The 72089-nt window shown below is 35.0% G+C and overlaps 4 protein-coding genes across 4 annotated transcripts; 1 reads left to right on the top strand and 3 right to left on the bottom strand.

Moving 5' to 3' along the window:
* Nucleotides 1-4832: 4832 nt before the first annotated feature.
* On the bottom strand, nucleotides 4833-7259 carry LOC108344599 (uncharacterized). The gene is made up of 3 exons (XM_017583031.1): nucleotides 6170-7259; nucleotides 5182-6089; nucleotides 4833-5042 (listed from the first exon to the last, which is right to left on the bottom strand). The coding sequence occupies exons 1-3, from the start codon at nucleotides 7257-7259 to the stop codon at nucleotides 4833-4835; spliced, it is 2208 nt and encodes a 735-aa protein (XP_017438520.1).
* Nucleotides 7260-24678: 17419 nt separating this feature from the next.
* On the bottom strand, nucleotides 24679-25322 carry LOC128197888 (glucan endo-1,3-beta-glucosidase, basic vacuolar-like). Its single transcript, XM_052880734.1, is given in 2 exon segments — nucleotides 24679-25155; nucleotides 25158-25322. Coding segments are annotated over 2 exon segments (642 nt in total).
* Nucleotides 25323-27118: 1796 nt separating this feature from the next.
* LOC108344598 (transcription factor MYB64) lies at nucleotides 27119-31088 on the top strand. The gene is made up of 3 exons (XM_017583029.1): nucleotides 27119-27444; nucleotides 27554-27680; nucleotides 30417-31088. Exons 1-3 carry the CDS (start codon nucleotides 27119-27121, stop codon nucleotides 31086-31088), a joined length of 1125 nt encoding a protein of 374 aa, XP_017438518.1.
* Nucleotides 31089-33000: 1912 nt separating this feature from the next.
* On the bottom strand, nucleotides 33001-34891 carry LOC108345240 (cytochrome P450 86A1). The gene is made up of 2 exons (XM_017583826.2): nucleotides 34188-34891; nucleotides 33001-34049 (listed from the first exon to the last, which is right to left on the bottom strand). Exons 1-2 carry the CDS (start codon nucleotides 34865-34867, stop codon nucleotides 33161-33163), a joined length of 1569 nt encoding a protein of 522 aa, XP_017439315.1. The 5' UTR covers nucleotides 34868-34891; the 3' UTR covers nucleotides 33001-33160.
* Nucleotides 34892-72089: the final 37198 nt, after the last annotated feature.

The raw sequence follows: 72089 nt of genomic DNA, 5'->3' as shown, positions 1-72089 counted from the left end.
GACGCTCAAGTCAATGACTTTGCGTAATAATCTTGTAATAAAGATTAGTTCAGATTTCAAAATTTTCTGTCTTTTCTCTTAGACAAATATTTATAAATTATGATGAGCTTACCATTAGGTCTGACTCATTAATCACCAATAAATGACATTATTACTATTAATTGTCAATAAATGACAATTATTTTCATTAGCTCCCCATCAATGACAGTTATTATTATTGATTACCTTAACGACTATTTTTACCGTTCGGTTAACTGTTTGTCTGCTCGGTCCACTAGCCTGAGGGATATCCATACGATACAGGAAGTAATATATTTTGTAGTTGTTTGTATTGTGTTAGATGTTGTCTTATATCAAATGACAGAGTACATGGGTAATTATATAGATGCATAGATTATTCTAAAAATGTTAGCCAAAACTTATACGAAATGTTCTTGATTTGTTTCTTCCTATCTTAGGGTTTCTATAATATTCTAATTTTTTTATTATATTTTAGGTTAAATCATTTTATTGGTTCCTAATTTTGTATCAAAATTGCAAATTAGTCCCTATATTTTTAGTTGTCTCAATTTAGCTCCTAATTTGGAAAACTTGATGCAATCAGGTCCTTTATGTTAGTAGTACACTAACAACACCGTTAAAGAGGTGTCATGTGTTAGTTCACATTTTTTTAAAAATACTTTTTAATAATTTTTAGTTTTAATTTTTACTTTTTAAAGAATTTTTTAAAAAAAATATAAATTTGTCACATGTAAAACTAACGTCATGCCTTGTGGCAGTGGTAGTGTGATGTGGTAGTCGTAGTGTGACATGTCACTGTCATGTCAAGTGTCATTGCTTAATCTCAATTTGATTCCTATGCTTTTATTTTGTGTCAATTTAGTGTAATTTTTTTAAAATGAAACAATTTCATTCCTCTTCAAATTAAAATGAAATTTAATTTTTGTATAAATATTATACAAATATTTTATACAGTTTATACACAAAAGCAACTACACATGTGGATTATTTATTTGATCAAATTCATAACCATCAGGGATAGTACCAGATATGTACTGCTAACTAAGAGCATCACTCTCAAGATCTACATCCAAAAGGGTATCCTAAAAATACTTTATTCCCCATCTCCACGGAAGATAAAGCACCTTAACAAAGAAAGTTGAAACCACAATAGGTATCATGTAACCAACCACTTGCCCACAACTCTCTCATTCTAGCATCACCAAAGGTTACCCTATTATGCCTTGTCTTCAAGCCTTAAAGTAGCCTCATTCACCACCCAAGGGGAAAACTTAAGGTGTGAAAGATCAATGTATCACAAGGGCACACCTTGAAGCATCACCTGAAGCAAAGAAACAATTATTAACATCGTGCAAATGAAAATTATGACAACTGTCAGAGCTAAATAGAAAAAACATGTACCAAACATACTGTAGTGCATTTGACATACTTGTGGAGTGTAAAACATATGCATTACTTTGGTTCTTGATTCAATTAATCAATAATGAAAGAATAGTCATGGTCTTCCTAAGTTTTTTTTTAACAATAACTTAGTCCATTAATCACCCTAATGATGCATGATTTGACATCCATTACATGCCTTTTTTTTAACTAAGGTGCTTGTGGGTCATAAGGTATATTGAGGCATCTTTTCCAAAAAATAGAAAAAGTTGTGAATGGTTGGCCATGAGCATCATTCACATCCCACGGTTCATACAATAAGTCTGAGTTGAATGAATGAACGGTAATGCCTTGTGTAGTTAAAACCTCTTTTGCTTGGTGATATAAACAATTGATAAACTCATAATCCTTTTGAAAAAGAAATCCATTAAATAAACTTTGTTATGTGAATTACCCTATAAAGAATGCAACACCCAACACACAATGTGACAGCGACCAAACGCACACTATGCACTAGAGAACGACCAAACACATTGTAGCTTACAAACCCACCACACTAGCAACACACTAGAGGAACAACCACGATGAAAGCTTCACCTATCGCATACAAGAACCTCAACCACGACGATAATAACCACGACAGCTTAACCTACTCACCACAATGAAAACTTCAAACACTAGTGGCAACCAGTGATGATGAACAAGAGCTCAAACCATCAATGGCAACCAATGACGGTGAACAACAACTTCACCCACCCACCATGACAACAACTTGAACCACCAATGGCAATCAGCGATGACGAACAACAACTTCACCCACCCACCATGACGACAACTTCAACCACTAATGGCAACTAGCGACGACAAAGAACAAAATCAAAGAGTGAACAGGGCAAGCAAAGAACGAAAGCAAGTGAAACAAATGAAGTGAAATGAGAACGAGAAGAAACGAGAAGGAACAATCAGAAGAGAGAAAGTGAAGTGCGAAAGGAGAGTTGGGAAAATTATTAAACATTTTATATCAGTTATAGGTTTAATCGGTATAGAACAACGATTTTTTATACATGTTCAAAGTGTAATTGATATAGAAATATGTCAGAGTGGTGCATCATAATGGTTAACGCGTTCAAAAAACCAAGAAAGGGGTGAATTGGTTTCTTATCACAAATCGTTCTTTTAATAATTTTCTCACGTAAATATAAATTCGTTAAAACAATTTAAACAAATTAAAAGAGTAAGGATGAGAGAAAATTGCAAAGGCAATTTTTATCCTGGTTCGGATCATAGAGATCCTACATCCAGTTGTTAATCTCAATCGAGAATTAATGCTTCACTACCATAAACCAACAAATTGTTACAATCACAAAGAAAATAAACAAATTGAAGGTTACAACACCTCTCTTGTTACCCCAAGAGATGAAATTCACTTCCCCTAAAACCCACAAGGGATGAGCACCTCCTAAAAATGTTTCACGAAGGATGATCACCTGCTTTGAATCTTCCCAAAGGATGACATACTTTCAACTCAGGAACAACAACAACACTCAATCACACTCCTAGTGAAAGTTCTCACTCTATTCCAACACGCCAAGTTCTTAAAGCCACAACATAAGGTTATGCAAACCCTAGAACATTTATCACCGCACACTCTAGATAAGAATTTCCGAAATACACTTATTTTGTATTTCATATTTCGTACTTTAGAATGAGAGTCTCAATCTAATTTATAGAGATCTCACTCAAGGATACCTCCAAAAATTCATTGTGAACTAATTAACGTGTGATAATCAATTATCCATTTATGATAATTGATTATGCATTTAATGAATGCACAACGGTAAAAAGCTTGCTTAAAAATTCTCATAATTGTTGCTTGTAATAATCGATTATGGCAAGTCATAATTGAAACTGATAATCAATTATTATAATTTGATAATCGATTATCTTGACTATAAAATGAGGTTTTCTAATTCAAAACAAATTTTAATGTAACCTAAGATAAACAATACATAGAATCAAAGATAAACCACATCATATACATAAATATACTAAATTACAAAAGCTTTAATACAAGACAAGTCTTCATGAAGATCTTCTTGCAACAAGAACACTTGAGATTTGACTTTGAGACATCATCAAAACTTCTTATCTTCAGCTTTATGCTAACAAAATATTTGTAATCTATTACAATTTTGTTATCATACCACTTTTTATACCTATTCTACGACCAACCGATATAGAAAAAGTTATCATATTTACAATACTACTACCACACCACTTTCTATACCTGAATTTCAACCTATATAAAATCACTATAAAAAAATATATTTTACAATATACCTTCATTTATTTCTTTACTGATGATAATCATTGGTACAATACCCTTAATGCCATAATTGTGGCCCAATAAAAACATCATAGAGAAATATATATACCAACTTCTCTAGCAGCCTTTAGCCATGATTTCTGATTAATAATTCCATTAGAAATAATTCCATTTGCAAGGGACTTTAGCATTGGTTACAATGTTCGGTTTGAATTTTGAACGCTTTAAAGAAGTAGTATTGAAAAAAATGTTCTAGAAAACTGAAAGTTTAATAATCTTCATAAAAAAAATAATTGTTATGATTTTTATCTTCTCTAACCAGAAAAAGTTAAATAATAAAGAACTTAATATATATTATGTTTATTAGGAAAAGAGTTTATTGAATACACTTTACCAATAAAATGAGTTCAATAAAATAAGAGTTCAATTATACAAGAGATTGAGATTGACACTCTGCTTTAAAATCTTACAAAAATAAATTATTAAGTTTTAATTCAAAATCTTATGAAAATAAGTTAATAGGTTTTCATTCATGTCATATTAGAATTAAATTCATAAATTTTCATTAATATATAATTTTTAATTACGAAATAACAAGTTGTTATTTTTCTTGATATTCAACTATTGGTACACGTAATTTTATAATTTTGGGAGACATTTATACTCTTCTGTTAGAATGTGAATTACAACAATATTACGAATATGTTGTACCAAAGACACCAACTTCTAGAGTTTATTCACTCTAGACTTTTCTTAAATTCTTTACAAATTCGCTAAATTGATATTGATATTATTAAAAGATAAGTACTTTATTGGTGATGTTATATACTACCGGTTTAGTCTCTCTTCTGAAAATAAAGGATGTGTTTTTTATTTGCTTTGAGATGATGCTGCTATTATTTTTCTACTTTCTTCTATGATCTTGTCATTCACCATCGTTATTTTACTTATGTACTACTCGCGTTTGTTAGTTAGTATCACATGATCAATAAAATTATATATTACATATGTGCATTAGAAAAAATATGTTAAATTTCTTACATACATCATTAGTATCAAAATTTAATGGTTCTTTTTCAAGCTATGATATTTTAAATTGCCCACTCTATGGTTCTGCCCCTGAAGATGAAGATGAAGATGAAGATGATGAATTAGAGTTCATGGAGACTTCATCAGTTATTTCTTGTTGAACGTCTGAATTTAACGCTTCATTACCTTGTGAGTTATGCGTGTTATCTTGCTCAGAGGTTGTCGAGTTATTCCCATCATTCGTCACTTGTGCCTTACTTGAATTCTCTGAGATGTTGAACACTTCCTGTTGAACAACACCAAACATTAAAATGACGAAAAAACAAGAACATCTTCCATGGGTAAATAGTTTGTGTTAACTGTTTGGAACAACCAAGATAAATGAACAACACAGACAACATAAAACAACAGGAAATTTGACTCACCCTTGGTTTTTCTTGTGATGAATGGTTAGCACGATTATCCATCAATCGCATCAACCGCTTCCAACGTGCTGCCACAACTGAAGAATGAGAAGGTTCCATGACAAAGTCTTTCACACCAAAGATGTTATTATGGTCATGGGTCATTGAAAAAGTTGGAGTGTCATCAGGTATGTCAGAAGATATGGAGCTTACATCTGCTGCATTTTCTTCATCTATGTTTTGCAAAGAAAGAGGTGAAGAAATGTCCCTCCAGCTGTTTAATTCCGAAATATCTTGCTCACTTACTCTACGAACTTCTCTTGAATGGAGTGAGGCTCCCCACATGTCTTCACTGCCAGAAGTAACATCCTTGTCAATGTCCCCATCATAAATAATCGATTCTCCGTCAGTGGTTGTGGTGGTGTCGTTGTTCTCATCAACCGTCAGTGTAGGTGAACCGATTTCAGAAACCTCCACTTGTAAGTCAGAAGCCAAAGAACATGAATGGGTGTGACGGATTGGGCCACCACTGAAACATGTTGGCTTGTTCTTTTCAACAGATGGTGGAAGAGATTCATACAAAGAGTCATTTATTTCAGTAGCACTAGCACTTGTTAATGGTAAATTGTTGTCACCCACTTCAGGCTTAGCAACTGTTGGTTCTTCTACCTTCTCTAAAAGTTGAGCTCTATTATCATCTATTGTTGGAATCATGTCTGACTCATTTGCACGCTCTGAATTGGAGTTTGTTGTTTCAGCATTTTCCACCTCTTTACCATTGCTGTCAACAGTTTTCTCAGTTTCACATTTTCCATTCTCTTCACATGCTGTTTCCTTTCCTTCTTCACTTAAAGGAACAAAAGCTTTGGACTCACATTCACTGGCTTCTTCGGATGATAATTGTTCGAGTGGATCATTATCTCCAGTACCTGTAGGAATGTGCATAAGTTTCATCATGATTGAGACAATGTGGGGAAAGAAAAAAAGAAAGTGATCATAAATATTATACCTTGAAGCCTTTCGTCTATTGGGTGTGGTTCTGTTGACATTGTGTGCTCTTTGGCTTCAAGGTCTTCTTGTTGTCTTGGTTCTGTTAACAAATTCTTCAGTTCTTGATCAAAACCGTCCCCTGTGAGATTGGGTTTCTCCTCCAAAGGATCATATGGAATATCAAATGGGCTTCTCAAAGCAGATGGGGCAGAACCAGGCATTTGTATGCCCTCAAATTCTTTCGGAGAATCGAAATGGTTGAGTCTTGTGATAAACAAAGGAGCAATTTGATTTGAGGACATGGATTTCATGTCAATCACACCATTTGATATCTGCAACTTGGATTGTTTTCTTGCTTTTCTCCTTGCCATTAGACTCTCTAGCCTTTTGTGTCTCTCAAACGCACACGTCCCAAGATCCATTGCATTCTTCTGATCATCCTCTTTCGGTTCTACACTTTTGTTGCCATCTTCTAATCGAGTTTTTTCCACATCCACTTTATTTTCTGTGTTTTTCTGTTGGCCATGATCACCATGAATCACCGGGTCCAGCATAAAAGGTTCAGACAATAGTGTTTGCTTTTCTGGAGCCTCCGAGAAATCAAAACCTGTGTCTTCATCATAAAGTTTAAACTTTCTGCTAAAATCTCTGTTAGAGATAGTGAATTCATTACGAAATACTGATGATAAATCCTTGGCTCTTATTTCCAAACCACCATACACCTCCAATCTCTTCCCAGTGAAATTTCTTCTTCTACTTGTTGCATTATGTGATGGACACTTATACAGCATTCCACGTCTCTCATTCTTCATCACTTTTGGCGGAGATTTTATTTCAACCCTTTTCTCCTTTGCCTTTTTAACATCTTCTTCAAGTTGGTTTTGCTCAGAACTCCAAAATATTCTAACAAAAATGGCGATGCACACAAAAAATGGGGACAAGAAAACCAGCAGGTTGTAAATGTAAGAGAGAAATATATACAACAGGAAGAACACCAACAAAGCACCCGAAACCAATGGATGCTTTCTCATGAAACTGTAGCCAATCTCAGCTGAAACATGAAGCACTCTGGACAAGCGAAGTTGAATATCCCTTGAATTCAACCCCATTTTTCTTTCCTTCAAACTAGGTTCTAATCTCTGTAACTATACGATGCTTTCAAGGTCCTGTTTTTATGCATGCATGCATGCATTTCTCACAACCCTACAATGGAAAACTCTTATGTGGGACATTTTAGCCAATTCCATATCCAAACAAGTTCTTATTATAATGATCATGGTAATAATCAAACTGGGTTGACATGTTTGTTGCAAACTTCGATTGAAACATTTAAAGAAAAATGTTGTCTGTTGCCATGAACGAGGAAAATAAATGTATGTGTAACTTATGTTCTAAGCTACGGAACAAAGAGGAAGAATATCGATGATGGGAAATGAAAATATTGATGTGATTATTGAGTTCAGTCCATACAAATCATTCTGAAAATCGAAAAACTAAAGAAAGAATAATAAAGAGAAAATAGGTAAAGGGACTCATAAATTACGGTCAGCAGTGGGAAATATTTTTTACCCTCTCCCTAACAAATGGTTTGCCGTTGAAACTATAACCATTTATTTATTTTTTCCCTTTTTAGGAAATTTTTCCTTTGGTTGAGAATTTTATACAGCCCTCTAATTTAGGAATTTAACAGTGTTGTGTTTCTTGTCAACTTGGGTAACCGGAAAAAAAGGACAAAACGGATAAAATTTACGAAACAATTTCACAAATCAAACTCAAAGTTGCAATACACTCCTTGGGAAAACACAGGTCTCTTGAAAATTGGGGGCATTTTGTATTTCAAATTCTTACATAAAATGGCTCATTCATTTTATGTTATTTTTCGAAGTTTTTTAAGTGAAAATAGTATTTCGAATTTTACAATTAAGTAATTTAATTATATCACTTTATGATAATAAATTTAATGTAACATAAAAAAAAAATGAAAATTGTCATTTAACAATGATAACTGTAAACAAGTATTATAATAACATTTTTTAAAATATTACTCGCATTTAGAAATAATTTCTAATATGATATATAGTGCCGTCAAAATAGGTTCTAATCCGCAAGCCAACCTGGCTCACCACGGATTTGAGCAAGGTTGGGTTTGAAAAAAATGTAATTTTTTTATGCGGTTTAGTTTTTGACCAGGCTCATTTAGAATCCAGCTCACCGGGTTGAACCCGTAGTGAGCTAGGTTGGCTCACCAACCCACCTAATTTAATTTAATTATTTATTATTTTGTGTTTTAATATTATTAGTTAGCATTTTTTATTATATTGTAGATGGTGATAAAGAAGATGTTTCAAGAGAGAAAAATATTATAGGTTTATCTATTAAAGATTTGAATATTATAAATGGACAAGTCATACAAAAATTATCAATATTAAAAACTTATTTGTTTGCCTTTGTACATGTTTTTGGATTACGCTGGGATTGTATGATACTTTTATTTATTTATTTTGAATTGTCTTTGGAGTTTAACATCATTTTAGTGTGACGTTTATTTAGATTTGAATTAAAAAAAATTGTAATTTTTTATTTTAAAAAAACTTATAATTAAATGAGTCAATGAGCCAGCCCATTTAACCTACCAACCCGTGGTGGGTCGGGTCCGGTTTGAATTTTTTCAGCTCGCTAATAAGTGATCCGGGTTAGGTTGGCTCACTAAGTAACCAACCCGTGGTGAGTCGGGCTGGGTCGAGCTGGGTTACCCATTTTGACAGCTCTAATGATATACCGATATCCTGTGGGGCAATAATCATGGATTTGACTTTAAATGGTTGCACACCCATAATTTCCTATTGGAGTGCTTCTCCCTGCACCTCACCTCACGTATCTCATCATGAACTTCTCTGTTTCTTAATTTTCTCAACTGTGCCTTTGTCAAAAAAGAAGATTCTTTGACTGTTTTATTTTAATTTGACCTATTCTACAAAAACTCATTATCTCTTGTCGTATTTCATATTCCCAAACCCTACATCCCCTTTCTCCTCTCTTTGAGTGTTGCCTCCCCTCCTTTCCTCCTCTCTCATTTAAGTTCTCACAGTTTCAGAGTGTGTCTTTCATTCTCAGCAAACTCTCCTCATTCTCGTGTGGTGGCTGTCGTGGTGGTGTCGTGGTGGTGGTGGCATCTTCTCACAATTCACATCAAGTTTGATTGGGCTTCCAGGTTGGTTCCCATTTCTTTAAGCTTAGATATGATAGATTCTATGATAGTTGAAGTGTGGTTGATGTTTGTGTTGTTGATGATGCATTTCTCGGATTGGATTGTGCATTCATGGATCTGTGATAGGGACGAGAGTGCTTGTCCCTGTACCTCATGGATCTCATCCTGTACCTCCTTATTTTTTAATTTTCCCAACTGTGTCCCTATTAGAAGAGAAGAATCTTTGACTGCTTTATTTTAACTTGAACAATTCTACAAACACCCATTCTCTCTTGCTGCATTTCATATTTCCAAACCCTACACCCCATTTCTCCTCTCTTCGAGTGTTGTCTCCCCTCCATCATTTGAGTTCTCACAGTTTTAGAGTGTGCATTTCATTCTCATAGAACTCTCCTCATTCTTGTTTAGTGGCTATCGTGGTGGTGTTGGCGTCTTCTCAAAGTTCACATCAAGTTTGCTTGGGCGTCCAAGTTGGTTCCTATTTCTTTAAGCTCATATCTAATAGACTTTATGATAGTTGAAGTGTGGTTGATGTTTGTGTTGTTGTTCTGTGCTATTGATGATGCATTTCTGGGATTGGATTATACATTGATGGATTTGTGATAGGGATGAGAGTGCTTCTCCCTACACCTTACGTACCTCATCCTTCAATTCCTTGTTTTTTAATTTTCCCAACTATGCCCCTGTCAGAAGAGAAGAATCTTTGACTGCTTTATTTTAATTTGACCCATTCTACAAAAATCCATTCTCTCTTGGCGCATTTCGTATTCCCAAACCCTACACCTTCTTTCTCCTCTCTTCGATTGTTGCATCGCCTCCTTCCCTCGTCCCTCATTTGAGTTATCATAGTTTCATATTGTGCCTTTCATTCTTAGAGAACTCTTCTCATTCTCGTTTCGTGGTTGTCGTAGTGGTGTCGTGGTGGTGGCGGCGTCTTCTCACAGTTCACATCAAGTGTGCTTGGGCGTCTAGGTTGGTTCCCATTTCTTTGAGCTCGGATCTAATAGATTGTATGATAGTTGAAATGTGGTTGATGTTTGTGCTATTGTTTTGTACTATTGATGATGAACTTATGGGATTAGATTGTGCATTGATGGATATGTGATAGGGACGAGAGTGTTTCGCCCTACACCACACATATCTCATCTTGTATTTTAATTCTCCCAATTGTGCCTCTATCAAAAGAGAAGAATCTTTGACTGCTTTATTTTAATTTGACCCATTTTACAAAAGCTCATTCTCTTTTGCTGTATTTCATATTCCCCAAAACCAACATTCCCTTTCTCCTTTTTACGAGTGTTTCATCCCCTGCTCCCCTCCTCTACTCTTCCCTCATTTGAGTTCACACAGTTTCAGAGTGTGCCTTTCATTCTCACTGAACTCTCCTCATTCTCGTTTTGTAGTTGTCGTTGTGGTGTCGTGGTGATAGTGGTGTCTTCTCATAGTTGACATCAAGTTTGCTTGGGTGTCTAGGTTTCTTCTTATTTCTTTAACCTCAAAATCTGATAGATTAGATGATAGTTGAAGTGTGGTTGATGTTTGTGTTGTTGATTATACATTTCTGGGATTCGATTGTCCATTGATGGATCTTTGATAGCGACGAGAGTGCTTCTCCCTGCACCTCACAGATCTCATGCTCAATCTTCCTATTTTTTAATTTTCCGAACCGTGAGAAGAATCTTTGAATCCTTTATTTTAATTTGGACCCATTCTACAAAAACTCATTCTCTCTTGCCGAATTTCATATTTCCAAACTTGACACCCCCTTTCTCCTCTCTTCGAGTGTTGCATCCCCTCCTCTCCTCCTCTCTCATTTGAGTTCTCATAGTTTTAGAGTGTGCCTTTCATTTTCACAAAACTCTCCTCATTCTCGTTTGGTGGCTTTCGTGGTAGTGTCTTAGTGGTGTCATGGTGTCTTCTCACATTTTACATCAACTTTGCTTGGGCATCCGAGTTGGTTTCAATTTATTTAAGCTCGAATCTAATACATCGTATGATAGTTGAAGTGTCGTGGATGTTTGTGTTGTTGTTTTGAACTATTGATGATTCATTTTCGGGATTGGATTTTACATTGATGGATTTGTGATAGGGACGAGAGTGCTTTTCACTACACCTCACTCTCATCCTGCATATTCCCAAACCCTATACCTTCTTTCTCTTCTCTTCGATTGTTGCCTCCCCTCCTCCCCTCTTATCTCATTTGAGTTATCATAGTTTTAGATTATGTCTTTCATTCTTAGAGAACTCTCCTCATTCTCGTTTCGTGGTTGTCGTGGTGGTGTCGTGGTGGTGGTGGCTTCTTCTCACAGTTCACATCAAGTGTGCTTGGGCGTCTAGGTTGGTTCCAATTTCTTTAACCTCAGATCTGATATTGTTGATGTTTGTGTCGTTGATGATGCATTTTTGGGATTAGATTATGCATTGATGGATCTGCGATAGGGACGAGAGTGCTTCTTCCTACACCTCACGTATCGCATCCTACACCTTCCTATTTTTTAATTTTCCTAATTGTGCCCCTGTTAGAAGAGAAGAATCTTTGACTGCTTCATTTTAAATTGAATCCATTCTACAAAAACCTATTTTGTCTTGCGGGATTACATAATTCCAAACCCCACACCCCATTTCTCCTCTCTTCAAGTGTTGCATCGTCGCCTCCCCTCCTCCCTCATTTGAGTTCTCACAGTTTCAGAGTGTGCCTTGCATTCTCATAGAACTCTCCCCATTCTCGTTTGGTGGTGTAGTGGTAGTATCGTGTGTCGTGGTGTCTTCTCACAATTCGCATCAAGTTTTCCTAGGCGTCTAGGTTTGTTCCAATTTCTTTAAGCTAAGATCTAAAAGATTGTATGATAGTGGAAGTGTGGTTGATGTTTATGCTGTTGTTTTGTACTATTAATGATGCATTTCTAGGATTGGATTTTGCGTTGATGGATCTATGATATGGAAGAGAGTTTTTCTCCCTGCACCTCACGTATCTCATCCTACAGGTCCCTGTTTTTTAATTTTCCCAATTGTTCCCTTATCTAAAGAGAAGAATTTTTGACTGCTTTATTTTAATTTGAACTATTCTACAAAAACCCATTCTGACTTGGCGCATTTCATTTTCCCAAACCCTACACCCCCTTTCTCGTCTCTTTGAGTGTGGCCTCCCCTCCTCCCATCCTCCCTCATTTGAGTTATCATTGTTTCAGATTGTGTCTTCCATTCGCACAGAAGTCTCCTCATTCTCGTTTGGTTGCTGTCGTGGTGGTGTCCTTGGGTTGTCGTGGTGGTGTTGTGGTGGTGGCGACGTATTCTCACAGTTCACATCAAGTTTGCTTGGCATCCAGGTTGGTTCCCATTTCTTTAAGCTCAGATCTGATAGATTGTTTGATAGTTAAAGTTTGGTTGATGTTTGTGCTATTGTTTTGTGATGTAAAAAATGGATTTCTGGATTGGGTTGTGCATTGACGGATCTGTTATAGGGACGAGAGTACTTCTCCCTACACCTAACGTATCTCATCGTATAGCTCGGTGCTTTTTAATTTTCCCAATTGTGCCCCTGTTAGAAGAGAAGAATCTTCGACTGCTTTATTTTAATTTCACCCATTCTACAAAAACCCATTGCCTCTTACCGAATTTCATATTTCCAAACCTGACATCGCCTTTCTCTTCTTTTCTAGTGTTGCGTCCCCGCCATTTGAGTTGTCACAGTTTCAGAGTGTGCCTTTCATTCTCACAAAACTCTCCTCATTCTCATCTTGTGGTTGTCGTGGTGGTGTCGTAGTGGTGACGTTGTGTTGTCTTGGTGTCTTCTCACAGTTCACATGAAGTTTGGTTGGGCATTCAGGTTGGTTCCCATTTCTTTAAGCTCGAATCGAATAGATTGTATGATAATTGAATTGTGGCTGATGTTTGTGTTGTTGTTTTGTACTTTTGATGATGCATTTTTGGGATTGGATTGTACATTGATGGATCTATGATAGGGACGAGAGTGCTTCTTCCTACACCCCATGTATCTCATCTTGCTGCTTCCTAATTTCTATTTTTCCCAAGTGTGCCCTAGTTAGAAGAGAAGAAGCTTTGATTGCTTTATTTTAATTTGACCTTTTCTACAAAAACATATTCTCTCATTTTGCATTTCTTATTCCCAAATCCTACACCCCCTTTCTGCTGGTTGATGTTTATGTTGTTGTTATGTGTTGTTGTTTAAATTTAGCAAAAATATTTAATATTTTAAACTTCAATCTATGTTTGATGATGATAAATAAGATTCATGATAATAACATTAAATTATTATATTATAATAAATAAAATGTCTTTATATAAAAATAAAAATGATCAAATGAATATTTAAAAACCATTTGATATGTCATTGAACAAAGTCACATAAATAAATAAAAAATTGTATAATAAATTATTTTGAAGGGCTAAGAAAACTTTAAAAATATCGAATCACTGAGACCATTAAAAGATAATGATGATGAAAATTATTTAATCAAAACTTATGAAGCTCCAACACGATTCTAACATCGCATGTTCTCGTTTTTCGATGCACTATTGGCACAAAGACACATTGGGTGTGCATGACATTAAACGGTTTTTTTGGGCTAGACACAATCCTTTTCATGGTTGCGTGAGAGAAGACATGATATTGTTCCAATACGACACTAAAGTTGTTATGACCCAATATTAGACATGAGTGTCATGCAAAAACCACATGATTGTTACGCTTACTAAAGTTGTGAGCTTAACATTATCATCATAACTAAGTGTGGAAAATGCTACATTATTATTCACAATTATTTTCATCCCTAAAATTTCAGTCAATAAATTTTGAAAATACTTTTTACCATTGTTTTGATTGGTATTGGTTCTGCACCACTTATTCTGAATTTTGTTTTCTTTTATAATGTTTGGCATTGTAAGGACCTAGAAAATAGAGTATTAGAGTAGATAGGTGTATTAAAATAATGAGACCAACATTTTTATTTTCAAATAATCTTATAATATAAATAGAAATTTCTAAAGCTCGGTTCATTATCTAAATCACCTCTATCTCTCTAAAACACTGTTTCCTTTCCTTTCTCTGCCTTCTCTCTAACTTTTCTCAAGATTGGAGTCTTTGATTGACGATCAGGAAGTGCCTAGACGATCCTGGTGTCAAGGGAAACAATCTTGACCAATCAATTTCTTATTCTGAGTCGATAAGTCGTTTTCCCCTTTTTCCCATACGTTTTTGAACCATGATCATACAATTGTTTTTGTTTGCATGTATCTAGTAGTTTCTTTCTTCAATTCTCAGCTCAATTTAGGTTATAAGAGTTGTTCCCTATCATCAATTGGTGATCTGTAGGTGTTTCTAGAGTTTTCTTGTGGTGAAAGGCAAGGTTGGAGTAATCCTGTGAGCTGGGTAGTATATCTTTGAGGTAAGGGGAGCTAGAGTACTTTGATTTTTGGAATTTTGTTGTATATATAAATGGTCAGCATGTGAATCATGAATTATTAACTAAATCTTTGTTTTAAGGTATTATTGAGATGTATTTTGAATGTTATGGTGTGTCAATCGTTGAACTGTGAATTTAACTTGATTGAATGATGTTTAATGTGTCATTGGCTGTGTTAGAAGTTAGAAATTTGTGATTATATGAATTGGTTGTGAATTGAGTCATCTTGTTGTGGTTTAGAGTAGTTTATGTTTGTTTTAAGTTAACTTGAAGGATGTGAGGTAGTGAAAATGAGAACTAGGAGTTAAGGGCTCAATTGGTCTGTTGGGCCAGTTTAGGTAAGTCAAATGTGACTTGTTTGAGTCATCAAAATGGTCAAAAACAGGTTCAAAGTGATAGATTGTGATTTGAGTGTCTAAGTTGATGAATTTGATGATTTCGTGTAGAAATTGATCCATAAACACTTTAGATTGATGTTAGAAAGGTTTAGGAACATTTACTCAAGTCTAATTAGGTATATAATACAATTTAGGAGTGTTAGAAGTTGGGAAAATAGATAGAATTAGTATTTTGGGTTTGGGTTGCATAATTTTGCAGATTTTCGTTTTACAGATTATGCAGACTCGCTGAGCGAATTGATTCGCACAACGAGTCATCCTGGCGAGATGCTCTCTACCAGGGCATTCGCACAGCGAATTGGTGCGATGTGCGAATGGTTTGAGAGGTTTGTTCTCTGTCTGATGATCTACATGGCGAATCGGGGCACTATGGTCCTGGTTGGGGTCTGGGACTACTATCATTTTTATTCGAATAGCGAATAGGAGCGACAGGTCTGAGTTAGTCTCCTCTTTATTTATTTGTCTTGATTTGAATTAAGTTAAGTGTTGTATGCATTGTGAAGTCTGTTTGAGGGTGTATGTTTGAGTATTATTATGAGTAAATTTACAAGTAAAAGTATGTGATTCAAAGTGGTGAATGTAAACTTTAGTGTAGAATCTCTTGGTGAGATTCGAGGTTGTTTAGAATGAATGCAGGAGCTCAGTCTTGGGGGTTGTCCTGAAACTCCAATGGTCTTTCATTCTCAAGTAGAGAGGATTGAACCATGTGGTGAGGAGTAGTAGGAGGTTTTAGTCTTGAAGGCTTCCAGTATGCTCCAAGGTGTGATACAGACTAACCTCGTGAGTGTGGTAGGGTGAAACCCATTGGCAATGGCTTTGCAAAGCAGTAGAGGCCACCACGAATGCATGACACACCATAGCTCGACAATCATTCTAGGAGGACCCCTTATTCTAGACCATCCTCTTCTGGGTCTAGGGGTTCTTCCTCTCAGCCTTCAGTTCATTCGGGGTAGTCTAGCTTTTCTAGTGCAGCGAGGTGTTATTCTTGTGGAGGGCCTCATCTTCAGTCAGTTTGCCCTCAGATGGCAAGGTTCAAGAGGTGCAATATCTGTAGGCGCGAGGGCCATTATGCTAGAGATTGTCCTATAGTCAGGAGGACAGATCCTCAGACTCAAGAGGCTAGGAGAGCATTTTAGAGGGGCGGTGCCAGATCGCAGGCATCAGGTCGAGTTTATGCTATATCTGGTGCTGAGGCATCCATTTCAGGTAACCTTATAATCAGTAGTTGCTTATTGTTTGGAAAACCTTGTTGTGTATTATTTGATTCTGGAGCGACAGACTCCTTTGTGTCAAAGGCTTGTGTAGAAGAGTTGGGGTTGTTACAATATGATTTGACTGTATCTACTCCCACTTCAGGGTTGGTCAAGACATCTATAGTATGTGCTAGATGTTCAGTGGTTGTGGAAGGGCGTCAGTTCAAGGTAAATTTGATTTCTTTACCACTACAAGGGCTAGAGGTGATCTTTGGAATGGATTGGTTGTCTAGCAATCGCATTCTCATAGACTGTGGTGAAAAGAAGTTAGTGTTTCCTAAAGAGGAAGAGGCAATGCTTTTATCTTCTGGGCAGTTGAAGCAAGAGATGATTGGAGGAGCTTGTTGTTTTCTAGTGATGTCTCATGTGGTAGTTGAGCAGAGTGGGCAGAGTGTAGATCACTCAGTGGTGAGTGATTTTTTGGATGTGTTTCCTGAGGAAGTGCTTGGGTTGCCTCCTTAGAGAGAGGTTGAGTTCTCTATTGATCTGGTGCCAGGTGCAGGGTCAGTATCAATAGCTCCTTATTGGATGGATCCAGCAAAGTCAACTGAGCTGAAGAAGTAGATTGAAGATTTGCTTGAGAAGTAGTTTATTCGGCCTAGTGTATCGTCGTGGGGTGCGCATGTGTTGCTTGTGAAGAAGAAGGATGGTAGCTTTAGGTTGTGTGTGGACTACAGGCAGTTGAATAAGCTAAATATCAAGAACAAGTACCCGTTGCCAAGGCTTGATGACTTGATGGATCATCTGCATGGAGTTACTGTGTTCTCCAAGATAGACCTAAGGTCAAGTTATCATCAGATTCTGGTCAAGGCAGGTGATGTGCAGAAGACTGCCTTTAGGTCTAGATATGGTCACTATGAGTATGTAGTTTTGTCTTTTGGTGTGACTAATGCTCCAGCCATATACATGGACTACATGAACAAAATCTTCAGGCCGTTCTTAGATAAGTTTGTTGTTGTCTTTATAGATGACATACTCAGTAGTGCAGTAAGAGGAAATGGCATCGGTTACTTTTGCTTATAGGCATCAGTTCTACAACCGAGGCATATACAGGCGAGGTAAAAAGGTGTAGGTTTTATGCCTCGGTTATGAACTGAGTCATAAAGGATAGGATTATGCCTCGGTTTTTAGGTAACCGAGTCAGTAACGTGTTTGTTTTTAATTTTTTCAAACTTTAGGATACTGATTCACTATGGAATGATCTTGCTGATGTTCCTAAAGCTAGTAAACAATCATCCTCATCTCCTTGACATTGCTTGTTGATCATTGCTACCTTCAAGCTTTCCTTCCTAATCACCACTTTCCTCACTTCTTGCTCCTCCTTTGGCTTAGGCATCATCTGTTCACGGTCAGCCAACCAATAAGCCTCTTTCAGGACTGGAGGGTCAGAACTAGAGGCTTCATTTGGGGGTTCATAGCATAGTAAGAACAACAACATATCAGAAATTACTACATACACCACAAAGCAATACACAACACACAAAGAAGCTTCATCGCATAGTATACAACATCATCAAAAAAAGAGAAGCTTCAAGAAGATCCTAGAAGTTTGTCAGGAACTAACATGAAAGCGCGAACAAAGTACTTTCATTTGCCTTCTCCGCAGGCAACGATTCAGAGGCCGTCGGGGGACCACTAAAGGTGGTCGATGCGCCCGGAGAGGACTCTGAACTCCTTCTTCAAAACGAAGTCGTTTCGCGTGCCCCAGATCCTGATGGTATCGGAGGCGTCGACGGAGGCGACCTACTCGCCGTTGGGGGAGCAACGCACGATGGTGGACGAATAGGCATGTTCCCCGTAGACAGAGACGTGAAGGGGATTCTCGAGGCTCACGATGACCATAAATCTAGCATTGGTGTAGACAATGGAGTTGGACTTTGCGTCGCCGGAGACGAGGCTCACGATGTCGCAACCGACCAAGCTCTCTTTCAATTGATGCAATCTAGGGTTCATAGCAGCGCGAGGCTCGTGCATCTGATTCGATTGTTGTAGGTACCATTGCAAGGAGACGAACTCGTGAGGTTGAACAACGACTCAATTTAGGGTTCCATGGCAATTGGGATTTTTTGATTTCTAGGTTTGCAGGTGATGAAGATGAATGGTGGCGCGTTCTGCTTGCGCCGCTGTCCAGATTTCTCTGATCGAGTTGCGATGTAGATGGAGGTTGCAAGGCTGACGGCGGAGCTTCGTGAAGATGGCCATGGAAGATTCTCTGTTGCGATGAAGATGAGGCACAATTCTGGCGGCGCGTTGATGGAGGATAGCGGCGATGCTAGGTGGCTAACGACAAGATGGCTAGGGTTTCGCCCAGTGGTTGTGGAGGTCGCAGGGAAAGAAGAAGAACGAGGAGGCGCACTAGGGGAAGAAGGAAACTATGTAAACTTTTTCTCAGGTTTCAGTAAATTTGAACTAGTGAAAGAGATACTAACTCGGTTCATCTCTAACAGATGCCTTAAAGAGCTAAAAAAAATTCAAATTAACTCGGTTCATCTGCTAACCAAGGCAACGAAGTGCATCGACTTCGGTTCTTTCTGAACGGAGGCATGTAAGTTTGCCTTAATTACAAAAATGCCACCGCGTTTTAATATGCTTCAATTTTGTAAAAACCGAGGCATATTAGACGCGTTAAAAGACTATGTTTTTACTAGTGACTTATTTATTCTAAGACTCGCGAGGAGCATTAGGATCACCTTAGGACAATGCTTGGAGTATTGAGAGAGAATAAGTTGTATGTTAAGTTGTCTAAGTGTGATTTTTGGTTGGAAGAGGTGCAGTTTCTGAGGCATGTCATCTCAGCTGGTGGCATTTCTGGGGATCCAGTCAAGGTTCAAGCAGTGCTTCAGTGGGAGAGACCTAAGTTTACCACTGAGATCAGGAGTTTTGTTGGTTTAGCAGGTTACTATCGTAGCTTCATAGAAGGATTTTCTAAGATAGTAGCACCGTTGACTCAGTTGACAAGGAAGGATCAGCCTTTTGCTTGGACGGACCGGTGTGAGACTAGTTTTCAAGAGCTAAAGCAGAGGTTGACTAGTGCTCCAGTTTTGGTGATCCCTGACACAGGTAAACCTTTTGATGTTTTCTGTGATGCCTCATGTCTGGGGTTGGCTTGTGTGTTGATGCAAGAAAGGAAAGTGGTTGCCTATGCTTCAAGGAAACTCAAGGTTCATGAAAAGAATTATCCCACTCATGATTTGGGGTTGGTAGTAGTGGTTTTTGCCTTGAAGATTTGGAGGCACTATCTCTATGATGCACAGTTTCAGGTATTCAATGATCACAAAAGTTTGAAATATCTCTTTGATCAGAAGGAACTGAATATGAGGCAGAGGAGATGGATGGAGTTTCTAAAAGATTATGGTTTGATCTACTCTATCATCTTGGGAAGGCAAATGTGGTTGTGGATGCCTTGAGCAGGAAGTCAGTGCACGTGTCAACATTGATGGTCAGAGAGTTGGATTTGGTGGAGAGTTTCAGGGATTTGAGACTGTAGGTGGAGTTGGAGTCAGATTGTATCAGATGCAGCAGTCTTGTGGTGTCGAGAAATCTGTTGGGCCCTATTAGAGAGAAGTAGTTATCAGATGTCGAGCTACAGAGGTTAGTGGGTTTGATTGGTATTGAGCAGCATAGAGACTTTGTTTTGGGGGTTGATGGTATACTACGATTCAGAGGCATAGTCTGTGTTCCTAGTGATTCGGAGCTGAGGAGATTGATCCTTGAGGAAGGGCATCAGAGTCATTTTAGCGTGCATCCTAGCATGACTAAAATGTATCAGGACCTCAAGGAATCTTTCTGGTGGTCTTGGATGAAGAGAGAGGTAGCACGATTTGTATCTTCCTGTTTAACTTATCAAAAAGCTAAGGTGGAGCATCAGAGACCTGGAGATTTATTGCAGCAGTTGGAGATTCCTGAGTGGAAATGGGATAGCATAGCCATGAATTTTTTTACCCATTTACAATAGACGATCAGAGTCATGATCCTATCTGGGTGATTGTAGACCGGTTGACCAAGAGTGTTAACTTCTTGGCAGTCAATTTAAGGATGTCTATAGCGAAGCTTGCTCAGTTGTATATCAAAGAGGTGGTGAGACTGCATGGGGTGCTTTCCAGCATTATATCAGATAGAGATCCATAGTTCACGTCTCGTTTCTGGTAGACGCTTCAGAGTGAGTTGGGCAATCGACTACAGATGAGTTCAACCTATCATCCCAAGACTAATGGCTAGTCAGAGAGGATGATCCAGTAACTTGAGGATTTATTGAGGACGTGTGTCTTGGATCACTTGGGAGTCTGGGATGAGGTGTTGTCGTTGGTGGAGTTCACCTACAACAACAGTTATCAGGCCAGCATTGATATGGCACCGTTTGAGGCACTGTATGGGAGAAGATGTAGACTGGGCCAGAGTTGATTCAGTGTTGACTGGGCTAGAGTTGATTCAGTAGACTACAGATAAAGTGAAGTTGATTCAAGAGAAGGTGCGGGCTTCTCAGATTAGGCAGAAGTCTTATGCTGATTAGAGGCGGAGACAGTTGAAGTTTGTAGTTGGGGCCATGTATTCCTCAGAGTGACTCCTACTACTGGTGTAGGAAGATTCATTCGTGCTAGGAAGCTATCTCTTATGTATCTTGATCCTTATCAGATTCTGAGACGTCTACGGTCGGTTGCTTATGAGATAGCCATGCCACCCCAACTAGCAAATCTTCATTCAGTGTTCCATGTCTCACAACTCAGGAACTATATGCCTGATCCTTCTCATGTGCTAGAAGCTGAAGATGTGCAAGTTAGAGAAGATCTTTCAGTGGAGATGCAGCCTGTAAGGATTGTGGAGAGCCAAACCAAGCAACTTAGAGGAAAGACCATCAGTCTAGTCAAGGTTGTCTGGGATAGTAGGACAGGTGATTCCACTTGGGAGTTAGAGGAAGTTATGAGAGATTCATATCCTCACCTGTTCTCTGGTAAGTCTAATTTTCGAGGACGAAAATTTTTGTTGTTTGGGATAATGTAAGGACTTAGAAAATAGAGTATTAGAGTAGATAGGTGTATTAAAATAATGAGACAAGCATTTTTATTTTAAAATAATCTTATAATATAAATAAAAATTTTTAAAGCTAGGTTCATTATCTAAATCACCTCTGTCTCTCTAAAACATTCTTTCCTTTCCTTTCTCTGCCTTTTCTCTAACTTTTCTCACGATTGGAGTCTCTAATTGACGATCAAGAAGCGCTTAGACGATCCTGGTGTCAAGACCAACAATCTTAACCGATCAATTTCTTATTCTGAGTCGGTAAGTCGGTTTTCCCTTTTCCCGTACGTTTTTTGAACCATGACCATGCAATTGTTTCTTATTGCATGTATCTAGTAGTTTCTTTCTTCAATTCTCAACTCAATTTAGGTTCTAAAAGTTGTTCTCTATCACCAATGGTGATCTGTAGGTGTTTCTAGAGTTTCCTTGCAGAGCAAGGCAAGGTTGGAGTAATCCTGTTAGCTGGGCAGTTTATCTCTGAGGTAAGGGGAGCTAGAATACTTTGATTTTTGGAATTTTGTTGTATATATAAATGGTCAGCATGTGAATCATGAACTATTAACTAAATTTCTGTTTTAAGGTATTATTGAGATGTATTTTGAATGTTATGGTGTGTCAATCGTTGAACTGTGAATTTAACTTGATTGAATGATGTTTAATGTGTGATTGGTTGTGTTAGAAGTTAGAAATTTGTGATAATATGAATTGGTTGTGAATTGAGTCATCTTGTTGTGGTTTAGAGTAGTTTATGTTTGTTAAGTCAACTTGGAGGATGTGAGGTAGTGAAAATGAGAACTAGGAGTTAAGGACTAAATTGGTTTGTTGGGACAGTTTAGGTACGTCAAATGTGACTTGTTTGAGTCATCAAAATGGTCAAAAACAGGTTCAAAGTGATAGATTGTGTCTCTAAGTTGATGAATTTGAAGATTTGGAGTAGAAATTGATCCATAAACACTTTAGATTGATGTTAGAAAGGTTTAGGAACGTTTAGCCAAGTCTAATTAGGTATATAATACAATTTAGGAGTGTTAGAAGTTGGGAAAATAGATAGAATTGGTATTTGGGGTTTGGGTTGCATAATTCTGCAGATTTTCATTCTGCAGATTATGCAGACTCACTAAGGGAATGGATTCACACAACGAGTCACCCTGGCGAGATGCTCTCTGCCAAGGCATTCACACAGCGAATTGGTGGGCTGTGCGAATGGTTTGGGGAGTTTGAGCCACTGCTTGGGGCTCTCGCATAGCGAACTTGGGCGATATGCGAGGGGTTGAGGTCTTGTACCTCTGCGAGTTAAATCGCATAGCGAGATAAGTCGTTGTGCGAGAAACTCCTGGTTTCACCATGCAAATAGGGTGCGCGGAGCGACAGGCTGAGTTAGTATCCTCTTTATTTCTTTGTCTTAAGTTGAATTAAGTTAAGTGTTGTATGCATTGTGAAGTATGTTTGAGGGTGTATGATAATATATAATTAAGTATTATTATGAGTAAATTTACAAGTAAAAGTATGTGATTCAAAGTGGTAAATGTAAACTTCAATGTAGAATCTCTTGGTGAGATTTCAAGTTGTTTAGAATGAACGCAGGAGCTCAGTCTTGGGGGTTATCCTGAAACTTCAATGGTCTTTCATTCTCAAGTAGAGAGGATTGAACCATGTCGTGAGGAGTAGTAGGAGGTCTTAGTCTTGGAGGCTTCTAGTATGCTCCAAGGTGTGGTATAGACTAACCTCGTGAGTGTGGTAAGGTGAAACCCATTGGCAATGGCATTGCAAAGCAGTAGAGGCCACCACAAGTGCAAAGCTCGACAATCATTCTAAGTCCGGACAAGTCAAGTCTAGAATATAACATGCTAGGATGTTTGATTTAGTTACTTTGCTTGATTTATCTTGTGTATGTTATGTGCTATTAATTTGTATGTTTTCTTTTACATCTAGCTTACCCTTCTGCTTGTGTTTGTATCTTGTATGTTTGGTGTTCTTTCTATGCAATGATCATCCTATGGATGTGAGAAGAGGGAGATGAGGTGTCTTTGGAGTAGACTATGGAGGGCGAGGATGCTGTTGTTTAGTTAGTTAGGTTATTTATTTTTAGCATATTGTTTTGGTATACTCTTATGTATATAAAGTTTTAAATTCTACGGTTATTTTGGATAACTGTAAAGTTTATACTTTATCTTCCAGTCTTTAAGTGTTCTCTTTTATTATTTCTGTGACTATAGTATTATATGATTTATTACTATATTTTGGTATGTTACCGGCATTGTTCTTAGTGGCATTGTTCTTAGTGGCATTGTCATGTAGGAAAAATCTTATTATTCAAATCCCTTACTTCTAAACAATTTGATAGATTTTTTTATTCTTACTTTTAAACTAAACTTTGTTTTCCTAAAAACAATTTGTTGTCTCTTTATCTTACTTTCATCTTTGTCCTTTTTATCTAGATTACTTATTTGAAAGATAATATTTTTTTAAGTTAAATATGTTTTTAATTTTTAAAAAATAAGGATTATAGTTAATTTTAATTTAATGTCGCAAAAGAAATTAACGCATTATACTAAAAGGGTTATATTTCTTTTTTATTTTTTAAATTTAAAGACTAAAATATATAAAAATTTAAGAGAAAAAGATATTTTAATTTTATATATAAGTTCATAACTAAAAATACATTTAACCTATTGTTTCTCTTAATATTTAAATCCCCAAACACGTCTTTATTTCAGGTTTGCATATCTTGTTTCAGATTTTTTTAGCTTTTCTTTTTATGGTGAACATACTACTTCCTTGAGTCTCATACTTCTCCCAAATCATCTTAACTTATTCCTTAAACTCTCTGTTAGAAGCATCTCAAGCATCTAAAGATCAAATGGCTTTTGGTCCCAGTCTATTTTGGAATTTTTACCAACAATTGCACAATGAAAGTGGTATATGTTTTTTTTAAGGTTAAACCCCTTTAATTCTCCTTATTTATGTAGGTTTTTTCCAGTTTGATCCCCGTTTTTTTAAAATCCCCAGTTCAGTCATAAATAGTGCTGATTTGAATCAATTGAGCCACTGTCGTTAATTTGGCTTAACGGGGTTAAGTTTTTTATGAGGTGCGAGGTTGACATTTCAATTTTTTTAAACTTGGCATGGTGAGCGTTGAAACGTGGCATGCTGATACCTTTATTAATGGAATTTGGTAAAATGTTATAATTTAATATTAGGAAATTAGGGATTCTGAAATGAAATGGGATTTAGGGTTCATTCAAATTGAAATTGAAATTCGCACTCCTTCCTGTTCCTTCTTCCTTGTCGAACATCTCGTACACGAAAACCTCGTGCACACCGTCCTTCAGCAACGACGTTCCCATCCCAGACTTCAGGTGTTGCACCAGGCCCCTCAGGTAAATCCAGGCGTAGCCGAGGTTGGCGTCAAACTCGTTCCCAACGGCGCTAAAGCTAGGCCAGCCGGTTTCGATCACGACGAGGGGGATGGTCTCGTAGCCGGCAACAGCGAAGGCGGTGACAACGACATCGACCATGACATTGAAGAGGTTGCGACAGAGGACGCCGATGGTGAAGTTGTCGCGGAAGTTGAAAGGGTATTCTTGGAAGAGCGCGATGCTAAGGGGGATCTCGGGGTTCAAATGATAGAGATTGTAAGTGTAGAGGTTGATCAAGAAGCAGGAATAGGTATCCTGCAAGAATTGGAGGAGCATACCGAATAGAGTGTGATCCCCGGGGGTTCTTGAAACTGTGCGTTTGAGGGCGGAGTAGAGCTCTGAGATGGTGGTGATTTTGACAAGGCTGTGCTAGAAGAAATGAACATTTTATTTTCTTGGACGTGGGGACACCATTCAATTTCATAGACATGTTCAGTTGCCACTATCTTGTTCATTTTGTTTAACAGTTAAATATTTTACTGTTTAGGATGAAGTGAAGAGTTGTTGAATGATAAAGAGAATCAACATTTTGTGTTTAAGAAACCTTTGAGTACATGCTCAGAACTTCTGAACAAAAATACCTTTATCATAAAAAATAGAGGGGCTATCGAATTTCATCCTGGAGAAATGCTTACTTCCTCAAAAATAAAGTTACAACTTTTCCCAATTAATGAAGGAACTCGCATAGGACTTGAAAAAAAGGTCACTAGGTGATTTGTGTAGCATTTTGGCAAATTTGGATATATTTTATGCCTGTCCTAGTCTACATGCAGCAGGTCTTGATGTTTAGATTATTTTTCTTTTTAGGATGGGCATAATCCTTATTTTCTTTTTAGGTCGAAAGAAAATATCTTCAATATTAAAACACCTTGGAAAGAAGTGGGGAAGTTCAAGTATAGCCGAAGGGGAGCTTATACTTTTCCCATATGATGTTATGGAAACTCTATCTGGGTGCACGTGGGGAATGCGTTGCCTACTCAGATGGTGGTGATTTTTACACGTGGATAGAATGGTACTACGTGGGTGTAGAGCCAGGACTCTGCTACAGAGCGGTTTTGGGCGATTTGAGAGACCGTGTTGGGGATGGTGAGGAAGAGCGTCGTGTTAGTGTAGAGGAGGCTCCGTGTTATGGAGGGATCTCGCCTTCAGCTGCCGGAGGCCACTGGAGATGCGCTTCACCTCCTGGGAGTGGTGGTTGGAGGAGTCGTCGGGAACGGAGTAGGTGACGCTGCAGGGGGAGGGCGTGAGGGAGGAGGCAGAGAAACCAGAGAGCCACGTTTTAAAAACTGACCACGTCAACATTCCAACTCATCAAAAATTTAACCTGGTTAAGCTAAATTAACGATAGGGGTTCAATTGATTTAAATTAACAATATTTAGGACTCAATTGGAATTTTAAAAAAACAGGAATCAAACTGCAAAAAAACCTACATAAAAAAGGGAGAACTAAAGGGGTTTAGCTTTTTTGAATTAACTATAATATTTTTATTTGGATAGAAAATGAAATTATGGACGACAATATCTGAGTAATGTTTACAAATAAATTCCATTCGATACCCACCCTAAGAAAAATATAAGGAAAGTGTAAAATAAATATAATTGGGTTTTAAAGACTTTGTTTGAAGTGATAAAAAAAAATATTATTCGATGCATAAAAATAGACTCTTTATATTTTTTATATGATTTTTAATAATATAACCCTTTTCAGTGACCTTAGAACTATCATAAGAGAATTGTGATCGAGAAAGAAAGAAGAAGAAAAAAAAGTAGACTTTTCCTAATTTATTTCTTCCTAAATACTTGTATTTATCCAGAATCCATAATATGCCACATTAAAAGATTTTAAAACCAGAAAAAAAATTTAAATATTTATACAATAAATGACCCATAATTGAAAATTAACTGAAAATTATGTAAATGCAATTAACTAGTATATTAAAATTGTATTAAGTAACAATTAAATATGAGTTAAATCTAATAAATTAAAAATAAACATCATGGACTATCAGCACCCACTAATCCCTCTGCCCACAGTTTTAATTAGTCCATAATGAATTTTAGGAGTTACACTATAAAAATTCAATCCTGACCTTTGCATAAAGGCACACAATTAATGGCTATTATAATTCACTTGCTTATTACAGTGTTTGGCTTAAGCTTCAGTATTTGTCAACCCTAATTTCACCTAACAGAAAACCCTATACCTGCCCACAATAAACAATACTTTCCCTTTTGATTTATTCTCCTGTTCATGGATATTGTATTAAGAGGAGAAAGTCATGGTGAAAATGGCTTTCAAATTTATGGTTGTGATGTTATGAACCATGCTTTGACATCCACAGACACAGATCAATTCCTATGTGGCCACTTCCTTCATCATCAACAACAACAACAGACAAAGAACAATGATGCATGTGGTTTTTCTGAGGAGGCTTTTAAGTGGACAAACATCAACCAAAACCTTACACTGTGTCTGGATGATATGCAATGTAAGAACACAAAAGTGGTGGGAAGGAGAAGGAAGAAACAATCTTCTGTGTCTTGGATCAAAGGACAGTGGAATAAGGAAGAGGACAGGTTGAAAAAATTAAGACAAGGCTGTGTTTTTCAAATGTTTTTTAGTCTGATAAATTGTTGTGAATATAAATTTGTGCTGAGCATTGAAGTTTATTTGGTATAACTGCAGGAAACTGATGAGGTTGGTGAAACAACATGGTGATAAAAAGTGGGCTGAAATAGCTGAGAAGTTGGAGGGAAGAGTTGGCAAACAATGTCGAGAAAGATGGAACAATCATTTGCGTCCTGATATTAAGGTTTGTTACTTCAACACTTAACACAGTTACATTACATCCTAAGTTTTAGTTGAATTAGAATAAATCTTGTTCACCCTAACACAATAAGGTTGGTGAATCTGAATTTGAATATAGTTTTTTATGTTTTTTTTTTCGTTTTTTCTGTACTTGACTCTTAGTTTATGCTGTTTTCTTGGGTGAATGAATCTTAACACTGCTATTTATCAGTATCTACACTCATTCTCTTCATCTTGAGAAGTATGGTTTAGGATTTTTTTGGTTATGTTTTTGAAACTCCAAAAGTGGATTCAATTGTAAAATGAGAATAGGTTCAAAACTAGTTCAAGGACAGTATCATTTTAACTAAATATTGATATTATGTTTCTTTTATAGTTATGATATTATAATTTGTTAGCTTTATTATAATTTTAGATTTAAACTAGTATCTTTGAGAGATTAATAACAAGATTAAAACGCTGATATTTTGACATTTTTTATTTCTAACTCTAATTCTCTTGAATGAGTTATATCCTTCAAATAAGGATGGTCAATATTTCTTTTGGAATTTTAAAATGTTGTCAGGAGATGATATTCTCCTCAGTGGGAATCAGTTTTTAAGATATTGTCTAATACACAACCAAAATGTTGATCTACATTTAGATAAAAGAAAAGAAAGAAAATATGTTATAGAAGATATAATATAAGAAAACAAAGATAAAAAATAATGTTCTTAATAGACTTTTATTAAGAATGTGTTTATGTATATATCACTACTCACAAAACATCTTTCAAGATGTGAACAAATCTTAATACCTCCATCTATCAAGATGTGCACTATTCACATCAGATTTGGTGCATCAATATAATCATACAAAGAGATTCATTTTTTTTTCTTATAATGGTTTTTCATGGTAGAGAATATTTTTATCATACTAAAATTGATCTCTTTTACAAATAAGTATCTTAAAAAATTTTAATTTTTTTTCAATTGATTTTCAAACTTAGTCTCATTTATAAATAAGAATCTTTGAATTTGAATTGTATTCAAATTATTTCTTAGATTTTATCATTTCTAGGGAACATCTAAAATTTTAATTTTGTTCTAATTAATCCTTAGAAGAAGTTATCAAACTTCTATAAATAGCTTCTTCTTTTTTTGTAACTTTAAGTTAAATTATATACATCACATAATCCTTCAGACTTGTGACATTTTTAATTGATTATGTAATTGTAAAATAAACAACAAATTTTGGAATTTTATTCTAATTAAACCTTAATTTATCATGTCTTATAAACAATTTTCTGGAAAAGATTATTTAAAATGAGAAATAGTATAAACAATTGTGTTATTAATACATTTATTTGTTTGAATACGGTTGATGCTTCTATTAATTTATTTAAAATTTTGAATTTGAATACTGTTGATACTTCTATTAATATATTCACAATTTTGAATTTGAATACTAGATACTTCTATTATTATATTCACAATTTTGAATTTGAATGCTGTTGATACTTCTATTAATTTAGGATGTATAGATTCTAAATCTTATGATTCAAACTTGTAAAATTAATCTTTTCAAGATAACATTGTAAATATAATCAAATAAAATCAAAATAAAATATTTTTACAAAATCAATTAAAAATGATAATAAATTTAAAAATTGGTGTAAAATTAAAATAGATCTTTAAATATTTTTTTCTTTATTTATAAATTTTTATTTTATATTTAAATTTATAAAAAATGAAGTATAGCAAGCCAAAGAAGAAAAATTAAAAATTAATGGTATTTGATGTAAATATTTTGCTTATACTTATTAAAAAAATAAAAAAGAAAACTATTTGTAAAAGTTGGATAAGTTTTAAAGATTAGTTATAATCAAATTAAAAGTTTAGGTATTTATTTAAAAGAAAACAATTGATTTCAAGGATCAATTGAAACAAAATTGAAGTTCAAGCTATCTATTAGTAAATGTGATGGATTTTGAATATCAATCAAAATAAATCAAGATTAAAGTACCTATTTATAAAAGGGATAAAGTGTAGGGAGATTACTAATTTTTTTTACCTTTTAATTTGAATTTCAAAATTGTATTATTTTAATTTCACACAAGTTTGCAATATAATATATAATCTATTTAGAACATTATATAAGTTTTAGCAGATTTTTTAGAATTTATAGATCATAATTATTTAAATTTATAATAAATTATAAATTATATAAGAATTTTAATTTAAAATTCACTTTATATAGCCATAAGTTATAATATTATTATCTATATGTTTATATATAGTTAGTTTGTAAATTATTTACTTGTAAACTATATAATTTAATATTATTATATACTTATAAGCAATATAATAAATCATAAATTATATAATAAATACAAATTAAGAATTACGAACTATTTATTATATAATAAATTATAAATTTAATCGATTAGTTAAATTTCATTCATTCACCACTACATTGTAAGTAATTACGTAAGTATGTTTTTTTCAACGTAATTTTGTTTTCCCAAAGACTGTATATATATATATATATATATATATATATATATATATATATATATATATATATATATATATATATACTTAATATGTGTACATGTTAGCTTTTTTTCTGTCTAACTTATAAACGAAAGAAAATATTCAACCAATGAAAAAGTAATATGTTTCCATAGAGAAATAAAGTTGATGACAATAGATTATCTTTGAAAAAAATAGTTATATTTTTTGGAAAAACAAATGATCAGAAAGATAGCTGGAGCGAAGAAGAAGAAAGAATACTGGTAGACATGCATAGGAGGCTTGGAAATCGTTGGTGCGAGATGGCGAAATGCCTTCCAGGAAGATCAGAGAATGCCATAAAGAACCACTGGAATGCGACGAAAAGGAGACAGAATTCAAAGAGAAAGCACAAGAAAACAAAGACCTCTAATGGAAAACCTCATTCCTCCATACTCGAAGACTACATCAGAAGCAGCAAGACCATCATCACCACAAACTCTACACCTCTTACTGCCCCAACACCCTCACAGGACAACAATGCACACAACCCTTTCAACCATCTCTTCTATCAACCTTTTCCTAACGAACCACTCTTCATGCAACAAATTTTCACGGAGAATGTCGAAGCCTCTAAGCAGTCTAAGATGTCTCCAACCTCATATTTGGATCACTGGAACATGATGAATGTTGATGATGTTGATGAGAGTGAGGTTGTGTATTCTCTGCAATACCCAGATAATATGCACTTCAATGATAGTTTCTTCCCCAGAGAGACCCATCCCCCAGCTACTTACCTTCCTTCGGATTTTTATGTCTCTCCCTTGTTCAACGTAGCATCTGGGTATGGAAATCAGAATCTCAACATGGATTTTCGGCATCAAGGTGCCTCACAAGTAAAAGGAGAGGAGATCTGGTAGAGTTTGTTTCTTCATAGTTCAAAAGGTTTTTCATTCTTAGTTACAGCTTCATGATCAGGTCGTATTTTGAAATAAGGTCACAGCAATCACAACTTAATTTTTTTTGGTAACATTTGAACTTCTTAATTGCGATAACGTCTGCATGGGATTTACTGTTTTCTCTTTGCATAATCTCCTTTTTCTGTATGTTGCATTGATTGATTCTCCTTGGTAGGAAAAATATAACCATATTTGATAGGTGCTTGATTTAGATATAAAATAATGCAGACTGGAAGAGCATTGAAAAAATTTTAAGCTTTTTTTTTTATTATGAACTTTTTTATTATAAAATTAGAAAAAATATTTTCACAGATTTTTTTAATAATATTGATGCAAAACACCTTTGTGTTTAAAACTTGATACACCTTGCTAAAATATACTAACTCACAGATAAATATATATATATATATATATATATATATATAAACGAAATATTTCTATTACAATCCAATACATTCTTCTCATATTATAAGAAATAAGTTCTTTTAACTCGTAGTTAGTTGTATGACAACACATAGGGTTGGATATGAATAGCGTGCGCTTGTAATTTGATTTGTAAAATGAAAATTCTACTCGTACGCATATTTGTTTCAAAAAAATCTGCAAATATTTTAAAACTCTGGATATGTAGATGTCCGCAAATTTTAAAAAATATATATTTTATATATTTTTGAAATAAAATTTAAATAAATTACAAAAAAATATATAAAATTTAATATAAATAAAATAAAATATAAACTAAAATTTAATTTTAATTAAATTTAATCTAATAGATATAAATTAATTATATTTTAAATTAAATTAAATTAAATAAAATATAAATTAAATTTTTATTTTTATTTTTATTTTTTTAGGTAACGAGTCGTGAATCAAGTAGTATAATACTTGTATCCGACCCGCTTATAAGTGGATATTAAAATATCCGCAACCCATGAATATCAACTACCGTTATGAATTTTATTCATGAATTTTATTCACGAAAATTATGAATACAAATTTGTTTATCATCCTAATGTTGTGGTATATTTTATTTTATATCTCATGCGTTAACTAAACATATGGTATAGTTTCATATTTTATAATCTTGTACATTACTCTATAAGAGATATCCTTTATGGACATTTTTACACATTTTCTTATTTTATGTCTATTAGAACATGTAAATTATACAAATGATAATATACTCATACGTAGATATGAAAATATAGCTTTAGTATAAAGTAATAAAAGAAATTTTATGTCTCGTGACTAATAAATAATATGTAATAGTTAATAATAATAAGAGTAAAATTTTTTCTACATACATAAATGGATAACACATCAAACATCGTCACGATTTAATTGTAACATATCATTCAACTTTTCACACATTTTCATGTTCTATGCTTATTAATCAAATTTTAAATTTCGAACTTTCATTTTCACATATTTAGAATTGTTAAAAATGTGAATTATGTTCTCTACTTCTAAGCCCTCATCTTAATTTTTAAAAAATTCTCCTTAACTTCTACTACAAGTTCAAAATAATTTTCGTAAGCAATATATTATAAGTTTTTCTTTGGGACAAAAATATCACCTCATTAACAAATTATTAACATTTTAACCATGATGTCCTTACTTCTCACACTTAATCTTACTTTCAAAACTTAACATCTAGCACAAACAATTGTCTACCTCTATAAATACTTTATAGATATGGTCAAATATATTAGACAGAATTGTTTTCTAGTTAAATGTAATTAAAATTTCTATCTAAATTATTTTCCAATCATAAACTCACATTTAAGACTTGTATTCCTACAATTTTACTATATATTCGGACAATGAAAGTAAGTTTTGGAACATTATTATTTTCTCAACAAAGAAATATAAATGACCCACAAACAGTAAAAAGTACTTTTTTCTTACTATTAGTACACAACGTATAAATACACAACCCAAATTCCAAGTACAAAAAACATAAATACATATAGACATTCAATGTCACCACCTCGGTGGATACATGCAGCACAATGACGAAGACAACCTCCTTTTTATGACGACGTGGCAACACCTGGCCCACCTTGGAGCTTACGTGGATGCAAGAACACCTTGAGCCCATTCTTCATGAAAAGAGTGAGTGACATCTTCTGCTCCACCCGGTGACCGGGAACTAGCGATAGCCGGTAACGCAAGAGCACAGCGGCGGCCACTGATTTCATCTGGAGGTATGCTAAGTCCTTGCCCAAACAAGTTCTCGGTCCAGCGTTGAAAGCCACGAACTTGAACCCATCCTTTGGCGGTTCAAACCGATCCCCGCGAACCGAAAGCCACCTCTCTGGTTTAAAGTCCATGCAATCCTCGCCCCAAATCGTCTCCAGCCTCCCAGCAGAGTATATAGAGTACGTCACCGTCGACCCCGCCGGAACCACTGTCCCGTCCGGCAGAACGTCATCGTCGACGGCCTGCTTGAAGTCCTGCGGCACTGACGGGTACAGACGCAGTGTCTCCGCCAGTGCGGCCTTCAGGTACACCAGCCGATCCGCCTCACCAAAGTCAAGGGGGTCCTCTGTCCACCGGCGGCGGTCTCCACCACGTGTGTCGGAGAGAACCGTTGTGATCTCTTGCATGAGCTTTTCCTCCACGTGAGGGTGTTTCATGAGGAGCCAGAAGAACCAGGTGAGGGCCACCGATGAGGTGTCCCTGCCCGCGAGGACGAAGTTAAGGACGATGCGTTGAAGCGCAGCGGAAGAGAAGGGTTTGCCGGCTGCGTCACGCTTCTTCATGAAACGCGAGAGCAAGTCGTCGGAAGGAGTTTCCCTGCGATCCGCAACGGCGTCGTTCATGTAGGTTTCCACCACTCGGAGGCTCTCCTTTAACCTCTTTTCGGATCCAATGCACAGAAGCTTCTGGAACCTCCACACTATACCCGGGTAGAGGAATCTGTAACATAACAAAACGTAGATTTAACATTATGAGTATTGTAACCTATAACAACAAAATTATTGTCTTGAAAATTGAATTGGAAATATTGTAATTGCTTGTATATCGAAATTTGAAAAAGTGTACAACTATACGAACCTGTGCATGGTGGCTTCAGTGGCGGTGTCAAAAGCAACGGCGAAGGGGTTTTCGGGAAGGTCGGGGGAAAGAGTTTCGGGGTCTTTACCGAAGGTAAGTCCGCAGATATTATCAAAGGTCAAGCGCAGAAGAAGGTCTTGTAGGTCCACGGAGACGCTATCTTTCTCAGCTTTGTCCATGATGCACCACAGCCGATTCTTGATGGAGCGGTTAACCCACCGAGACATGGCATGTTTCAGAGTGCGTGTGGTGAACTCGAGAGCCGCGGTTTTACGCTGCATGAGCCAGGTGTCGCCGTCGCTGTTGAAGATGCCGTGGCCGAGGAGGTCGTGGAAGGCGGCGTGCCACCTGGGGCCCTTGGGGTAGTTGTCGAAGCGCGTGCGGAGGACGTGCTCGAGGTTCTTGGGGTGGCACGTCACGGTGTAGAACCCTTGTCTACGTGCCAAGAAGGGGAAGGGGATGATACACGTTTGGTAGGTGGCGGAGGAGCCAGCAGCGCGTAGGTTGGCGGCGATCCAGTCGTGGACACGGTGGCGGTTGTGGAAAAGCTGGGGGAGGCTGCCGAGGAAGGGGAAGGGTGTTGGACCGGTTAGGGTTCGGGCGAGGAGGAGAAACCAGAGGAAATAGGCTGAGAGAGTTGCTGTTAGAGTGAGGAAGAGAGAGAGGGTCTCCATTTGCATGGTGGCGGGGCTTCAATGAGGAATGTTCTTGGGTTGGGTTTATATTTATGGAGAATATAGTTGGTTTGATATATTTGATGAGATTTTGAGAAAGTTTAGGAGACGGTAGGTTGGAATTAAGTTGTCTACGTTAGTGGACATGTATCATCGTTCAATAGTGCCTATGTTGTACCCACATGCAAAAATTCCACATGAGGTGTGGGAAAAATGAAGGGTTAAGTGATTTTATAAAAGAAAAATAATACTTTGACACGGTGAAAGGAATTGACATTCATTTGACACGCTGTGGGACTCAATGATTGACAATGTCATAAAGGATATATTTGTCATTTGAGTTCGTGGGCAGCTCCAATGGTGGTTTGTGAGAGAATAAATGAAACGATGTGTTTCTGTGATTTGGAGTTGCTGCAAGGTCCTGTCTTTGATTTGAATATTTGAAAGGACGACCATTACATCTTGACATTTTCCATGCTAGGGTTGGGGTTGAGAGAGAACGCAAGAAAGAAAAAAAAGGAGAACTCTATGGTTGCCACCAGAGAGGCTAGACATGATCGGAAAAGTTCTTATAGGCGAAGTCGAAGTCGAAGTCGAAGGAGAAGTTCGTACCAGACGTGATCGGTGTGGAGCGCGAAAGGTTCGTCCCCTTTCTATTTTCTCCCCTTTGTACTGTTTGAAGAATATAAAGTATGAGCTTCTTCTTCCTTTATTCTTTTCTCATCATTTGTCTATCTTTCCTTTCATTTTTGGTTGATTTTCGAAAACCCTAGACTAAAGGGGCAAGGTTGTGAGAGAGAGTTGCGGTAGGGAGAAGATCAAATGCTCAATCGGTAACGAGTTTTATCGGTGGTGAGTAAGAGGCATTAAGAAAACGAGTTTGGTAGTTAGAGAGTCAACATAGGAGCGAAGAGCGAGATGCATGAAATTTGAAGCGAAGGTTGCGGTAAAGGGGAAATTGAACAAGGTATGGGGAGTTAAACTTTCTATTTTGTGATTGTTATGATGTGGGAAGCTTTGATGCTAATTCTATGTCTTTTTGTTGTGAATCAGAATGAAATTTTGTGTCTTACATTGAATGGTATGTTTGGTATATGTACTTTTCTGGAGTTGTATTCTCCCTGGCACACTGTTTCATTGGATGTATAACTTGGTTGAAATTTTAGCAATGAAAATGTAATTGGATGGTTCGAGGTTGAGTGATGAACTATTATATTTGGGTAAAATATTTTGTTGGATTATATTTGAATGTTATGTGTGTAAATTATAAATGGGTCAATATATACATACGTTGTGATTAAATATGTTTAATTGGCCTGACTATTCATCTTGGAGATGGTTGATTGTTGCCATGACACAGGATGATTATTTAGAAGAATGAGCATTGCGTAGTTTACTGTACTAAAAGTCTAGTTGTAATTGATAAAGTTGAATGTGCTTGTAATTGTAATTTTCTCTTGATTGATGTAAACAATCCATAATCTGAAAATATTTTGGCATTTTAACCCTCCCTATTAAGCAAAAAGTTAAGAAAAAAGGTTATGTTTTTTAAGCAACCATAAGCAAGGACCACCTTTTGTGCAAAATATCTTGCCTCACAAGAGGGACTATTAGATCTCAGATAGAGTACAATTAACCTCATTTAGTAAAAATTTCAGAAACACTAGCCATAATTGAAATAAAAAGTTTTGTTTTATACTTGAAAACATACGTGTCACCTTGGTTAACGGGTGCATTTCAAGTCTGGATGACCCTAAAAATTATACTAGCAATTCCATGAGTTAAGCTAAGCTAATAGTCAAATAATGGATACATCAACTATGTCTTTTGGCCTGCTTGCTCCTCCTTCGCTTTCAGTTCTAGAAAAATCAAAAGCAAAATGGCATCTATTTAAAGAATATCAACATCGAAATTCCTAGCTGTCATTGGTGAGTATTTCTTTGAGTTTATAGTTGGATAATTATAGCTTTATATTCCATGACCTTGTGACCAAATCTTATTGTTGGAACAACTGGTACCGATTTTGCACAGCGGAAATATAAAAAACAGAGTATGATACAAATTGTTTAAAAGCGAAGAGCTTGTTCGGTCAATTTTTGAAAATGATTCCTTTAATTTTCTTATAAGCTTTTTATTGAACTATTGATGAGCATAAAATATAAAGAGTGCAGGGAATAGAAAAATCACACAAATGATTTTTATCCTAGTTCGAATCAAAAGATTCTACGTCCAGTTGTTAATCACTATGAAGAGTGAGTAACCTTTTCACTAAAAACAGTTTTATAGTTACAATATAGTGATTGAAATAACAGTAACAAAAACACCTTCCTTCGACAAACGAACCAGAAGGAAACAGTCTGCCAACTTGAAGAGAACCGCTCCGACCTTTGACACACAAAGCGCGAGCTTCTCCTGTTCACAAGACTTGACAATAGCAATGAACTGACACTTCAGAACTTCCTCAGATAGCACTGTATTCTCAGTTACGCAAAGTTATTTTCTAAAGTGTTTGGCAAAGGTCTATATAGCCTACTGGTCCGAAACTGAAAAGACACATTACAACTTCTAGTGATAATCGATTATTGTAAGTGATAATCGATTATCTGCGAGACTTGGAATAGTTTGAGACTTTTAACTCTTCAACCGCTCGACTCAAGTTCTTCACTTTCTTCCACCGTTTGGTTTGAGCCTTCACAGCCTTCTCCCGTTTGGCTTCTTTCTTCTTCTTTCCACCGTTCGGTTTGAGCCCTCACGGCCTTCTGTCGTTCGGTCTGTGTTTCAACTTGCGTTTGGGCTTCAAATGCGTCTGGCTCAAGTCATTATCACCTTTTGCCGTTTGACTTGGTTCCTTACTGCCTTTCACTGCTCGGTTCAAACTATTTGGTCTTGGCATGTTTTACGTGCTCTCAGTCATGTCCTCTACTGCTCGGTCTTGGTCATAACTTTATCGCTCGGTCCTATGTTCCCGGTCATGACTGCTCGTGTCCTGACTGCTTGGTCTTGGTCATGAAGTCTACCGTTCGGTGCTTACCGCTCGGTCATGACTTATGTCGTTCGGTGCTTACCGCTCGATCATGACTTATGTCATTCGGTGCTTACTGCTCGGTCATTACTGCCCGTGTCCTGAAATGCTTTTAAACTTAATACTGCAAGGGTCTTCGGGTCTTCATATTCTTCACTTTGTAGCATCATCAAAATCATTATCTTTTAAGGCACCAATGCTTCTCATTGATAACAATCTTCCTCTTTTTGATGATGATAAAAAATTTCTTATTTAAAAACATTGTTGAATATCTGCACAAACTTTAAACTTACAAACAGGTTAGTAGTAACTGCACTAGAAGAATTTCTCCCCCTTTTTGATCATAAGCAAAAAGTAAGTATGCTCCTCCTCAAAATGTTCTCCCCCTTAATAAAAAAATGTATGCACTAAATGAGAATATGAAAGGATTCTATTTATTTTGGGAAAATGTCATTGCAGTAGAGAAAATACAACCAAAGTAGTACACTAATTGAAAACAAGCAACCAATCAGCCTAATCTAGAAATCTGGAGTAGGTGGTCTTTCCGGAGGATAAGGATTGAGGCAATTTTCAATGTTGCCAAGACGAGTGTCAAAATCATCAAACTTCTCAATCACATATTCCTCATGAGTTTGCTACATTTCAATGAGTTCATCAAAACATGCTTGATGAGCTAAACTCATGTCCTCCAATTGCTTGGACAAATTTGCAAAGTACTCTTCCATTGAGAGAGAGAAGGATGAAGGCATGGTAGAAGGTCCAGCTTCAGATGGAGTAGCAGCTCCTACTGGTTCTGCCATATGGGCATCCATATCATCATCTTCATCATTCTGATGATCATCATCCTTGTGAATGATCACGCGCCCACGGACGACAAAACCCATTTGACGAAACGTCGTCTCCCCAATTTCAGTGTCAATTGCTTGGATGGCTTGGGTGAGCTCTCCTTCTATACAAACTCTTTTCTATTCAATAATCCTAGAGATGAGAAGAGCGTAGGGAAGATGATAGGCATGATACTTTTTGGCCTTTAGATAGTATCAGAGATGAGTGCAGGCCAGTCGATATGTATATTATTTAAAATCCCATAAGGAAGAAGAAGATCCTGCTCAGAACATTGAGCATGATTTGTAGCACGGGGGCACAAAAGCCACACTATCAGATAATGAATTAAGCATTCTTCTACCTTGAAGGCACCCACCAGCAGTTGACGGTTATGTGTTTCTGTTGAGGATGTCGTAGAAATGATTGGAAGGCTAGCAAGCGATTGAAGTCCGGGACCCCAAGGTGAACTTTGACAGCATCATCCCAAATGGTGAGTTGTGCCATGTTAGTCCATATGTCGTCATCCAAAATAATTGGGACCCCTTCACCTTGGTTGTGACGATGCCATCACCCCTTTTGTTCTATTAGGTGTGTGAGACCTTGAGCTCCAAATAAATAAGGGAATTGGAATCCATATAATCGGTAGAAATCCAACCTGATGAATTTAACTTCCATGAGCCTACATTCCTGCCAAAAGTTGGCAAAATCTGCATGCTTTTCTTGATCGGAAATCCAGCCTTCAATGGATGCAGGACGAACATCTCTTGAACGAGATGAAGAAGCACCAGCAGTCCTCCTACGAGGTCTTCTTGAATTAGCCATGGCAGGATGAGAACGATGGGATGTGTGAAGAGTGATGGGAAGAAAAGAGGAAATCTGGTGCAGATCTTAGTTCAGCAGAGTTTTGGCTGCAAAGAAGTGGCTAGTAATCGATTATAAGGGGTTATTTATAGGAAGAATTGAAAAACTAGTTATTTATGGTCTTTTATAGCCGTTTTAAGACGTTGTAACGACTTTTTTGTTGAAATTGTACGCGTAATAATCGATTATGGTAAATGTTAACCCTCAACAAGTGTAACTGAATCGTATCAAGTAATAATAAATGGTAAGACCAAGTATTGTTTCCCAAAGGACTCACGGCCTAAACAATTATGTGATTTGTTGATTAAATTAGACATGTGAACGAAGTTTTGTAGATTTAAATGCAAATACTAAAACGTAAATATGAATGCATGTATTGATCAATTGAACAAAAGAAGCAAAACATGATTGAGATATATGGAATGATAATGTTGTTGGGGGTTTTCAATTCATCCTATCCACTCTCATGTATTCAAGAATTCATCTTCGTCATTAATGTTAATGTCACTTTCTAATTTACCTTAAACCCAATGTCTTGGTGAAGAAAGACTATTCATAATCACTAGTTTACAATGTCTTGTCTCCCTAACAATTATTCATGCATTACATTCGCACATAAGCTTAAAGACAACCAATCCTCCTATCCCTATGTCTAGGAAATATTACTAATGGGAGAATTTCTTCATGTCTAGATTTATCTATATGTGTCCATACAAATAAAATCAATGATCATGCAATTGAATGAGTTAAACAAAGCATGCATAGAGTATAGAAGAAAAACCCTAACAATTAATGAAAGAAAGCATATGAATTAAAGAACCAATTCAATACATGAGAGTTTCAAATGATTACATTGATTCCCCAACAATAATGAAGGTTTAGTTCACCATAATCATGGTGAAACTAGATGAAAAATAATGAAAGATAAAACCCTAGAATTTGAAGAGTGGAGCTTGAGCATCCAAAATCCTCCTCCAAGGGGTGAACAAAGTGTGATTTTGCTTCGTTCTGCCAAAAGATATTAACCCTAGGTCGATTAAAATGGCGCTGAGCGGTAATTACCGCTCAACGGTAAATGCGGTTCTTCTATTTGATGCTCAGTTGCAGTTTTGCCCCTCAACGGTGACTGCGGAACTTCAGAGTGCCGCTCAGCGGTAATTTCCGCTGAGCGGTACTTGCAACTCTTCTTTTATTCACTTTTTCTTCCTTTTCTGACTCCAACTTATGCCTACTTCACTTCTTCCATTCAATTCATCTTAAAACCCACAAAAACAAGGAAAACCAAGCATAAAACCCATCCAACTCTCTTATTTCCAAAACATAAGCAAAAACATGATTACAAGCTAGTTTCTAAGTCATAAAGGTTGTCTTTAAGATCAAAATTAAGTCTAAAAATAACAGTTTTTCAACTGTTATCATAACCCCAAACTTAGAACTTTGCTTGTCCTCAAGCAAACAAAATGTAACTCAATCTTCCACCAATCCGTACAATGGTTCACCACATTCAAAACTCCTTCTTTCAAGATAAATAACTACTCAAATCAGCTCAAGACAAAGAATTCAGTCAAGATGCACAGACGCTTTAGTGTTCACATAATCACATAATATTCAACAAATGCTATTCTTATGAATGATCAATCAGCTAAGCATAGATGTAAACATGTGCTCATGGAATCTTTCCTCACCAGATAAAGTGTTTCACTCAAACACACAAGTGTATAAGAGGTCACTCCTTCACTCTACTATCACAATGTCACATGAATTAACTTTGCCTTTCATTTAACCATAATCAAATACATTCACAAGCAAGTATCATCACAAGGACTTTTCTGTGGCTTATAATGTGGCTGGGCTAACAAGAAAATTGGTTTTTCTAGATCACAAAATCCTTGAGTTAAGTGAATAATCTAAACACAACCATTCTTCCTTCTTCCCAACTTTCTTTTGCATTGAGCCTTTCTTTTTATTTCTTCTCTTTTCCTTTTTCTTGTACTTTTCACATGCTTAGCTCAATGTTTTTCATATTCCTTTTTTTAAACCACCCAACAACCCCAAACTTGAACATTTATCAATACCACAAGATATCTTCAACTCAACTCAAGGTAAAGCTTTTTCAAAAAGGGTTTTCTATCATGTTCAAAGCTAAAGGTTCAAAGGATAGAACACATTGTGCTATCTTTTTATTGGGCTAAAATCATTTGGCTAATAAAGGGTAACAACAAATGGCCTTGATCATATGACACATACAAGCAAGTGATTCAGTCATAGAAACCTGGACAAAGTCATTCATCCTTTCAATGTAATTTGATAAAACCAGGAACCTGTTTCAATGTCTCAATCATAGGAACTTTAATCTCCAACTTCTTGAAGATTTCCATAAAGCGCTCCAATTCCTTCTCCTTCCTATGATACTTCTTTGGATGAGGACGGAGTTTTTCATATGATTCTTTCTTTTTTCCTCTCGTTCTCTTTTTCTTTTCTCTCACTTTCTTTATCTTCACACAAATTTTCTTTTCTCTCACTTTCTTAATCTTCGAATAAATTTTCTTTCTCTCTTCTCTCTCAACCACTTCTCTTTCTTTTTCTCCATCTTTATCTTCCTCACTCAACTCTTATTTTTATTTTCTCTCTATCTTTTTCTCTTCTAAAAGCTTGTCACTTCCAGTGATAATGGCTTGAATGTGACCAATTTGCATCTCCATCCTTTTACATGATTCTTCAATGCTTTTCTGAGTGGAGATGGATTCTTGCATAAATTGTTGAAAGACGTCATCCAGAGAGCTTTCTTGCTGCCATTGTTGTTGTGGTTGATTCTCAAATTTTTCGGCAACTTGCCACAATTGACTTTGATCCATGGTTGAGTGAGGTTCCCACCAGTGGTTGAGATTACCTTGGTAGAATTGAGTGCCCATAAAGTTAAATTCTTGTCCAAATTGCATCCTGCAAGCATTAGGCACAAAACCCTAGAAAACATTTGTTAGCACAAAAAGATAAAAAGATAAAAAAGATAAAATGATGAAAAGATAAAAAAAAATTGAAAATATGAAAAGATGAAAAGATAAAAACATGAAAAGATAGAAAGATAAAAAGATGAAAAGATGAAAAGATAAAAAGATGTAAAGATAAAAACAATAAAAAGATAAAATAAAAGATAAAAAGATAAAAAGATAAAATAAAAAGATAAAAAGATAAAAATCAAGTCAAAGCTAATCAATAATCACACAAATAGAATAGTTAAACCACGAGTCCCCAGCAACGGCGCCAAAACCTTGTTAACCCTCGGCAAGTGTAACCGAATCGTATCAAGTAATAATAAATGGTAAGACCAAATATTGTTTCCCAAAGGACTCACGGCCTAAACAATTATGTGATTTGTTGATTAAATTAGACTTGTGAACGAAGTTTTGTAGATTTAAATGCAAATACTAAAATGTAAATATGAATGCCTGTATTGATCAATTGAACAAAAGAAGCAAAATGTGATTGAGATATATGGAATGATAATGTTGTTGGGGGGTTTCAATTCATCCTATCCACTCTCATGTATTCAAGAATTCATCTTCGTCATTAATGTTAATGCCACTTTCTAATTTACCTTAAACCCAATGTCTTGGTGAAGAAAGACTATTCATAATCACTAGTTTACAATGTCTTGTCTCCCTAGCAATTATTCATGCAATACATTCACATCAAAGCTTAAAGGCAACCAATCCTCCTATCCCTATGTCTAGGCAATATTACTATTGGGAGAATTTCTTCATGTCTAGATTTACCTATATGTGTCCATACAAATAAAATCAATGATCATGCAATTGAATGAGTTAAACAAAACATGCATAGAGTATAGAAGAAAAACCCTAACAATTAATGAAAGAAAGCATATGAATTAAAGAACCAATTCAATACATGAGAGTTTGAAAGGATTACATTGATTCCCCAACAACAATGAAGGTTTAGTTCACCATAATCATGGTGAAACTAGATGAAAAATAATGAAAGAATGAAAGATAAAACCCTAGAATTTGAAGAGTGGAGCTTAAGCATCCAAAATCCTCCTCCAAGGGGTGAAGAAAGTGTGATTTTGCTTCGTTCTGCCAAAAGATACTAACCCTAGGTCGACTATAACCTTATATAGACTCCTAAAGATTACAGAAAAATGGCCCAAGGCCCATTAAAATGGCTCAGTGGTAATTATCGCTCAGCGGTAAGTGCGGTTCTTCTATTTGACGCTCAACTGCAGTTTTGCCCCTCAACGGTGACTGCGGGACTTCAGAGTGCCGCTCAGCGGTAATTTCCGCTGAGCGGTACTTACGACTCTTCTTTTATGCACTTTTTCTTCCTTTTCTGACTCCAACTTATGCCTACTTCACTTCTTCCATTCAATTCATCTTAAAACCTGCAAAAACAAGGAAAACCAAGCATAAAACCCATCCAACTCTCTTATTTCCAAAACATAAGCAAAAACATGATTACAAGCTAGTTTCTAAGTCATAAAGGTTGTCTTTAAGATCAAAATTAAGTCTAAAAATAACAGTTTTTCAACTATTATCACAAAGTGATATCGATTATCGCTTCAAAAAAGAATTTCCAAAAATGCAAGGACAATCGATTATTGATGGTAATAATCGATTATATGTTCATGACTACCCCAGATTTGAAGAGTTAGTTAGAATAATCGATTATGCCTCAGAATAATCGATTAAATGCGAATCGAGCCCTTTCTCAGACGTTCGAAATAATCGATTATATCCCTTGGATAATCGATTAAATATGCTAGGAGTACGAAAAACGTGAAAAAGTCAGAAATCTTTAGTCTAAGACATGTCTATGACTCCTAACTCTCTTCTAAGTTCATAGAATCTATCTTTAGGCGAGGCTTTTGTGAAAATATATGCTAATTGATTCAAAGTATCAATATATTCTATAGAGCAATCACCTTTTTGGATATGATCTCTTAAGAAGTGATGTCTTATCTCTATATGCTTAGTTCTAGAGTGCATTATGGGGTTCTTGGTTAGGTTTATAGCACTAGTGTTGTCACATTTTAGAGGAATGTGATCAAGGAAGATATCAAAATCCTCCAATTGTTGTTTCATCCACAAGATTTGGGCACAACAATTGTCTGCAGCTATATATTTAGCTTCAGTGGTAGACAAGGCTACACATGCTTGTTTCTTTGAGTGCCAAGACACTAAAGAACAACCTAGAAAATGACAAGTACCACTAGTACTTTTCCTATCTATTTTACAGCCCCCATAATCTGCATCAGAATAACCAACTAAGCTAGACAATGCATCTGAAGGATACCAAAGTCCAAAAGATATAGTTCCTTTAAGGTATTTCAAGATTCTCTTAATAGCAGTTAAATGAGATTCCTTAGGATTTGCTTGGTACCTAGCACATACACACACTTTGCATAATATCTGGTCTGCTAGTAGTAAGATACAACAAAGATCCTATCATCCCTCTAAAGCAAGTTTGATTAACTTCTTCTCCAGATTCATCCTTATCTAAGTAACAAGTAGTCGCCATAGGAGTGTTGGCTTCTTTATAAGTATCCATTCCAAATTTCTTAAGTACTTCTCTACAGTATTTGGTTTGGAACACAAAGGTTCCCCCTTCCATTTGCTTTATTTGTAGTCCTAAAAAGAAATTCAGTTCACCCATCATAGACATCTCAAACTCACCTTGCATTATATTTGCAAAACCCTCACATAATGAACCATCAATAGATCCAAAGATAATATCATCCACAAACACTTGAACAAGTAAAATATGTTTTCCTACTTTCTTAATGAATAAGGTTGAATCAACCTTTCCTCTAGAAAAATCATTTTCAATCAAGAAAGTACTAAGTCTTTCATACCAAGACCTAGGTGCCTGTTTAAGGCCATACAATGCCTTTTTCAGTTTAAACACATGATCAGGAAATTTTAAATCTTCAAATCTAGGAGGTTGACTAACATATACCTCCGTTTTTATAAAACCATTCAAAAATTCACTAGCCTTGACAATAAGCAAGTAAAAGTCTATTAAATACTCTGTATGCTTTGCTAGTTAATGAATAACCTAAGAAGATAACTTCATCAGATTTAGCATCAAATTTTCCTAGATTATCTTTATCGTTATTCAATACAAAGCATTTGCATCCAAAGATTCTTAAATGAGACACATTTGGTTTTCTACCTTCAAACAATTCATAGGGAGTTAACTTAAGAATGAGTCTAATAAGCATCTTGTTCAGATAACAAGCAGTACTAACTGCATCAACCTAAAAATATTTAGGTACATCAGATTCATTTAAAAGAGTTCTAGCCAATTCTTCTAATGACCTATTTTTCCTTTCAATAACCCCATTCTATTAAGGAGTTATAGGAGCAGAAAAATTATGAGTAATTCCATACTTATCACAAAATTTTTCAAAGGATTCATTTTGAACTCACCACCATGATCATTTCTCAAAGTTTTGATTTTCAAATCCTTTTCATTTTGAACACGTTTTGCAAAAGTTTTGAATGCTTTAAAAGCTTCATTTTTCAAAGTTAAAAAGAGGGTCCAAGTAAATCTAGTATAGTCATCAACAATTACAAGTGCATAATAGTTCCCACCAAAACTTTTAATTTTAGATGGATCAAACAAGTCCATATGCAAAAGTTCTAAGGGTTTTAATGTAGAGATCATGCTTTTGGATGAAAAAGAAGATTTTGTTTGTTTTCCTTTTTGACATGTAGAACATAATCACCTTTTGCCATTCGGTTTGGTTCCTTACTGCCTCTCATTGCTCGGTCCGAACTGTTTGGTCTGGACATGTTTTACGTGCTCTCGGTCATGTCCTCCACTGCTCGGTCTTGGTCATAACATTACCGCTCGGTCCTATGTTCCCAGTCATGACTGCTCATGTCCTGACTGCTTGGTCTTGGTCATGAAGTCTACCGTTCAGTGCTTACCGCTCGGTCATGACTTATGTCGTTCGATGCTTATTGCTCGGTCATTACTGCCCGTGTCCTAAAGTGCTTTTAAACTTAACACTGCAAGGGTCTTCAGGTCTTCATATTCTTCACTTTGTAGCATCATCAAAATCATTATCTTTTAAGACACCAATGCTCCTCATTGGTAACACTTATAACTGAAGAAGGTTATTGTTTCTTCTCTACTTTATAGTTTGGTAATTCTTGTAGGTTTATTTAACATTTTGTGTACTTTATTTTTGAACTTCTTTTTAATGTTCATATGTAATTATGGTGGAGGTTTTGATACTCTAAGATGGATACATGTTGATAATTTTAAAGCATAGCTCGTCTTGACAGGGTTATTCTCTTAATTTTTCTTCTTGCTTGCAAGTGGCTGGTGCAAAAGTTGTTTCCTGTGGAGAGTTTTGTTGAATTAGTCAAGTATGTATTTCATTTCTATCTTTATTCCGGCTATTAAGGGGAATAGTATGTATGACTTTTACCCTGTGATTAGAGGTTGAAAGAAAAGTAAAAAGATATTAGGAAATTATTAAAATGGATTTAATGATGATTTATATATGAGGATTTCATTTTGAACCAAGTTTGATGACATTCTTTGATCCTTGCACTTGACTTTATCTAGTTGAATAAGTCTATTAATGTTGATTATGTCGGCCTGTGTACTGTTAGAAAGTAGTCATCATCCCAGCATGGTAGTGTGCTCCTTTGTGACGTAGCATTGTGGTTTTGGAATCCACTCTCAATCTTATTCACCAATGTTCTTCATAATGCAGTTTTAGGCTTAGCCCTCTGATGGATTTGAATTTGTTCACAGTCTTCCTCACCATTTTCCATCTTCATCTATTTATTGGGTTTCTTTCCTTTTCCTGTTTTTGTCATCATTAATGATTTCAAATATCCATGTGACTTGATGTTCTTGTTTGTTATTGGGGTATACCTCATTTGTGGTCATCATCTATGTTGTCATTCCACAATAACGAGTACTAGACTTATTTATTTAACTAAGATAAGTGTTAGATGAGATATGAATATGTGTTATTGTTATGGAATTAGTTGAAAGGGAATAAAAGATTATAAAAGTGGAAAGTAATTTAAATGGTAGCTACACTTTGAAAAACAAGTATGAGTTGGTTCCTCTAAGTTGAATGTCTTTTTGGTATATGAGTGGCAGATGAAATTAAATATGTCGAAAATGTAATTATTATATATGGTTTTTGATTGTGATTTTGTTGTGAGATGTGTCTATATATGTCTTCCATTTAAATCTTTTATGGCTTGAACTCTAACTTTTTTATTTTATGGACATTCAGTCAAAGCATAGAGATAGTTGGAAGAGTCATTATGGAAAAACAGGTTTGAATGCACATGATGATGTATTATGTGTTTAAAATTAGTTTGTTGAAGTGGTCTGTTTACTTATTTAATTGTTTACTTTGATATATAGGTTTATGCACGACATTCATGTAGGACAAAAAACTTGGCACATGTGAACACATTATTAACAGATGTGCAAAAGACATGCATAAAAACAACTCTTTTTGCATGGCTATTGTTCATTGATGTGGATGCCAAAATGAGTAGGACACTACTTTTAGAATTGTGTAGTAGATGGTCAGAGAGGAGGGGCGGGTTTGAAGTTAGGTCTGTCTTTATTCCATTCACCAAGTTAGACGTTTGCTTAGGTGTAGGGGTTAGGGTTAATGGAGAGATGTTTAAGTTGTTTAAAGAGGAAGTTGATTGTCATACTAGGAGATTGTTTGACATAATTAATGTAAGTGTACATAATGTTTATGAAGAAATTCAAAAGCGTATAAAAGGGGATGAAGTGACTGATGTTTGTAGATTGTATTTACTATTAGGGTTGAGTGAGTTTTCTTCCCAAATAGAGGTAGAAAAGTTCATTTAGGTTTATTTGAATTATTAGATGATTTATCGTGTATTGGAAAGTATAACTAGGGGCGTGTTATTTATGAGTATTTGGTTTGTAGTTTGTGTGATGTTGCATTATGTGTAGGGAAGAGACAAAAAAGATCACACTGTCATGTGGTTGGTTGTGTATGTGCATTACATGTATATTTTGATGTTAGTTACAAAAGTTATTGTGTTATAATTTATAATTGTTAGTTATTTTAAATTGAATTTTGTATGTAACAGATCTAGGCAATGGAACATGTTTTATTTGGTCAGAAGAATTTGGCTAAAACAAATAGTTGTTTACCTAGAATCCTTCATTGGATACATGTTAAAGTTGGTGAAGCAGAAGTTGAAAAAGCCTTTTTGTCTAATGAAGTGAGATTAAATTAAAATAGCTTATACCAATTTGATGTTATGTAAATTGTATTGATTTTAATATGATTTGTGTGCTTATTTTGTTTTGTATAGGTCATTATTGAGGTATATGTAACCAATGAAGAGATGTCCTACTAAAATAGTTAAAGAAGCCTTAGATGGTCATCATAATGGTAGATTGAAGGAGAACTTGCAAAGGCGATCTATGGCTCATATTGTTGCAGAAAATGAAGCTTTGCTTGCTATCATTGTTGACCAAGAGGCATCCATTGCCAAGCTTGAGAAATTGGTTGAGAAGCTAGAAATGTTTGTTGCACAGAAGAGGCAACGGGCTGATGATGTTGGGAACTCAAATTCAAAAAAAGATTATGACATGTTAGTTGATGATTTTGGGACCAATAATTCACAAGAAGATTATGAGGTAGTAGTTTCATCTGTTGGGAAGTCAAATTCTAAGAAAGAGTCAGAGATTGAAGGTGATGATGTTGAGAAGTCTAATTCTGAGAATATTTTTGACGTTACACGTGATGGTGTTGGAAAAAGTTTCAATGAAAAAGGTGGTGATGTTTTAGGTAATGAAGAGATGGTTACTGAAAAATCTGACATGTACACGCGTTTAAAAGCTCAACGTAGGAAGCGTGTCAAAAGTCTTGTTTTGAAAACCCCTTGGACAAGATTAGATAGGAAAAATCGTAGGCGCATTGTATAGTTTATGAACTTGTTTGTCTTTGAATATTAGTTTGAAATGATAAATATTATTACCAAACACAATTGTAATTTCGAATGATGTTAAGTGTTGTATTTTTTTGATGAATAAAGGTTGAATATATGATTCATTTGTAATTGTTATTGAGTTGTTCATTTTCCAGGTTCAATGAATTTGATTTGGAAATACATTAATTTTTATGTTGTTTTTGTTGATAAGGGCAATTGAAAACCATGTGCTTCATTAGAGATAAGAAATAACTAAAACAATTTTGAAGTCGATGTTGTAAAACACTAGATTTTTTACTGTAGTAAGTGGTTATTCCATTGAAAACTTCTGGTTGGTTGTCACAGATTTTTTGAACAACAATAAAATGATGAAACTGATTTCAAGTGGTTTAATATCAATAGTTGAGTAAGCAATTAATGTGCATCCGGTTATTTGGTTAAAGGGACTAATATTATGCACAATAGTTATTTGGTCATTTTAAATGCTTTGCTTTTTGCTCTAGTAAGTGGTTATTTCATTGAAAATTTGTGGTTGGTCGTCACAGATATTTCATACAACAATAAATTGATGAACCTGATTTCAATTCGTTTGATATCAATAATTCAGTAAGCAGTTAATGTGCATCGCATGATGTGGCGAAATGGACTGGTATTATGCATAATAGTTATTTGGTCATTTTAATTGCTCTGATTTTTTGTTGTAGTAAGTCGTTATTCAATTCCAAATTTGTGGTTGGTTGTCTAAAACATTTTGTACAAAAACAGAATACTTCAAATGGATATAACTGGCAGAGTATAAACATAACATTTGTGTAGAATGTTTGTAAATATGATATTCATTTTCACCACATTTTTTCAAATCACATGACCAAAAAAATGTCAAAACATAGATGTGAGGAATTTAATCGTAAGTGTGAAATTTGTTATCCAAATACATTGTTAATATTAGTTGTGGACGATTGCGTGTTTTGCATGTCATTGTGTAATGATGTCAGCAGTGACATGAACCCAGGGGATTGCACAGTTGATACCTGCATGACAGAACAAGAGTATAAAATGACATTTAAATATATGCACGTCATACTAAATGTAAAATCAATAAAGTATGAAAATGCAATTGAATCTTACTAGTCCAATTGAGTTGGGTGTTGTGTAATGTGTGTTTAGTGTGACATAAATGTTGTTGCTGAATGTTGTATTTGGTACGTCCATCATTTTTTCCTTTATGAGTAGTCGGTATGAAGTTAGTTTAAATTGCATTAGTTTGGAAATTTTGACATCACCAAATGTTTATTGCAACTAATAATGCTAAGAATTAATAAAATAATTACTTACACCAATATCAATGGATGTTCTAGTACTGCCTTTTATTGATGGTTTCTTCCTTGTTAGTCTCTCAGTTGTTGATTTCAACCTTCTTGTCCTAGGTCGACCCTTTGGCTTCACATTTTTAGGGCTTTGGATTTGAACATTGTTTGTAGTTGTGTCTACATCCTGGCCTATGGTAATATCATACAGGTGTTCTTCTTGTATGTGGTTGTTGTTATTAACGTTTGGTGAAGGTGAAATTTGTAGGCCATGCTTGTCTACAAATGAACTAAGGTTGTCAACCAATAATTGTGTCATGTATATTGACTCACAGGAAATCTGATGGACGAACGCCCGAGGAGAGGTCGATTGAAGCTGTGCGAACACGAACCGGACCTCCTCGAAGCTTCTCCGACGAAGAATACGCAGCGGAATGTTGGAAATGATGACGAGAACACGAGATCGAATATTGACTCGAAGGAAAACTAAACTCGTGCTCTATTCGGACCAAAAACACCCTAGACTGACCGATGGAACCCTAGAAAAGGGGAAAACACAAAATGAACCGATTAATCGGTTCAAAATGAAGATTGAACGGTGGAAAATGGATTGAATCGGAGAACAAGGTTTTTAATCGGTGGAAATCGAAGGAACGGTGAAGATGAGGTGTAAATATGGAAGGAGATGTATATTCATAAAGAGAAATGATACTTACGAAGGAAGAGACGTGGATCTGAGATGGTGATACACTCAAGAAGAAAACCCTAGCTGATGAGGTTTCTTCAAAGTGGAAAATGAGAGAAATGTGGATGCGAGAGTGGGAAAATGGAAAGTGATGCGTTCGACAGAGAACGCGTGGCTGAAGAGGGCTGATGCAAGGAAGCTGGAGACGTACTGGCAGCTGACGCGTGCCAGATGTGGCAGTGGAGGCTCAGCGTGGAAATGAAAGAGAAGCACCGTGAAGTTTGAAGAAATGGAAAAATGAGAGTGTGCTTGGAAGGTGGCTAGAGGGAGTCTTTGGACTCTCTAGCCTATGACTTTCAAGAGAGAATAATTTCTAATTCAGAAAACTCAATTCTCATTATTCTCAAAAGTGCTAATACAAGAGAGGAGTTGGGTATTTATAATAAACCATGCTCCTTAAGAACTAAGATAGGTAAAGTAAAAATACAAAAGGAGGACTACGTCAAGGAGGATTCCATCATGCCCTCCCTCTTAAGAAAAGATTTGTCCTCAAATCTGGCAATCGCCTTATGAAGAAACTCCACACAATCTTTGGGAGCATGGCCATCTTGGTGGCCTTATTCATTTAGATCTAGTTTTCTTCCTCCTGGATCAAACACGAATCTGCAATACACATCAAATATATTTTCGATTAATATCAATCCAAGAAAGAATTTTTCTTTAAAAACAAGAGAATAAGAACTTCTAATACTTTGATTAGTAATCTTTAAAAATTTTAGAAGTCCAAATTCAATTTTATCTTGAGTTAATTGTTTTCTTAAAGATAACACTAACTCAAGATTTGAATTGTCATATTTTGAAAATGTTTTCATGACAATTGGTTTGAAAGAGAAGTCAAAAATTAAAAAGTAATTAATTATTGGAAAAGAAGTAATGATTTGGAAACCTTCCCTTTTAGGTTCCCCAGTCTTTAAAAGAATAGGATTTGTCATCAGTAACAATTTCTCCTTTTCTTTCTTTTCTCTTTCTTGCCTTTCTCTCTTTTCTTCTTTTCTCTCTTCTTCTCTTCTTAATTCCTCTCTTCTTCTCTCTTCTCTTTTCTCTATTTGTTCTCTTTCTCTCTTCTCTTCTTCTTTCCTTTCTTCCTTTTCTTTTCTCTCAATCTCTCTTTCTCTTTTCTTATCCTTGATCTCCTTAAGTCTTGCCCCAAATTCTAATTCTCTACGAAGAAACCCATGATCCTTTAAACTCTCAAGAAATAGTTTTCCATCATCAATGCAATCCTTAATTAATTCTAGGTTTCTTTTAATGCTTGAAGGCACAAACTTTCTTCTCATGCAAGCTTTTAAATCATGCCAATCACGTATGGAAGACTTTCTACCTTTCCTAACATGATATTGTCTTTCATCCCACCACTCACTTGCATTTTCTTCTAACTTAGAGAGATATATGTTAAGGACATAATATTCACTCTCTTCATAAAACCAAGGATTTATTTTATCAATTTCTTTTTCCCAAGCTAGGTATGTTAATGCACCTATGTCTTTACCAAATGATGGAAGATTCCTAGCTTGTTTAAACATTTCATCAACTTTATCTAACCTAGAAGACCTATATGAACCATAAGAAGACATCTTTGTTTTTAAAAATTTTCTTAATCTAAAGGGTTCAAAACTTTCACTTAGACAAGTCCCAGGTAAGAGAGGTGAGCTAAAGAGCTGCTTAAGTACCAAGTCTTGCCTTGCCAGAAATGTCTTAGGCTACTAACTAATTACCCTTTAAACTAAAATCACCTTTAGAAACAAAGTACACAACTCAAACAATCACAAACAATTAAAAGACTAGACTCTCGGACTCTAATGTGTGAAAAGGCTTAGAGTTTAATCCCTTTTTAGCCTAATCACCCCTAAACGTGAACACAAAAATCAAATAAACAAAAAAACACTAAAGAAACCAGCGGACTCTAATGACCCCTACGAGCTACACAAATCAAGTTAATATTAAATTCTACTCCTATGGTGAAGCTTGTAGCTTTGGCTAACAAGACACATTCACCTATCTAGCTATGCTAAAAATAAAAGCAAATAAAGTTGCCAGGAGTTTGAAAGAGCACCAAGGACTCTTTCAAAGCACTTGGACTTTATAAAAGGCCCTTTTACAAAACAAAAACTAAAGCTAACAGTAGGCTAACACAAGCCTATTACAAACAAAATTGAAACTAAAAGAAAACTATACTAGGCTGCTACGGTCCTGGTCCTGGTCCACTTCATTCAGCTTTGTTGCTCAACTTTGATGTTGCTGGAATCAATTCTCTTGAATCTCCTTGCTAGTCTCATCCTACAACAATTGCACAAAGTTTCTGTCACTTAAAAACCCTTAGCTAAGCAGATTGCACACAAAAAAAATATAGGGCAGTAAGAACTTCCCTTTCTCTTGGCTGCACAAGCTTTCTAAACTTTCCATTAAAATTCTGCTGCAGCTCAAGTAAACTTGTACACAAATTGAATTCCAATGAAAACAACTCTGCACAGATAATTCACACCAATTCAGCAGATCATGCAATCCAACAATGAACAATTTAAATCCAAAAGAGTTTAAACAGTCAGAAGCAATTAAACTAGATAATTCCCTTTAGTTCAAAGCTTCCAAATTAAATGCTTAGGTTGCTGTTTTCTCAGTAATTTCCTGCTCAAGCTAAACTCTCAAACAAATCAGTTCTGCACACACCAAAATCAAACCAGATTCTATTAGACACATGCAAATGGTCATTATACCAGATTCAAAGAAATGTAAAATCTAAGCTGAAACCAAACTGATTAAACAACCACCCAGTCTAATCAAAAATCAGATTAATCCAACACAATGCAGTTCAGAATTCAGATTGGCTAATCCTAGTGTACAAAAACTGTCATACCAGATTCAACATGATAGCAAGAGTAGTTCAACCAAAACAAAAGCAATTTAAAGTGAAAGAAACTCCCTTCAGTTCAACACTCCCGCGTGAATTGTTTCTGTTTCTGGTTGCTTAAGCTAAACTTTGTTGAAGTTCTACAACTGTATCATTGAAGGTTCTGGTCTGCACTCCCAAAGCCCATTCAGTTCAAGTTTCATGAGACTCCTTGTTCAACTTCTTCACTTTTGCAGCTTTTTGTATTTTCACTCTTGACACAACACCACCTATAAATGGCAATCAAAACAAAAACTGCACAAATCTAATTGGTAAGCACAATTCAGATTCAGAACTGGAGTAAGAACACACTCTCAACAAGGATATTTGGCTCTTAGATGCAGCCACACAAAACTCACAAAAATCAGTCTCTTTTAAAGCTTAAAGCACTCAAAATGGAAAGGTTTGGAAGGAAATTCTCCCTTGGCAGTACACATCTGGAGAGTATTCCAGACCACCACCACCTAAAATGCTACCAAGCACACAAACCTCCTTTCAAATTCCAGAAGTCCAGAGTGAAAAGGCTTCTCAAATAATAAAGAAATGGCTAGGCAAAGATCAAAGTAATGGACAGAGAGGTATAACAGAACAGGACAGCCACAAATAAGGACAACACAACAGATCTATTGCTTAAGATAACTCTAGATCAGATTATGAAAGCAAGAAAAGCTCAATTATGAACAGCAGATCAGAGTTTACACTTGCATTGAGACAAAACCAGGAAAGTCAATCAAGACAAACAAGAAACAAGGTAATGAATAATGTGAGCACTCAAACAGGATCCTAAGATCAGTTCTAGAGTAGATGTTAAAAGCAATAAAAAAAACACCAAACAAGTTGCATTTGCACCAAATTCAAATTCAGTTCAGAATTGGTTGAAATTGTTCCATAAAATGCCTAAGAGAAAAGGCTTTTCTAATGCATCAGCTTTCATAAAAGTCAATTGCACTGGTCTGTCAGCTTTTTAGAACTATATAAATTTTTCTTTTGAATTGTTTTACATGTAAACAGAATGACCAAGCTTTTTGCTGCAATGACAACTCAATTTGAAATGCACCAGTTCCACAAATTTCAGAAAAGGCAAACAACTAGCAACTTGTGAATGAAAAATGCCAAAATTTTGGTGGTTTAAAGAGTGAAAATGCTTAGGGCAGCTATAACTCGTGGTTTCTTTGCATCATCAGTTTCAAATATCTAAAACAAACTTGTTTGTAAAGCAACTGGACTTAGTCAGCCCCAAATTACTCAATGTAAGCAACTTAACCACTCAAATGAGACTCTATTGAGACTCTATTGGAGTTTTCTCAGTGCAACCAAGCTTTGCCAAAGCAATTCATTGCTTATATGGTATGCACATGGTACTAGCTCAATCAATCAAATGCATCTCAATCAAACAAAATAACCAGAAACAGATTAGGCACCAAATAACTACTGTGAACCAATGCAAAGATGCATCTCATGTCAAACACTAAGCACCCGAGCTCTTAAATGAATTTGTCATTGCTCATATGGTGTGCTGATGTTGATCAACAGCTAACATGCAACAAAAACCTTAGGAACATATTTCAACTGAATTAAAAGACAAATAAACAAATTAACATGACTTTGACAGAAACAAAAATAGATTTCAAAACATAAAAGACTCAAACAAAAATTTGCACCGAATTAAAATGATGGAAACACGAACTCAAAACATAGCAAGCACAGATCAACCAACCTTATCAGAATTTGGAAACCTAAATATATGAAGAGATTCAAAACACGAAACACAAACAAGATTCGCAACAACTGAGATCAGAAAAACAAATCACGACATTAAAGGAAAATGATGAACAACTCAAAAATGATGAAAAACGAGACAAAACGAACAGAGGATGACATAAAACAGAAACGTGAATCATAATCAAAATGAACAAAATATGAATCAGACAAGACCGAATCGAAACAACTCAACTCGGACTCAAGCGAAAACAACGGAAAAAGAGAACGCGAGACAACTTACCTCTGAAGCGTGCTCGAACCTAAGCTCTGATACCACTTGATGGACGAACGCCCGAGGAGAGGTCGATTGAAGCTGTGCGAACACGAACCGGACCTCCTCGAAGCTTCTCCGACGAAGAATACGCAGCGGAATGTTGGAAATGATGACGAGAACACGAGATCGAATATTGACTCGAAGGAAAACTAAACTCGTGCTCTATTCGGACCAAAAACACCCTAGACTGACCGATGGAACCCTAGAAAAGGGGAAAACACAAAATGAACCGATTAATCGGTTCAAAATGAAGATTGAACGGTGGAAAATGGATTGAATCGGAGAACAAGGTTTTTAATCGGTGGAAATCGAAGGAACGGTGAAGATGAGGTGTAAATATGGAAGGAGATGTATATTCATAAAGAGAAATGATACTTACGAAGGAAGAGACGTGGATCTGAGATGGTGATACACTCAAGAAGAAAACCCTAGCTGATGAGGTTTCTTCAAAGTGGAAAATGAGAGAAATGTGGATGCGAGAGTGGGAAAATGGAAAGTGATGCGTTCGACAGAGAACGCGTGGCTGAAGAGGGCTGATGCAAGGAAGCTGGAGACGTACTGGCAGCTGACGCGTGCCAGATGTGGCAGTGGAGGCTCAGCGTGGAAATGAAAGAGAAGCACCGTGAAGTTTGAAGAAATGGAAAAATGAGAGTGTGCTTGGAAGGTGGCTAGAGGGAGTCTTTGGACTCTCTAGCCTATGACTTTCAAGAGAGAATAATTTCTAATTCAGAAAACTCAATTCTCATTATTCTCAAAAGTGCTAATACAAGAGAGGAGTTGGGTATTTATAATAAACCATGCTCCTTAAGAACTAAGATAGGTAAAGTAAAAATACAAAAGGAGGACTACGTCAAGGAGGATTCCATCAAAATCTCAGCAATATTTCCAAAAGTCTTAAGTTATCATATCGTTCAATATGTGGATCCTTTTCCTTGTTGTTGTATGTTGCTCTAATATACGTGTGCTTTCTGCGGATATTTTTACACCATCTTGTGAGTATGTACTTAGCAGGAAGCTCTGTTACTCGCTCCTGTGCCAAAACACATACACAATGTCTACATATAATGCCCCTAAACTCAAAAAGCGAACAACTGCAATTAACATCCATTGTGTCTCGCTGAAATGTAACCATGAATACCCTATCTTACTCTATTTAATTATTAATGGAGTCCTCCATGACCTTGTACAATGATGAATTATCTTCTACGACAACACCATCAATGAAACAATTAATTTTACCTCTAAATTTGCACTGTATTTATGCAAACTTAGCATGTGTGTAATGCTTTTGGAATTGTCGCTGTATGAGTGATTGTGAACCGCATGCAAGAGTTGTGTTTAATTACGTGAAGTCAACTTGAGTCTCTTTCTCTATCTTGTGTTGTAGTGCATTATCATATTGTTTAACAAATTCTTGAAGAGTAGTGCGTAAGTTAATATATCTAGTAAAAAATGCATTCATGCTCTCGCTTCTTTGAGTTGTTGACATGCCAGCCCAAAAAGTGTTTCTCAAGTAACAACGAACCCACCTACGTCATTCTCCGTAAAGTGAAGAAAGTCATTCATTCGTGTGAAGTGAAAATGTTGTTATCATCCTCTCCCATCCATAAGCAAAACTATCAACTGAATCAGAATTATACACAACTTGCTTACATTGTCGCTTGATATCTTTGTAAGCTGCATAACCTTGTAACTTCTCAGATATGTTTTTTCATTATATGCCACAAGCACCACCTATGACGAGTGTTAGGAAACACGAGTTCTATGGCTTTCTTCATTGCTTTGCACTGATCCGTAACAATTCCTTGGGGTGGTTTGTTGGACATGCACCGAAGCCATGAATTAAATAGCCAAACAAATGAATTTGTGTTCCTCTGAACATAATAAACCACAACCTAACAATATAGATTGGCCATGATGGTTTACACCAACAAAAGGAGCAAATGACATGTCGTACTCATTTGTTAAGTATGTTGTGTCAAAAGATATGACATCACCAAAATACTCACAAGATGCTACTTCGTGCATCAACCCAAAACACATTCAGTATTCGGTTGTCGTCATCCACATCAATGTCGTAAAAAAATCCTTATTTAATTCTCTCATGGAAGAGAAATGGTTTACGAGTGTCGTAGCATCACCATCTTTTGATAAGGCTCTTCTTTGTTTGATCACATAATTTCTAACATCATGTTCGACAAACTTCATGTTCTCGTAACCTCCTGCAGCACAAACCAAGGACCGGAAACTCTTGTTTATCCTAACTCCTGCTTCGGCATTCAAGTCTAGAGTTCTTTTGACGTTGAGATTCATCCTTTTATTGCCTCGGAACAATCTCGACTTTGTTAGACTAAGATCATGACTATGTACATCATCAAATCCTGAAATGTACTACTTATCATCTCTTTTTGATACAATCATTCGAGCTGCACAATCGTTAGCACATGTTGGACGTACAATCATTTGATTCTGAATGGGGGACACATATTTTCTAGCCCTAGAACACACCATCATGAAGTAACATAATTTGTTCTTGTTGTTCTTCCTTGAACTCCTTGTACGAATTCCAAAACCCTTTGATATTGCATATTGTCTATAAAATAACTTGACTTCATTAATAGTTTCAAAAACCATTCTAATTGTTGGAGGGATTGAGTGAGGTTGAACATTGTTTTCATTTAATTCTTCTTCTGGTTTGTCATGTTGTTCATCAAATTGAATATCATCCAAAGATGTATTTATATCCTCCATCTACCTGCTTTTCCTACATTCAATCAATACAAAAATGATTACTTACTACACTAATTAATATCATCCTTCGTATTCAACTTAATCAATTTTATAAATGTCCATAATCATTTGAAGAAATAACCACATACCAATGAGCAAATAACCACTTACTACACCATTAAATGTTGTTCATGAATGTGAATTTCATCCGAAGATGTATTTATATGTCCTCCATCTACTTGCTTTTCCTACATTAATTGAGTGCAAAAAATAGTACTACAAACTGGACTAATGAATGTCATCCTTCATATTCAACTTCATCAATCTTGTAGATGTACATAATCATTTGAAGAAATAACCACATACCAATGAGAAAATAACCACTTACTGCACCATTAAATGTTGTTCATCAATGTGAATATCATCCAAATATGCATGTATAAGGTCCATCTACTTTGTTTAAGTACATTAATTCAATACCCCATTTATTGGTAATTACTGCACTAATTAATATCATCCTTCATAATGAACTTAATAAATTTTGTAAATGTAAATAACCAGTTTAAGAAATAACTATATACGAATGACCAAATAACCATTTATTGTACCATTAAATGTGTTCACACGTACACTATGGAATGATTTCTATCACACTTAACATTAGAAACCATTATGTCATCTCTATGAATTAAAAGAGGTAATAAATTCAAAGATTACACTAAGAACAATATGAGAAATACAAGGAAGATGACAAATATCAATCCCAACAATAAATAACGTGAACAACCTTTTGGGCAAGTCAAAATGTTTTTTTTTTCAATATAAAGTTGTAATAACTCACCTATTTAATAAAACTGCAATGGTTGTTTAGATTAATGCACTTCAATAAATGAGTTTGAGCTCTCAATTCACTCATCTAGTGTCCTACCAATATTAGGGTTTATGGTTGAGCAAGAACTTCATTGTGTTGGAAACAACATTGTCACTACCTTTCATTCCAATCCAAACATGAAAAAATGTGTGGGTCATTAAGTTTTGGCAGAGGCATTAAATGGAGAGTCATTCCATGACTTCTATCACAAGCAATCACAATTAATGCTTCATAGGGGCAATTTCATAATTGCAAAATTCCCTTATTAAAAGTTGTCATGGGGTGGGAATACGAAACATTTCTCTGCAAAGGAGGCACAATATCCGCGTTTGAAGGTATGCCCAATGTTAAGGTTACATTCCTTCACCCCCAACTAATTCTTTACTTAGCTAAGACATCGATTTTCTTTGCTTATGTCCACATCCTCTTCATTTTTTATTTTTGTGAAGAACAAAACAGAGTTTGGTAGTTGTTTTCCTGGTTTTCAATTTTCCCCCAATTGTTTAGGTTACATTTGCTGCACTCAACCAATTGTTTGCTTAGCTAAGACATCCATTTACTTAGTTTATGTTCACTTCCTCTTCAATTTTTTCTTTGTCTCATGCATAACTCATAGGATTTAGGGTAATAGGATGTAATGGGCGTAAGATAGAACCCGAACGGTATAAAGCCAGGGAATCGAACGGTAGAAAGGGGGGACTGAACGGTAGAAAGGAGGGAACCGAACGGTAGACAACCATATGATATAATGTTGTGGCTACATTTCGTTCACGCTGAACCAATACTTTGCTTACCTAATACATTGTTTTAGTTTGTTTAAGTTGACTTCCTCTTCAATTTTTTTTTTGTCAACAATAACATACAACAATTGAGGCTTGGGAAAAACTTGATATTGATGAAAGTGATCTTGATAGTTTTATTCGTCGTTGCAATTCTAATAACAGTGTCATTCCGGGCCCTGCTGGTGTCACTGAGGCAACTATGGTTAACCGACAACTGAATGAAAACATTCCCACACAAGAATTTTTTTAGTGACATAGCAAAAGTCAGTTTTGATCGTGACTTCAAATCCAATGCTTGGGTATGACTGGATAATTCATTGACATCCATGGTAAGTACACTAATTGGGAGTTCATGTTCATAGACAATAGTAATTTGCCATTTGAGGAAGATTATGGAAATAATAATTTCATTTGCAGGATTGTTGGTTAAACATGAGGTTAAGCATATCTCAACCCTTGATTCGTTGAGAGGAACTTGTAAGGTATCTTTGTTGTGATGTCTTGTTAAAGCTTGTGAACATAACGAACTGGGTGACATGAAAATAACAATTCGGGTTGGTTGATGTATATTGTTAATGGGTTTAGTGAAATGTTTATTTACTTTGACTACCATCTTGAACTATTTTTGTGGAAAATGAACCTTTTTCTTAATAGGATCCAACAGGGACTGTAAAAACAAGTGTTCACCACAAGACCATTGATCATCTTGAAATAGGTCCACACTTAAAAGTTGGAAGTGTCAAAATCCTACAAGATGTAAGTATATTTTTTCTGATAAATAATTAGCTATTGACCTTATATTCCTACATCAATATATGGAGTCAACCAATAATGTTTGAACAGGTTGCAATTTTTTCACCAATACGCGGAACATACTATCTTAACATAACTCTTAAGAATATTGTTAAAGTAAAGTTTACAATATTTTGTATTTTACTATTATATATATTGTGAACTTTTTTTAGAACTTTAAATTATAGTCTCCAATTGTGCAGGTTTTTGGAAGTGATATTGGCTGGCCAACTGATGACCTAGTACGTCTATCAATACCAATTGTTAACAACAAGCCTCCAACACGTTCCGTTGATGACATCCTTACGAAATTGATTTCACCTCTTCACAGCGACAAACCTGAAGGCAGTGGATCAAACAAGAACAATAAAAATGCAACAAATTGAAGACTTTCATAATTTGCTTATTTGTATTTCAGATTTATCGTTATTGTCAGTTTTGAATATTGTGCGTGTTTACATGGATGTGTTATTTAGTAAAATTTGTGAAGTACTAAAGTTAGCTTCATCAATGTGTTGTTGCATTAAGTGCTTATGTAATGTTTGTTATGTTATAAGTTTTATATGATGTTCATGTGATGAAAAAAAATTGATAAATTGGTGTAATACCTAGTTATTCCTTCTTCAGTATGTGGTTATATATTAACGTGGTTCTATACAACTTACAAAATGACTAATAACAAAATTAATTGTCATTTAATGTTGCAATTGAATAACTCTTAAACCATAAGAGAATGATTAACAACGGCAAATAATTATGAGCAGCCCAAAAGAATCAAAGACAGATGGTACAACTGAGTCAAAAAATGATTTCAAAAGTAATTGTCCAGTAAGTGGTTATGTCTTAAGTGTTTTGTGGTTATTTGTTAAGGTCGTTATGTACAAATAAAAAAATGCTTTAGTTCAATATCAAGGATCATACTACTTTGTTTCACTAAGTTCTTGTTAAATAAAGGGTATGTTGTGTAGTATGAAATTCGTTATAAACAAGAAATGTAGCGGTTCTTGACGATACATTTCATCACATTTGTTGCTGCCGTAACTGGTTATGTTGTTAAACGTACGTGGTTATTTCTAAATCGGGTTTTGTACAACAATATGAGTCGTTAAATTCAATATCAATGTTCAAATTTTTTGGTGCAGTAAGTGGTCATATGGTCAGCTTTATTTGGTTAATTACTGAATTGCTTATGTACAACAATAGAAATGTTTAAATTCAATATCAATGTTCAAATTTTTTGGTGCAGTAAGTGGTTATATGTTTAGTTTTATATGGTTATTTACTCAATAGCTTATGTACAACAAATGTTCTAGTTCTTCAGTACACATGTATTGATGCAGTAACTGGTTATGTACTCAGTTCTATGTGGTTATTTTTGAGAGGTGTTCTGTACAACAATAAAACTGGTTAAGTTGAATATGAACCATCACATTTCTAAGGTGCAGGACGTGGTTATATGGTAACTCTCATGTGGTTATTTACTTAAATGTTATGTACAACAAATGTTGTGGTTCTTCACTATTCATTTAATCACATTTATTGGTGCAGTAATTGGTTATGTACTGAGACGTATGTGGTTATTTCTTAAGTAGGTAATGTACTCGGACGTTTGTGGTTATTTCTTAAGTAGGTTATGTACAAGTACAAGAAATGCTTCAATATGTGGTTTTGTATGGTTACAACTACAACAACTTCAATTCATTCATTGAAGTTGTTCACCATACCCCAAATAGACATTCAACATTTAAACATTTTCATTGTTCACCATACACAAAATGGACATTGGTTATTTAAACCTTTTCATTCACTGGTGCTGCAACTACATAAACTGTCATTGGTGCTACTAGTACATAACAAATGCAATTTGTGGTCCTTCATTAAACACACTAAACAACTTCAAAACCAATAAGAAAAATTGTATCCTAATCTATCATATTCCAACAGCTACATTACAAGTTTTATCCCTTCTTCAATGTCTTCAAGTTGTTAATGTTGTCCTACTTCATCACTTCTTCATTAGCTATAGCATTCCACAATTCTTCATTACCGTATTTCTATGAAGATTTTCTTCATGTAATACTCAATCACCAACCATTTGTTGTCGAATAAGTTGTAAATGCTCCTGCATTAATATTACACTTGTCAAATATTACAATTAATAACCTCTTATCATAAATCATATTAAACAATACAAACATATACTTAAACAATACCAACCGTTGAGTAATCGGGCATTTTTCCCCCATCAAATTTAGGTTGGTTGTCCCATAACTCCATATATTTCATCACCAGCAAACCACAATCATACCTACACATTAAACAAAGGTTATAAACATCACATATATGAGACAACCCAATAATTTGGTTATTGATAAGGTCACTGACGTATTTGGTTGCACTGACAAATCTTCTTTAATCACCTTCAATTCTCGCTCCTTACAATTGGTCTCATTATCAATCATATTGAATAACTCTTGCAGACAACCTACTTTACAAATTTGTATTGAACACATTAAATATTATTGTAAAGCTTTTACTCTAAAATAATACTTGCATCAAAAGAACAAGAGTGCAACACAACTTGTCTTACCATAGCCTTGTCAATAGCATATCTAGACCGCCTCTTATGACCAAGAGAATCCAAAATGAACAATTCCCTTGATTGACAATTAACACAATAGTACCACCAATGGTCATCACCCATAGTGGGCACAAACAACTAAAGAACCACAACCACAAACATCAATACATTCAACAACACATGTTATGATAAAGGTGTAAGTTGAAGTACTTACAAATTCAGAAATTAACAAATGATTCAATGAAGAACTTTGAGGTTGGAAGAAATGATGGTAATCTGTTGCTTGCAATGATTGTCGCTTTTTTTTTGGGAATCTTCATTCTTTCAATGATCATTGTCTAAAACAATTGCATCCGTAAGATTAGTTCAAACATATGTACTTTAGTACAATGAAATATCAATGAATAATTACCGCAAAAAATGGATTGAAACAACACTGAGTAATAATTCCTGATTTATGCAATTGATTATTCACAATCATCGCAATCGCAAACAACATAACCTACACCAAAAGTTCATAACCAATCATTTAATATCCTTTTCACATTTATATTTCATAAATATAACATAATGTACATATTTTTAATCCTAACCATTATATATACTCATCACATAGTAGTTGTACACAACGCTTTTACCTGACTACTTACATGGTATTAAAAAAAACATTGTCTCAAGGATATCCTAATAACCAACCGATACAAACAATGGTACAAATTTTTCAGGTATTACAACTTACGATGTTATCAATTTTTGCACGAGGTCGAAAGCATTGCAAGTCTCCTCTAATTAATATATTGTTTCACACCTCCACTAGTGCTCTATATACACAACAAATTCATCATAAATTTCAATTCTAAAAACATTTATAGATCATTTAATTTATGTATGTAACCATTGTGTTGTGTATAACTTACATATCACCATCATTATAAAGCGCTGGAGTGCAGGTGGTGTAAACACTTGCAAAATCAATGTTGTCATGTGTTGAAGGTCCCTCCATACCCGTATCCACAAAATTCACAATAGCTAAATCTTTGATTTTGTCATTTGTGGAAGGTCCCTCCATACAATCATTAAAAGATGACATCTCATTGAAAACCTCTTCTTCAAGACGTCTTATTTTCATTTGTAACTCATCAAACCGTTCTGCATACTTATCAACTCTTCTCCTCAACACCCTTTGCTCTTACACAACTCTACCAAACTCAAAATTGTCATCGTTTGACTTAGGATTAGTTTTCCTACTGGAAGTTTGTGATTCCTTTATTTCGTCATTGTCTAATTGTTTTTCAGACAAGTTGCATTCCCACAATATCTTGAAAACGAAATACAATTTTACAAACGCTAACAAATCATATTAAGCAAATAACACAACAAATCTAAGGATTATATCAAAAGAAATGGAATTACCTTTGTTTGTTGAAAAGTTAATTTTATTCTTTTCCATTTATCTTTAATAACAACCCAATGAAGAAATCGAGGATAAATACACCCTCCACCAACATGATACAAACTAACGTGTTCAACAACCCATAATTGTAAAGTTCATCTCAACAGTTATAACTCTTTCAAAAAATATCATAATTTATTTCCTTAGAGTTAAATAAATGAATGTATAAACATACCTTCAAAACTGTTGCACACTCAGCTATGTGTATAACTTCGTGGTAAGTTCTGCGATTGTAATTATCGCATGCCCGATTTAAACTATTGACTATCAAACCATGTACAAAATCACCCTAGTTGTATATATTTAGATCATTAATGTTATCTAATTTACTAAAAGGGACACTATTTATCACATTACTATTCCTAGGAAAATAAAATGCTCCCAAACCTAACAAAATATACAACCTAACAAAATTTCTTATGCGTCAACTTTTCCATTATACTTAAAATTGTGATGTCATCATCCCTAAACAAGTCATTGACAATGCCACCAACATCATTCTCTAAATAATACTTTCACCAACATTAGGTAAACCTAAAAAAAAACAAACTTCATTAACTTTAAAAGGCACTAAATTCTCCCTAATCCTAAACGTCTTATGAACCACGTCCCACCTACTAATTAACTCTAGAAGAATGGGGCTAGAAATAACCATATTGTCAACCATATCCATCAACCACCTGAAAGGTGTCGACTTTAATTGTTCCTTTTGAAATGATGATAGGCAATCATTCACTTCAACTATATGTTGTGTTTGGACTTGATGTCTAGCTCTAAGTGAGGCTTGCAAGTATAAATCAAAACATATGTTAGTAAATTCAATACAACAATGTTCCTATTCAATAATAAATTTAAACAATTACACCACACTTACTGTTTCACTTACTTCTTTGTCCATGTCAGTATGTCCTGCACATTTTTCAAAACACAATCAAAATCATAACCTGTATTTCCTGCCAACACCATACTTCAATGTTATCTTAAAATCACCAAGTACAGGAGAAGTTAACCAACACCAATATGATGAATTAATGGACAAAAAATATAACACAACACCACTTCTCTAAACGGCTGAGAAGGCACGGCTAAAAAATAAGTATACATATCCTAAAGTAATGCCTCACACTAAAATATAAGTATAGACTAAGTTCATATGCTTTGTACTTTGGTGGTTTAGGAACCTTGTAACAATGGAGGTTGGTAGATTATTTTTTAGAATAATCAAATAAATAAATGCAGTAACTAAATCTTGTTACAGTAAATATATTCCTTAGTGAAATACTTTGTCACCAATGAGCTACCCACTAAAATGTAGCTAAATGTAAAACATGGTCTAGCCTACAATTAAAAATGTAGCTAAATGTAAAACATGTTCTAGCCTACAATTAAAAATGTAGTTAATTAAAAAACTAGGGAGTACTTGCTGATATCCTAGAACCAATATTGGGTAAAGGACTCATACCAGCAAACCTTCATACTTGGAAGCAAAGGAGAAGAGGTGTACAAACTATATTTAATATCTTTGTCATTTTCGTCCCTTTTCATGTCCTTGACTCTGCATCTGATCGTTTGTACAATTTACAAGTCTATTTCCCTTTACATGTGAAGATTTAGGATGTAGAAGGTATAAAAAAAGGGCCTTCTACACTAGGTTCTTTTCATTAAGGTTTGGTCTTTTATTTGTCTTCGAAGCAATTCAAGAGCACATTTAACGAGACAATGTTTATCACCATAATGTGATATTCTAGAGCATATTGTTTTTGGTTTCATTCCAAAAAAATCAACACAATTTTCCTATCCCAAATCAACCTTAAGCCCATAAAACCCACCCAAAAGTCAGTTATACCATTTTTGTCTTTGGTTCCCACATCGAAAATGATAAAACATTTGGACTGAAAATAACCTTGCCGTTATGGCAATAATATAAAAACAATGTAAGGACGGTAGAAATGAGTTTACACCACAATATACTTCAAAATAGAAACGCGAAATCATAATAGAAAAACCCTTACTTAGGAGAGATCAAAATAGAAAACCCCTACCTCAAACTCACTTACGAGAGACGCGAATGGGAGCGGCACCAGCGATTGAAGCACCAATTGAAGCACCTTAGAAGCAGAAATTAGAAATGCACCACCGATAGAGAACAATGCTTGTGACAAAGATAACCTAAATGAATTTTCTAATGAGGAGCGCGAAAGAAGAACGAAACCGAAATTCTACTTTTTTCAATTTTACCCTCACCCACTATGCACTCTTTTTTCCAAAATGTTGACGTGGAGCGTGTCAAATGATTGTAAGCTCCATGTCAGTGTGTCAATGTATCATGACTCTTTATAAAATGGACAACAATCATGCATGATTTATATCTTTTCTATTAGAAGAAAAAAAAATACTCTCTCGTGTTTTATTCTTTTCTTTTTGTTATTACAAAAATCGGGACATTTCTACCCGCAACTCATATTTTCTTACTACGCTCCATACTGAAAGAAAAAAGAATTATTTGACACCAAAATCAACCATTTGATAACCCATTGTATGAGTAAAATGAACATAAAGTAAACTTTGAGAAAGAAAAATACTTTTATATTTGTAAAAAAAACAGAGTGTAAGATAATGTGACATGGGTGTAAAAGAAAATTGGGTGTCATAAGTATCATTTTCTTTTCTAAAATTCCAACTATAATGTTGCTGAAATTAATAGAAAAGGAGAATGTGTTAAATGGTTTAGGTTTGTTGTCTTGTAATGTGTGTCTCAATGGGGTTGGTGGCGCTTGTTAGAGGTGAGCAGGTGTAGGTGGCGATTGATAACTAGGATTTATGTTGGTGATTGTTAGTGGTGATGGGAGGAGGCTTCGATTCACTACAAGTTGTTCTGTGTATGGTTTGTTTCATGTTTGAGTTATAGTTGCAGATTGTGTAATATGTAAATAATCTGGATTACACAATCCATAATTTAGAAATATTAATATTACTTATATACATTTTGGAGTGGATAATTTAAATTGTAAAATTTGGAATGCACATATACATGTTAGTAGAATTTGATTCGTGTGTGTGAAAAGTTAGTGATATGATATATAATTATGTTGTAATATATATGTGTAAAATTTAGGACCCAAGATGATTTACTTGAATGGGTGTGCAAGATGACTTTTAGTCTTGGTTACGTAATAGTCATATTAAGGTTTGACACGACAAATAAACAAAAGGAAAGGAAGACTTATGTGTTGTTAGGTTGTTAAAGAAAAGGTAAGTACAGAAAATACAAACAGGGATTGAATGTCATTGTAACTGATACAAAAAAGTGTGATTGTCTCTTTAAGTTATGGGATAAACCTATATTTGCAACGGGGAATGTTAGGTTTTGAAGGTATTATGTAGTAGCTGTAATCATGAATTAGATGATACATTAGTTGATCACCCCTATGCTTGTAGATTAACATTAAATGAGTATCCATGTGTATTGACATGACCAAAAATCTAGTCAAGCCAACTAACATATAACTTACTTTAAAAAAGAATAATGATCTGTCATAACAATCAAACAATTATACAATGCCTAATATTCATACAAGATATCACAAAGATGTAGAATTGAAATGCAATAATTAATGTTGTTGTTGGAGTGTGATACTTATGTTCATTGGAGTAGGTGTAATCAGTTTTCACTTGTTGTAACTAAACTTTTTTGGACACACCCCAATTCAGTGAAATTTTTATATGCTTTTAACATTGTATTTTGTATTGGACAACACAAAACCAACCAATATAGGTTGTCTTTGTTTAAAATTGTAGATTTCACGTCCAATGGATTGACTTTATCTACTACCTTTCTGTTATTTGGAAGTGAACGAGAAAATAACTTTATTTGAGAACTTCAAAGACTTAGCGATCAAATGTGTCCCATCAAGTCATTGCCTCTAATAGAGACCTTGCTTTATTAAAAGCAATTAACATTGTTTTCTTTAGGCATTGAATCTTCTGTGTCAGTTCCACATTATTAAAATTATTAAAGCTAAATGCAAAATGTTAGTAGACTATGTTGATAATTGGAAAGTTATTATGGATGCTTAGGCGACTATTACAGATCATGATGATTCTCATTCATTTGAGGGGTGTATGACACAATTCGAAGTTGTTTGTTTGTCATGGATTGACAGTGTGATGCATGGTAGTTCCACATAGGAGAAATTGGTTAAGTCATGGGTTTATCGTGTGATGCATCTAGGAAATTCAAAAACAAATAGGTATGTAACTATTCCTTGCTTGTTGTTTTATTAATGTTGTAAATGTTGTGGTTGATATCGTGTTGTTGGGTTTGTTATATTCGGGATTGAAAGTGCTCTTTGAAATTTAAAGTAAGTTCTTTATAATAGTATTGTTGGGATGTAATAAACAACGTCATAAGACTTCAACATAATGAATTTAAGACATCATTTGAGTGAGTTTATAGATTATGGTATGTATAATGACTTATGGGGTTTGTTTCCAAACATTAATTGATGCATAATACTGAAGAGTATGATTGGATAAAACATGCTGGTTTTGACAGTGAACACTTTGATTGTACTTTGAGACATACTTAAAGATTACCATGTGCTAGTGAATTAGTTAGATATTTTTTGAGTATCATACCACTAAATGAAGTTCATGTTATGTGGACTAGACTTAGTTTTTTTATTTGTCATCATCTGATTCATCTTCAAATTTATCTATTTAGTAAAAATTTGATGTAATCTTGAATCATTTCAAAGAAGTCAACATTGTTGGTAAGCTATCCAATAAAAGAAAGTTACATGAGATTGAATATCCTAATTTGAATTAGGCTAATGGTTTGGTGAATATTTTCCAATGCTTAGCATTAATGAATGGATGGAACAACTTAAACATTCTTTACTCGTGAACGACATGAAATCGATAAGTTGTTTCATAGTTTATGGTAATTAAATAAATTAAAAATTTTAATACTAACCAATTATTCATAGACAAGTGTAGATAAATGGATGACTATACCCAATATATGATATATCATTGGTAATAGATAAAATATTCTAGAAGTATGCTTATTTATAACAAACAAAGTATGACGATATTTTTCTTACGAAGTAAATCTCCATTAAATGTCATTTTGCATCGACCTATATGTATTGAACATGTCCATGATTTACATTTTGTCCAAGTAATTCTCTATAATGTGTATAAAGTTTTTATTAAATCATGTTATTCGTCCTTAATTTTGTAGAAAAATTGTAAATTAGTCATTTTTATATGTCTCAATTTATTTCTTATTTTGAAAATTTTGATGTAATTAAGTCATTAACGCCGTTAAAGAGATGTCATATGTCAGTTTGTAGTTTATTATTTATTTTTTTAATTTTTTTTAAAATATTAATACTTATATTTAAAACAACAAACACTTAATAATCATCTTTATTAATATAATAATGATAATAAAACATAAACAAAAATAAAAAATTTCAGAATTTTATTATTATGGCATTAATAACAAGAGTTTTTAAAATTATGTTTTTGATAAAAGTCTCAAAATATATTTTTCATTTAAACATGTGCGTGTGAGTACGAAATAAAGGGAATGAGGGAGGAGGCATAAAATAGCTGTGTTGACTTTTTGAAATATTCCGTATGTACACACTAAACATATAATGGGGAAATGACATTGTCACATTATCTTATATTTTTTTTTTCCATTATTTCGTTTATAGGGCTCGGGTAGTTGATTCAAATACTCTAGTTGGACAATCAGAATGTGTGTTTTTTCTTTTATGTTATTGTTTGAATAAAATATAATTTAAAGTTAAAAAAATTAAAATATAATTACTTATAACAAAATCTATAAAATTAATTCTTGAAAGTTAGTAATAGTTTAACTGTACTAAAAACTTGACATATTTTTAAAACAATTTCGTACATCTCTCCCATATAATTAATTAATTGCGCGTATATATATATATATATATATATATATATATATATATATATATATATATATATATATATATATATATATATATATAAATAAAGTTATGTTGAATTTTGAAAATATCAATTAAATTAAAATTAAAATCTTTTTAAAAAGGTATAGAGAGGAATATCAAATTAATTTTTATGGATACATGAAAATTAGCATAATCTGTGGCAGGTCTTAATTTTGAAATACACATGGTTAAATATTTTGGATGTGTGTACTCAAGGGGATAAAGTCGCTAACCAATCAACTAAATTTTTTATAGTAAATATTTTGCATTTCTGTGTATTATGTAATTGGCTAGGTCAAATATTTCGACATTTATAATTGTTGATAATTTCATGGACAGTAAAATTGATGAGAAGATTATCCTG

This window comes from Vigna angularis, chromosome 7, assembly GCF_016808095.1.
Source record: "Vigna angularis cultivar LongXiaoDou No.4 chromosome 7, ASM1680809v1, whole genome shotgun sequence".
Classification (NCBI taxonomy): Eukaryota; Viridiplantae; Streptophyta; class Magnoliopsida; order Fabales; family Fabaceae; genus Vigna; species Vigna angularis.
This window is presented reverse-complemented; position numbering and strand designations above follow the sequence as displayed.

Excerpts from the sequence above, each read along its gene's own strand:
- LOC108344599 (XM_017583031.1), bottom strand. The coding sequence starts at position 7,259 with ATGGGGTTGAATTCAAGGGATATTCAACTTCGCTTGTCCAGAGTGCTT. Across the intron at positions 6,090-6,169 it reads AATAGACGAAAGGCTTCAAG|GTACTGGAGATAATGATCCA; the intron begins GTATAATATTTA and ends ACATTCCTACAG. Across the intron at positions 5,043-5,181 it reads CATCACAAGAAAAACCAAGG|GAAGTGTTCAACATCTCAGA; the intron begins GTGAGTCAAATT and ends GTTGTTCAACAG.
- LOC108344598 (XM_017583029.1), top strand. The coding sequence starts at position 27,119 with ATGGATATTGTATTAAGAGGAGAAAGTCATGGTGAAAATGGCTTTCAA. Across the intron at positions 27,445-27,553 it reads TGGAATAAGGAAGAGGACAG|GAAACTGATGAGGTTGGTGA; the intron begins GTTGAAAAAATT and ends GTATAACTGCAG. Across the intron at positions 27,681-30,416 it reads ATTTGCGTCCTGATATTAAG|AAAGATAGCTGGAGCGAAGA; the intron begins GTTTGTTACTTC and ends ACAAATGATCAG.
- LOC108345240 (XM_017583826.2), bottom strand. The coding sequence starts at position 34,867 with ATGCAAATGGAGACCCTCTCTCTCTTCCTCACTCTAACAGCAACTCTC. Across the intron at positions 34,050-34,187 it reads ACTGAAGCCACCATGCACAG|ATTCCTCTACCCGGGTATAG; the intron begins GTTCGTATAGTT and ends GTTATGTTACAG.